The 72,089-nt window shown below is 34.9% G+C and overlaps 1 protein-coding gene and 1 long non-coding RNA gene across 3 annotated transcripts in view; one reads left to right on the top strand and one right to left on the bottom strand.

Moving 5' to 3' along the window:
* LOC134851574 (uncharacterized) overlaps window positions 1-24,600 on the top strand; it is a 29,096-nt gene extending 4,496 nt beyond the window's left edge. The window contains exons 1-4 of one of the 2 annotated variants that reach the window (XR_010164240.1): window positions 6,729-7,213; window positions 18,348-18,596; window positions 23,811-23,885; window positions 24,257-24,600. This is a non-coding gene — a long non-coding RNA (uncharacterized LOC134851574). Of the gene's footprint in view, window positions 1-6,728; window positions 7,214-18,347; window positions 18,597-23,810; window positions 23,886-24,256 lie in introns of those variants that run through there. The other variant, XR_010164239.1, reaches the window with a different exon arrangement.
* An 11,220-nt stretch (window positions 24,601-35,820) lies between these two features.
* On the bottom strand, window positions 35,821-70,413 carry LOC134851270 (uncharacterized). The gene is made up of 11 exons (XM_063867277.1): window positions 70,390-70,413; window positions 48,947-49,074; window positions 48,274-48,536; window positions 47,551-47,835; window positions 42,656-42,979; window positions 42,161-42,307; window positions 38,909-40,281; window positions 38,160-38,696; window positions 37,225-37,395; window positions 36,738-36,863; window positions 35,821-36,535 (listed from the first exon to the last, which is right to left on the bottom strand). Exons 2-11 carry the CDS (start codon window positions 49,042-49,044, stop codon window positions 36,104-36,106), a joined length of 3,756 nt encoding a protein of 1,251 aa, XP_063723347.1. The 5' UTR covers window positions 49,045-49,074; window positions 70,390-70,413; the 3' UTR covers window positions 35,821-36,103.
* Window positions 70,414-72,089: the final 1,676 nt, after the last annotated feature.

The raw sequence follows: 72,089 nt of genomic DNA, 5'->3' as shown, positions 1-72,089 counted from the left end.
ACATTTTAACTGTATCACATACTAACTTAACTGTATATGATCACAAAAATAATATTTCAGAGGTCATCCAAAGGTGTCAGACACTCCAAAGGCCAAAAACCTGTCAATGATGTCTAGCACTAGAAGAACTGAAACGATTGACAAGAGAAATTAGCAAGAACTAAATAACAACTCAGATGACTAATTTAGCACTATGACATTCCCTCTTGTAAATTTAAATGAATTGAAATGGATTTGATTGAAGTGAAAATTAAGTAATAGATGTAGAGTTATAAAACACAAAGCTGGGCTCGGCCCAAAGATACTAACGGAAATTTTCCGAACTGAAGTTTACAGTGATGAACGGTTATGTACTGGTTTTACGGTCTTGTATATGTTTTAAACTAAATAAGTTTCTGCTACGGGTTTTCCCCGAAAGTTCCAACTAAATATCCTTGGATACTACTGGACTTTCCGTCGGCTTCTTCTTTTTCCTATAACCAGATCCGCTCTGATAGCTGCAGTCCTTTTTGTCCTCCTGTCACCGCCTCATTAGATAAGCTCCATCATAATGTCACCCATTTTGGTTACTGCCGTCCCCTTCCGATTGCTACGCCTCAATCGCGTATCGCTTCCTGAGTCTTGGCTTGAATACGAGACAAGTCTCTGCTTCTTCGCCCGCTTTTTCGCGTCGTTTACCGTCGGCGCCGTTTCCGAAGCATCCTTCGGATCTTTTGTTCCTCGTTCACCTAAACTGCGCCCGTCGTACCTTTTGTGGCCTCTTGTTCGGTGGCTGCTAACTCGGTAACCGCCCTCTCTGTTCTTTTGTGTTGAAAGCTGATTGGTGGCGGTGCCTCTGGTACCGATGCCAATATCAATTTCCCCATAACTCGCTTCGACGCCAACAGTTGCCCATCACTGTCCGTCTCCGAATCCTCTGACTCGATCTGCCGCCCCTGTTTGCTATTCCTCTTCCGAATTGTCCCGCTCGTCGCCGCCAGTTTCGTTGACTCGGCCAGTTTCTTCCGTAGCATTGCAGGCGTTGGGGGTTTTGGTAGCCCTTCTGCGACACGTTTCCTCGGCGTGTTCGATTTTTGTATCGCGACTACGGTTTTCCTAATCAAGCTACCATTACTCATTTTGACTGTATGCGTGCTTTCCGCCACTATTTTAGTATTTAGGTTTATACCTGTTTAAATATCTATTTCCAGTACGTTGAAGGACCATTCGAGATAGGCCGGCTTTGTTGCTTGGTATTTGGAATGGCAGTGCCGTTGGCTTATTAGCTTGATTTAGTGCCTGCGCACTGAATAGTGTCAATGGGTGGTTTCCGATCTTGTCCACTATACTCAGTCAGCGTCTGACCTCACTCCATAGTTTGTGTCCGCCGCTTTTGACATTTATTGCTCCTCCGGATCTTGTTCATCCAAACAAGCAGATTTGAATTTTAGGACGTTAGACCAATTAAAACTTCTGAGCGACGGTTTTTTTGGTAAATTCTGGAGTACAGTATTCGTTTCCCTACCACGGTGCGCTTCGGTTGGCGTTAGTTTTATAGTAGCATTCGGCGAAAACCACAATGCACCAAATGCTCTTTTTACCATTTTCTCCAACGGTGCCGGCCGTTCCTCCCGTGCGTATGTGACTCTAGAAATTTTCAAACTTCCGATCGTTCTTTCAACACAACCGGTGGCTCGGTAGTCATTGACCGGCGACTGTTCGATTTCAATGTCTTCGGTATTACAAAAACCCTTAACGTCTTTTGACAGGAAATTCGTTCCTTGATCCACGTGAATTTTTGGCGGCACCCAATGATGATTGATGCAGAGCTTAAGAAATTTATGAGTTTTGTCCGAGCAATTTTTATGGCAGAACATTGCGGATGGCAATCTAGAGAATCTATCCACTGCCACTATCACGTACTTTTTAGATCCTGCAGGTAGCTGATGGGTCCCCAAAATTGTGATTGTACGGCCTTATTGGACTCCTGCGGTTCGGGTGTTGTACACATTGTTTTTCAGTTCTTACCGGCAAGTATACACTCCTGACCGTTTTCTACAATAGACGCTATGTTCCGGTGGATACTTGGATACCAGATATCCTTGGCCGCCGCGAACATGTTACTTTTCCCGTGATGATTTTAATGCGGACGATTGTTAATTACTTTATGAAGAGTAATTGGATTGACTAATTTATCATCCATCCACAAACAATTTTTTTTTAATTTGGAAATCATTAGCAAATTGTGCGTAAAATTGATTCATTGCTTGCTTTTTGATGCGGTATATGGGTTCTTAGACTTAATTAAATAATAAATAGCTTCTAACTGGGGATCTGATACATATTGTGACTCAACAAACCGAAGATTGAATAAATCCGGTAACGCCGTGGCCTTGGAAACTGTTTTACAATTACGACCGACTATCGACATAATTGACATAATTATGTGAGCCGGTTCAACAGCGGGAAATGTTTCAACATGTAATTGTGAAGGAATCGATAGGATTGTGTTTATTTTCGTACTATTTGTCTCCGTAGTAATTGCATTCAGGTTTCCGTCTCCGACTAACTCATCGACTTCATTTTCATCACTACTCGTTATACTAGGATGGCGTTCGAAACTTTTTTGTATTTTCTGAAATGATTTGTTCATAATAATTGAATGTTTTCTAGAAATAATTTCTGTGTGACTGTGTTCACAAGTAGTAATTGCTCCAACTAATCTATTTATATAAATGTTTGACCATCGGCGCAGCTTATCTCGTGACCGTCTGCATATGCAAATATCTGAATTTTGATTGGATGCCTTGTCGTTGCGTGATGGTTCGCCATCTAGCGTCCATGTTCGTTTACGAGTTTTCCACATCGCCTTTTGATTTGCTAATTTCCGGTTCAACATTTCCAAGTTATCATGATTCTTATGTTCAGTTTCCGGACCCTTAGTTGATTTTGTTTTTTATCCTGGGGCGCTTTGATATGATTTAATTTTCGCGACAGTGAACTTACTGTCGTAAGCCGACACAGGTGTCGCTTAATTGTTCGGGTGTCTGGAAAGATAGTCAGCTAAACCGATTTTCGCCCCTGGCGTGTGTTCTACCTCAAAATCAAACGGAATTTATCTATCGAGCCATCTTGTTAACCGACTAAACATTGTTTCGTTCTTCTTTTTATTCCCGTTTAAAAGTGATACTAGCGCGTTAAGATCGGTAACTATTTGAAGTTTCTGTCCTAGGACATTATTTCTACCGCGAGCATTTCTAGTTCATTTGTGTAGTACCGCTTTTCGGCGTCATTCAAATAACGCGATGCGAACGAAATTGGCCTCCACACTTCGGTACTAATTTGCTCTAATACGGCCCCCAATCCATTGTAACTAGCATTGCACACTATTCTAATATCTTTATTCACGTCAAAATGCCGAAGTTCCACGATGTTTGCCAAATGACGCTTTAAATTTTCAAATTCTTCCTGGCTCTCCGCTGTCCTTACTTAATCGTTTTTCTTGCTTAATAAGGGTCTTAATGGGACTGATGACTCTGCTAATGCTGGTAAAAACTTGTGTAGAGTCTGAACTGACCCCATAAATGGTTTTAGCTGAGGTAGTATGCGGGCGGTTTCAATGCCTCAATTGGTTCCGTTTTCTGAATGAGCGGCGTTACTCCGGTCGACGTATTTTTATGTCCTAGCTATTCACAATCTTTCTGGGCGAAATTACATTTTATTAGCTTCAATGACATGTTTTCTTTGTCTAACTTCCTTAGGATTTTCTCCACGGTTGATTTTTGTTTTATTTCGGAACCTTTTGTTACTACTAAGATTTAGTCAATAAACGCATGTCCTGTGGATATTTCGTAAGGATTGACTCCATTACTTGTTCGATTTCCGCCAGCATTGTGGTTGGACCGTAAAACCTGGTTTAAATCTATACGTTCCGGTCGATTTGTCCCCGACGAGTGATAAATTACAATGCAGTCTGGTATCTTGGCTTAGCAGCAGTTGTCCGTACGCATACGTTAGATCCATATTGGAGAAGTTTACTTCGCCCGATTTCTTTACACTTATCGTTTGGCCGACGGCGTCTATTAGATCCTTGATGTTCGGCATTTGATACTTGTTCTTATGCACCTGTTTATTCAATTGTCGTGCCTCGAATGCGAGCTTTACCGAGCCGTCCTTCTTGACCGTAATCACAATCGGAGATACAAAAAACTTATCCGAGCAGTCTTCCAGTTTTTCTATATGCTCTTGTTTGATTAATTTATCAATTTCCCTGTCAATTTTTTTTTGGAGTGTTATAGGCACCCTTCGTCATTTTTGTCAAATCGATTTGCAAGAAATTAGGCTTGTACCTTATAATTACGTTTTTTCCCCACCCGTTTAAAGAGATTAGAAAAGAGCTTACTGAAATAATCCTGCTACTTCTCCAGTTTATCGTCGTCGTCAGAGTCGGCTTCATCCTGGATCGACATCATTTTATGGCCCGGCTTCTTCTGGACTAGTTGCAATCCCAATTCGGCCATCATGTGCCGTCCGATGATGGACGGTACAGTTCCTCCGATGACTTTGATTAATGCGGATGTCACCCAGCCATTAGACACCAGCTCCACTCTCATTGCCCCCAGTAAGTGTATAGGGTTATTTCCGTAGTCGCGAACTTCTTGTTCCTTCGGCTCGACTTCCTGCAATTCTATGCCTGCGGCACCTAAGGTTTACTGTAGTTCTCCAATGGTAAATATTGAGATCGGTGACCCACTGTCGATCCACACGTTCGTTTTCCGCTCGTTGATTTTAATAGGATGTTTTGCCCCCGCAACTTGTAGTTTCGCAAATTTTTTTTGCTCTAACCGCCATTACCATGTAGTCACCCCGAGCTGTCAGAATCCCACGATCGAACACATTTTTCTTGGAGTTTATTGAACCATCCCGCTGAGCTTCCATGTTGCAATTGGTCATCCTTCATTTCTTCCGATTCGAATTGCTCTTGACCGTCCTGCCCTTGAATCATTCCGACCGATGATCTCCCCCGACTGTTTTTCTTGGCCCGACACAATTGCTCAAAATTCCAGAGTTTTCTACAAAAATTGCATGTAACGTTCTTGGCTGCACATTTGTTCATGTGCTCCCTCGTGAACCCGAGTTTATCACAATTATAACCTCTACGGTATCCGGCGCTATTCCTCCTCGGCACGGTCCTCGGCCTTGGGTTCGGCCACGTCCTCTCCCCGGTTGTTCCGGTATCCACCACTGATGACTGCCACCGGCTCCGTCTTGCATTTCATCCCGCCGCCTGTGGTAAGTAAGTTTTGGCATATTTGTCTCCCCTCTCGTAGGAAAGGGCGATACAATACTCTTCTTCCGTGATTTTTGTGGCTCTACACAACTCATTTTGAGCCTCGCCATTCGTCATGTTAACGATGAACGCATCGTGTAACACTCGTGCTTCCAGTGCACCAAAGGAGCAACGCGCCACCAGTCCACTTAGAACCGCACGAAACTGCTCTAACGACTCCCCAATTCGCTGCTCCTTTGACAGTAGCTGAAAGACTTCGTATGTTTCATTGCGTTCCTTCTTGACCTCCCCTTCCATCGCATCGAGCACCCTTGGATAACACGAGGCCCCCAAATCCAGATGTGATTTTTGTTTGTGAATCTAGTCCTGTACTTTCTCCCCCAACAAAGGTATAGATTGGAGATTAGAGTTTGCTCCGCCTCTAGCCGGTTTCCCCATCGACGTTTTCCGGCAACGCAGCTATTTGCGTGGCATCCAGCGTACTAGCCCAGTAAAAGTTACCAGGCAGGGGTTCTGCACATTTGGGTGGCCAAAAGGATGTAATTCCAAGTGGATTTCTCCCCCACTTGGGCCTACTTGCTGCGCCATGTTGACAATACTAATTTGATGCTTGAATTAAATCCTTTCGTATAAATAACTTAACTGTATCATGGATCGCAAAGAAAATTTTTCAGCGGTCATCCGAAGGTGTCAGACACTCCGAAAGCCATATACCTGTCAAAGATGTCTAGCACTAAAAGAACTGAAATGATTGACAAGAGAAACTTGCAAGAACTAAATAACAACTCAGATTACTAATATAGCACTATTACGTTAGGGAAAAATGTTTTCAGCTAATCAGAATCAAGTTTTCAAAAGTCTTAGAAAATCGCAAAAGTTTCAAATTAAGCAAGCAAATCCAGGCCATTAAAATGAAAATTGACCGACTGCTAAATTTGTAAACTGAAGAAGTTTTAAATTTTGGCAAATCGAAAGAGCATCGAAAAAAAACCTAAAACTTACAGACTAACGATATGTAAAAATTGATGAAACAAAAACCAAAAATTTATTTCATTCTCTGCTGATTGTGTATCTGATTTTATGCTAAAATTATTCAGCGAATAGGAACGTCCAACAAATCTGATTAATTTTCCTTCAGTCGGCCCCTCCGTCAAGAGAATAGCCCCTGTGGAGCGATACACTTAAATCAAGCTGAAAACTGCCAAACATTTTGACAACACAGCAATTAAGGCAATAACAAAATTTCTATAACCGAATTGTAAAGATTAGCATTATTTTTCACTTAGTGTCTCATAATTGTTTTTTTTTTGGTATTTATATGTGTGTTTTCTGTTACTTTTTTAAAGAAAAAAGATCGTGATTTTTGAATGACAAGCGGAGTTTCAGCTGTAATTTCCCATCGCCGTTGAATAATTTACAGTTGAAATACAAAAACATCTGCTCTTAGTTAAAAGTTTTTCATTGCTTTGCCAATTTTAAGATACCTAATCTGTTAAATTATAAAACAAAAACTGTTCAAAAGCAAATCCTAATTATATTATTGAGTTTTCTCTGTGTTTGGGAGAACAAAAATGTTCTGATTTCATTCTTTCACTGTCAACAAACTGGGCCATCAAGTCATTTGCAGCTAATACTGATATAATTCAATCAAAAACATCAACGAAATATTGAGGTTAATTCAAAGGAGAAAAAGACGAAATTCTATGGCAAAGCGCCACTCAAAAATTTTTTTTACCATTGCTGCCTTATGTATGAACAGAAATTTTCTTAAGGCCGAAAATTCAAAAGAGAAAGCTCAGAATTGCCTGAAAGGTACTTCTAGTATTTGAGTTCAATGAAAACAGCCCACTTTGAACTTGACGGCTTGAAAATTATTTCCTCCCATATTGAGTGAACCGAATTTAAAGACGCAAAGCGAAGCTTCAAGCTAATTTCACAGGTCATGTAAGTATTTTCTCAGTTTAAACTCTTTCATCTCTACTTTTTGTAAGTTATCTTTAAAAAATATATAAAACGAATAAAATTATTTTTTTGTTTATCTGCTTGTCTAACAGACTGAGTAATCAGATGAATAAATTAAACTAAAATTAACATTGAGTTAAGCTCAATCTCCGCTGCTCGAAAAATAGCAAAGTTCTGCAACTTTGCTGCAAACTTGCACCGTTATCAAAATAACAGAAGCATGATCTTGTAAAAAAAGAGTCAATAGTAGCAGATTCGTGAATTTTAAAATGCGATAAATTTATGTTCCTATTTTCGAAAACAAAAAATAGAAATATATTTCAGAAGTCTATTCCAATTTCGTCTTCTTAAAAAATCTTTTTTGACAACAATTTCCGAGTCATCTGAAAGATGTTGATACCCTGAGCTCAACAATTCACATGTGGAACTTTTGACATATTAATTGACCATAAATTATTTGACACCTCTGAAGTACGATCGGAACATTCAAGGTCTGCAGAGTAAAATAAGACTGCTCGTATCAGGGCGAAGCACTGAATGTTCCAACTGCCTTTTATGGACTATGGAGCAGTAATAACATGAAAAATTAAGCGTATTAAAATGAAATGAAAAAAAAATTGAAATTTGAGATATTTTGTGAAAATACAAAGTGATAGATTTCGCTCCCAGTAAAAAAACCAATACTGTCAAATAAGCTTCATTGAACCAATTGGGAAAAAGTTCTAAGTCGAATTAAATCTCCGCTTAGGCGTTAATAGCGCCAAAAATATCGCGCGTTTATTGTCCCAAATTGGCCCAAAAACACTAAAAAATTAAAAGAAATAAAAGATATAATTTTTTTTTTCAGTTTGAGATTTTTTGTAAAAATCATTCCCCCACACGCCATATAAAGTATAAAGTGATAGATTTTGGTGCTATCAACAAATTGATTATGGCAAACTAGGTTCCCTCAATTAATTTGAAACGATTTTCAAGAAGCATTATATTTCCGCTTACGCGTTAATAGCGCGAAATATAACGCGCGTTTATTGTCCCAAAATGGCCAAAATGTCAATCTTTGAACCTCCAAAACTTTTACAAAAAATGGTCACAAGTGAAATATCTTTGCAAAATTAAGCTACTCTTTGAATTGATTTTTAAATTTTTTTTATCAAAATTGGCTAGTTAAAAAGTCGAAATTTGTCTGAAGAAAAAAAACCATTACTTAGCATAACTATTCCTTTTCTTTCATTACGAAAGTCGGAACCATTCTTTTTGTTACGAAAGCCGGAACAATTACAGTAAATTGATAGCCTCAGCCAAATATGGAACGACTCATTGCCTCTTACCCTTTATTAGGACGAAATCTAGCGCGCGTTAATTATTACATTTTGAATTATAGTAGTCAAAGTCAAATTAGTTCCAAATTCAAACTATTTCAACTTTACAAAAACTGACCCTAGATTAAAATCATTGAAAAGTATGAGTCTTGTGCATCAACAGCTTTCATATTTTTGATAGTTTTCAAAAATTGCTAGTTTAAAAATCGAAATTTGTCTGGAGGAAAAAACCATACCGAGCACCACTTGTGTGTTTTTGAAACGCCCCTAAAATTACACATTAGTTTTTAACTGAAACGTATAAAATTTAATTTTTTGAGCGCAAGACATCAACACGTAACTCAGATTGTTACAAAAACTCTCAGAAAAAAATAGCTAAACGACGAAATTCGCATGCAAACAAAAAAACCACCCCGATCGTAAATGTTCCGTCACTTTCTTGGAAAGTTGGAGCAAAAATCATAGCGCATCAATTTTTGAATTAATTGTTCAACAAAACTGCGAATTGAAATGAAGTGAAACGAATCGAACAAAAAAATGTGTCAAATAAGTTGCTCGACTACTTATCTGCACGTAAAATCAGTTGCAAAAATAAGCTTCAAGTGGGGCCTAGTGGATATCGTATTAAAACTTTCTACGTCTTCATTCGAGCTGCAGTAAAAAATGATCGGAAAAAAATCCCAGTGTTGAGAAAAATATTCGATTTTAAACTTAATTTGGAGTTAATAGTGAATGATGCAATCGAGTCACAAAAAATGGGAAGCTGTTTAATGTCTAGTTTTTAGTCTTTTCTGCTTGGGTTCGGACCAAAACTACCATAAATTACAACTACATAAAATGAACACGATATTTAATTTTACAACAATACGATGAAAATTTTATGAATAGCTTCTTATTTGCCATAGACTTCTGTTCCGACCATTGAAAATGGGGAGGGTTTTTGTGTTTGAGTTTGTTTCAGTTTTTCTCTTTTTTTTCCACTAAAAAAGCTGCCGCAAATAATCATCGGAGAGAGTTGAAAGGTTAAAATTTTAGTTTTTTGAATTGAAAATTTCAAAATTTCAAACAATTCTGCAAAAGAAAATTGAAAAAATTAGTATGGTTTTTCTAATTTTTGTAGGATTTTTTTTGTTTTTCTAGTCATTTTTCTTCAAAAACTGTTGTCCTGTTTTCATATATTACTATGGCTGTCCAATATGCCTAAGTTGTAGTTTTACGTCATTTGTTTTCTGCTGTATTGTTTGAAATACTTTGGTCGAAACACTCTGTAATAATTGCACAGTAATCGGCTATCCTTATACAATTTTGTTTTTTTTTCTGCTTCACTTATCTAAAATAAAAGTTTCCGTCTAGTAGATAATTCAAATTAGCTTTATGTTTGAGAATTCCTGAAATTTCGCTTCATGCATTTTCACTAAAATAAACTCCATTTATTTCGCTTCATGTATTTTCATTTTCAGCACCCTCTTTTGAAATGTTTTGTTTTATCGACCGGGTCTGATCAGGGATAAAACAATTGGCCAGAAACAAGTTTTCTATTCTTGACTTTTTTTTTCTATTTACGACTATTAATTCTAATTGAATGAGTAAGTTACTCAAGACCACTATGTCACTTTTATTAGGCATTAACTACACGTAGTCAAATTGAGTGTGGTCATGAAAAGACCAGTATATGAAATTTGTTGCATGAAGTAAACTAGTTAATCTACAGCGTGCGTTCAATCGGCGCGAAAAAAAATGCTTTAAATGCACGCTCGCAAGTGAGCTGTAGACGTAACTTAAAAACATGTTTTAAAGTGAGAAAACAACTCTTTTTCCTGAAAAAATAACATGACCAAATAAATTTTTCGTTGACTAAAGTTTTTGGCTACTGGCTGCTTTCTGATAAAGAGCCCTTCGAAACTAACTTATGCCTGAAAAAACAGTAGCGAAACTACTACTTACATAATCGTTAAATTTGAACCAATTTTTGAGCTCTAAAAATTAGTTTTTTTTCTTTACAAAACTGTAACTGTATTTAAATTGCTAGAAATTACAGTTTTAGCAATTTAAAAGATTGATCAATTATTCAATTTTAAGTGTTGAGGCTTTTGCATTATTCTTCCCATCATTTGCAAAAGCGGGAGAAACTTTTTATTCAGCTGTGTTTTAGTTTTTGATTTATTTTTGTTATCCACGCAAAAAGATGTACCACAATTAATCTTTGGAATGGGTCGAAAGCTGGATCAAATTGAAGATCGTTCAATCGTTATTTGAAAGATATCAAAAAATGTTCAACGAATTCGAAAAAAGCTGGTTAAAAAAATGTTTCAATTCTTTTCCAGCAACTAAAGCACGCGAAAAGATTTTTAATGAAAAATCAGTCATTAAATTTTAGTAATGTTTTTCTCTTTAATTAGGTAAAAAGGATTTTAAAAAATTTTTAGCGCGTTTTTAGGACTAAAAACTATTACAATTCAAAAAATTTATCCAAAATTTTTGACATTCTGCAATTCGCTTGTTTTACCGAGATTGTCAAATAGACCTAAAGTCTAGGCTTTCATCGGATACTTTTCATGCCCCAAAAATTACTCTATTTTTTTTAAGCAAGAGAAAAACTTGTAAGAAAGATATGCTTTTTTTGAGAATATGGTCGGAAGATTCTGTGCTACTTACACAGAAATCGGTTGCTCTTGCTTTCTTTAGGAAATAGTCTGATAAATGTTTATATTCAAATTTTACCTTTGAGCTTTGTTTTTCGAATTTTTCAGGCTCAATTAATCATAATTCGCTTAATGGAATTGTAACCTATTTCTCCGACTACAAAAGTGCTATAGTCTTGAAAAAAAGTGAATGCATTCTAGTTTCAAGAAGGGTTTTTGAATTAAAACTTTCGCAGCAGAATATGAAAAATTGCCAATTGAAATGCCTTTCTGGGAAACCAAACAACACTTTGAATTTTCAAAAATTTTACGAGGTAGTTTGTGTAATAGAAAATTGAGAAAAAAAACATTCAGAAACTCTTAGTATATCTCCTTGAAATTTTTGAATTTTTTCTTTTAATTGTTGTCTATGTTTTTAATTGGCACTTTCAATCGCCCCAACGACTCCAAGAATTTTTTTTGCAAATTCGATTATCATAAGGAAAAGATCACTTCATGCAGTGTCTTTTCAACTTTTGCCGAACTTTATATTGGGCTGGTTTTAGTTTTTGATTTATTTTTGTTAGCCACCCAAAATCAGGTACTATAATTAATTATTGGAATGGGTCGAAAGATGCATCATATTGAAGATCTTTCAATCGTTATTTGAAAGACATTGAAATCTTTCTCAAAAACTTGTTTCAGTATCAAGGAAAACATTATTAAATCAGATTTTTTGTCTAATTTTGAGCAAGAAGGATTATTTCTTTTTTGAACCAAGAGAAGTTACCACAAATTATCGTCAGAATGGCAAGAAATATATAATAAAATGTAGCCTTTTCATAGCACCTTCAGCACTGATTCGAACGACATCAAAAAATATTCAAAAAAAAATTCCCGTTTCGAAAAAAGCTGGTTAAAAAGGTTTTAATTCATTTTCCAGCAAGTAAAGCCAGCGAGAAGACTTTTATAGGAGAATCGATCCTTAAATTTCAGTTTTTTTTCTCTTAAATTAGAAAAAAAAAGGATTTTTAAACGTTTTTAGCGCGTTTTTAGGAATAAAAACTACAATAATTAAAAAGATACGTCCAAAATTTTTAAAATTCGACAATTCGCTTGTTTTACCGTGATTGTCAATCAGACCTAAGCTCTACAAAAAACATACAGTACTTTGATATTTCAAAAGTTTCACGAGATAGTTTTTGTAATAGAAAATCGCGAAAAAAAAACATTCAGAAACTGTTATTATATTTATTCTATCTCCTTGAAAATTTGAATTTTTTCAATTAATAGTTGTCTATGTTTTTGATTGGCACTTTCAATCGCCCCAACGCCTCCAAAAATTTTTTTTTTGCAAATTCGATTATCATAAGAAAACGATCTCTGCATGCAGTGTCCTTTCCAGACTTCGAAAAAAGGAATGAAAAAAGCTAAAGTAGGGATGAAGCAAAAAGTAATGTTTTCGAAATTAAAATGTGGCTTGTAGAGGTGGCGTCCCTCAAGCTTGAAGGACCGAATGCTTGAAATTAATTTTAGCTTACTTTCAGCCAATCAGAATTGAGTATTCAAAATCTCAAAGATAATCGCGAAAATCTCAAAGTAAGAAAATAAACCCAGGCCATTAGGGTTAACATTGACCGATTAGATAATAAGCAGATGATTTTTCAAGACTAAAAAATTCTGATGATTTCGACCTCATCAATCTTGATGATCATCTGAATAGTATTCCGGTTGTAACCCGCAATTTGTAATATTTTTGATTATTTTCCACTGATTCAATACATTTTCTGTTAATATTGACTTCGATTTTGTGATAAAGGCATTTAGCCAATAGAAACGCTTAGCAATTTTGATTGGTTGAAGTTTTTCAAGTATTCAATCCTTCAAGCATGAGAACCCTCCCCGCTTGTAGAGAGTGGCGGAGTAATCGTGATATTTGGCGGTGGAGTTGAAGCACCTAAGATCGTTTTAAAATTTATCGTTAAAATTGATGATTTTGTTGAATTACCTTTTGATGCTTTCTTTTTATACTAAAAACTGTTCATAGGCCGACTCGGCCTGTGGAAATAATTTAAAATTGAAAAATTTGAAAAATGATATCTCTGATGCTTGCTTTCTGTTTTCTAGATTGATTTTGAAAAGTGAGAAATTCTTACTGCACTTTCTTAGCTAAGCTGCGTTTTTGTGTTTCAATTTTATAAATAGTTTCATCAATCAGTTCTTGAAGAGTAAAGCTGTTTTGACACAAGCAGTCCACCAAAGCTTAAGCCTTCGGACCACATTTTATTACAATTCTTGCAGATTCACTATTAATCCACTTCCAGAAATGTTAACTATTATGCATCAGAAAACTTAACACTCATTAAAAAAATAGCAATACACAAAGGTGTGGCAGCCCAAAGCGCAAGAAATGTTTTATGAATGTCGGTTAAAACTAACGGTTAAGTTCAAGGTTCAGTTGAGGAGTTTAATTTTTGAAGTGTTTGACAAAACGCTTCTTTAGAGGTTAATAAGTTCCCATTTTAATTCCCAAACAGAAATTAATTCGAATCTTTTTGTTACCCAAAAATCTGACAAAAAAACATATTTACAGGAGTTTTTTTACAACTGCCGAAAATTTAAAAAAAAATTTCGAAAGCTCAAATCATTGTTTATAAAACATAAAACACAATTTTTGAATTGTATTCAACGTTTAAATTTCTTGATGAGTACAATTTTTCAATGCCACTATCCAATCCTTCTTTTAATTTTATAAGATATTTCTTTTATTTTTTGACTTTCTTGAAAGTTTTATATCATTTATTGGTACTGTTTATCAAAAAAATTGGCACTGTTGAACAAATTTTTGTTTTCAAAACCATTGAGCAATTTTTGACACGTTTACTGTTTAACTGCCCTGCTCAAATACTTGTAAGAATATTTTTTGAAGATTCACTTGTGGAGGATAAAAGTGGAGTTAAGTTAAGTTTCGTTGTCTTTTTAAGCAAGCGCACTTCAAGTGCAAAAGATGAACAATGAAATAACCATTTGAATAAACACAAGCCTAAAGCAATGTTGTATTTTTATCAATGCCCATCTTCCTCCACCGCGTATCCCCCTACTCTCTCACAGTTGAACAAACACACACACACACACACACACACACACACTCGCACAAACACAGCAACACAAACATTTTCAATAATTGTGACAAACGACACAAATTCATTAAAGAAAAGTGAAAGTAAACTCAAAAAACAAATCAGCAAATTGTTGAATTTTTTTCGCAAATTTGATTTATAATTTTTCTGGCAAATCTTGATTTATAATTCTGTTATTCTGTCTAAAGCCTCAATTTGCCTATATTCGAAAGAGAATAATGGATTATTTCAGAGCAAAAACCAGCATGGTGAACTCGATAATTTGAAGTTATTTAGTTTAAAAAATTACGTTCAGTTTGTTTTATAGTATTTTGTTTTATCTTTGTTTTTAATTGGAAAGTTTTCACAAAATGAATTTTCTCAAAGAAAACCTCATTTGTTTCATTTTTACTGGAAAAAGACAAGTTGATAATAGGTTTTTGCGTTAATCATTTTAAGAAAAAGCACTTCCTGTTTCAAACAAAAAATATGGAAAAGTATTCAAAAAACAACAAAAAGAAGACAAAAAAATTATTTTGCGTTAGTAAGAAAAATCCAACTATAAGTAAGAACTGCAGTAGTTACCATAACTTATTCTGGAAAAAAACTGCTTGCCGCTGAAACGTAGAAAAGCCATCATTTGTTAATGCAGTAATCGTATGCAAAACTTAGACAAAATGTGTTTATATTTCGTGTGCAGCTTTTTGGGGCTATCAAGTGTTTTTTTTCTTTGATAGAAATCTATCAAAAATCGTTTTTCTTTGCAGTTTTTGATGGAAAAAAAGCTATGACGAAGTTTGGACCTAATTTCATTGATTTTAGTATTTTCTGGAAGCCAAGTGTTTGATTTTCCCACGCTTGCTGTTTGCTTCATTTTCATAATTCATGTTGGCGGTCAAAATAACCTTTTTTTGGGGAAAATGAAATCGTTGCCAGCCACTCAGATTTTTGTTCAGTTTTTAGTATCCAAAATATATTTCCAGTGAAGCCGAATGACTTCAAAAAAATTGAAACAAAAGTACACAACATATATGCTATAGCAATTACTTTAAGACTACTAAAATAACCGCTTTTGAAGAAAAAAACTTCTACAAGTAGTATATTGATGTAGCGGCTCGAGATAATGAAACAAACATTTCAACTGCAATTATTGTCTTACATGATGGGGTGATGAAAATGCAAATATAGTTTAGTTATCGAATTTTTCCTCAAAACAAAAAAATGGATCAAATAAAGAAATAAAATAGCTCTTCCTATGATCCTCGTAGTTACAAAATTTTTGTTTCAGCTCAGGGAAAATTTAATCTATAAATCTTTAACTCCGCAATTGATGTAATTATTACGTAAATCGGTTTACTGATCTGGTAATTTACTGACACATCGGTTTACTGTTTGCACCCTCAAATAACAAGTTATTAGATGAGATTGATATCGTTTTGTACTCACAATTTTGCGGGGAAATCTTATTAATACAACCAATTAAGTCGAAAAACGAATTAGGTTGAGTTTTTTTGAGTTTTTGTTTATATTGCAAATATCTCAGGGTGCATTTGACTTTTTCAGGGTGCAAGCTTGCTGTTTTTATTGATAAGTTTTCAAAAACAATTAAAATTTGCAAACTTACTCAATTAATAACTTTAGTACAATTAAACAATGTTTTTCTGATTTTAACAAAATTTCCTATGAATTGTGAATCATTTTTGAAAACTCTGTCAAGCACCCATTTCAGTCCTTATTCCTTTAAGGGTGTTTTTTTTTTATTTGTTTTTTCATCAAAAATGTGAAAAATTTTATCAGCCCGAAATTTTTGTATCCTCGAAGGCACGATGAAATATTAGGCTTTGTATACCCATATGAACGTTTCTTCAAAATGATGGGTTGTAAATAAAATTTTAAAAACAACATTTCTTTAATATTAAAATTTTTCACTGGAAGGTCTAAAAAGCTCGAGCGAGAAACAATTTGGAGGTACCTCTACGAGTTGAGTGACAATTTGAAAATTTGAAGCTTTTCCGTTTTAAAAAGACAAATTTAGCTTAAGAAGTAGTTGTTTGTTTTTTCTAACTCTCCATCTTTAGCAAGGACTGAAAAAGCTTTCAACTCTCTTAAAAAGTGAGTGTAAGAAGTTAAGACTAGCTGAATTAGCTATAGTAAAAATCAACTATGTTAGCTGGCTATAATAAAACTGGGTAAACGTTCTGTTAAAAGTAAACTTAAGACGTTCCGGCTCTACTCAGACTTCGTCTAAAGAAGATTTAAAACAAAATTGTAAGACCAATTTTTCGGTACCTAGAGGCAACATTTGTTTTTTTTTGAACATACAAGTAACGAGCAATAGAGCGTCAATAACGTACCTTCTGCGAAATTTTCTCAGGCAATCTAAAACCAAAAATCAAAATCAAAATGGTCGTAAGAATCAAGGCTAAAAATCAAAGGTTGTAACAATAAATCCTAACAAGAACCTCATATCCTGTGAACAGTCACCATCCCCTATCATGTAGACCGGAGTTTTTACACAACAAATCCAAAAATCACCAGCAGCTGTTTTTTGTATCAAAAAAAATCTTTTTTGTTTTTATTTGTTAAGATAAGCCTATTTTTGTAAGAAATAGATAATTTTTCTTAACCACTGAATTTTTCTGAAGAGAAAATTTCTCGTCATGGACAAAAAAATTTGTAACTTCACGTATGGAAAACTTTTTTGGCATTAACTTCATAGTATAGAAAAAATGCTTATCATATTTTTTTATCAAAGAATTGAAAATTTGGGTAAATTTTTTTGTACATTTTAGAGATAAAAAGCTCCTACATTCATTCCAACTAATCGAAAAAATGCAGATATTAAAAATTCATTGTACGAAAAAAAATTATTTTCCTAGTTTCATAAATTTTTTCTTCTATGAAAATGTATGAAATTGTACGATAAACATTTTTTTCGTGTTATGAAATTGTATGGGAAAGGTGCTTTGTTGCTTTAAAATATTGTATGCTATTTCATTAGCAACTAAATCAATTTGTCCATGTTGAAATTCACTTTGATGTTGAAACTACAATATACTTTGAGCTAATTTGACTAATAAACAAGTTACTAATTTGGCATTATTTTGAAGTGTCACTTATCCAGTTGGAGAAGAGCAAAAAAAAACTCTAATAGTTTTGGAGTTTTTCGGTGTTTCATGTTATTTTATCAATGGAACATTTATTTTCCCAGATTATTGAAACAACTGTATTCAGTGAAAACTGAAAACTAAGGCCGAACTCGCAGAGAACATTTTTGGGTGGTTATAGAGACGAGTTAGACAGATTGAATGAAAAATTGACAGTTTAGTTTATATTGAAAGCTTCAAGGCGCCTTAAGTCAAAAATGAAAAGGCTTTAACAAGCAAAATATTCTGCACTATCTTGAAAGTCGGAACCATAATAGAAATTGTACAACTGATAAAATTTGAAACTTTATGCCAAGCTGGGGCTCAAATTCGTCTTATTTTATGAGAGCCAAAATTTGTGCTAAATCCTCATTTTCTTAGTTCAATAAATCCAACCTGATCCTGTTAATAGCCCCGAATGTCGTTGAAAGTTTCCTCCCCCCTTGAGATTAAACTTTTCAAAGTCAAATAAAAAACAAATTTTGCCAAAAAATCGTTTTTTTTTCTTTCCGGTAAATTATACCGAATTTCTCCAAACTTCTTGCTAAATCCCCCAATTATACCTACACTAAAATTGATAGCATAATTAATCAAATTATACAACTTCAAATACAAACCCATCATATACAACTCAGAGAACTCTAATCAATAATACCATGGAAAAGCTTGATTCACATGCCCTTGCTTTTTTATATTGATTAATTGAACAAAACCAACCGTTTTAACAACTTTGATTTAAATTGATCTAAGTAACTGTCATTTCCTTAATACAGCAAAAAACTGAAATGTCGACAAACTTTTTCATCAAGTAATTAAAGAAACAAGAAGCATCTTTCTTCCTGCTGATAGTTTATGTTTATGTTTATTGCTTATGTTTATTTATTCATAAATAAACATTTATTCCTGCTTAGGTGATCAGCCTCGAAAAAAAAACAGTTCGGCGAACTTCCAAAAGACGTTTCACTATTCAAGACTCTTCGGGATTTCTTCCAAGAACCAATCTTCTTTCTTTCTCATCATATTCCACACAAGGAAACAATATTCAAAATACTTAAAGTTCAAGAAATGGCTTCGAAAAGTGAAGATATTAAACAGGAACATTCTAAGGCGGCAAAGAGAAACTCGGCGGGAACTTCTTACTCGGGTCACAGAAGGCCAAGGTCAGTTCAATTGAGTCTATTCCGTCCAATTTTATTTTGTCATCTATTGATTCATTTGATTTATTGGATCAAGTTGGCATCATCCATCATTTGATTCGGATTAAGTTTGATTATCGCGGCTAAGTTAGAAACACTTGATTTTTTTGCTTCAAAATTCGATTTAGGAGGGGGAAGATAATAATTTGATCCTATCCATTTGGCGTTTAAATTTCCTCTTCCTCCAAAAGTACCCTGTCATGGTACCGTTTTCTGCCAGATAATGATTTACTTTAGTCAGATTTACTGGAAGCTAAAAAACTACACTGATTAAAACGTATGCTACTTAATCATATTTTTTCAAACTTTGCAAATATGACTTTTCAAGCATTCCCAAATCACTTTAATTGACCGCGTTGCAAGCAGCTCATTGAAAAAACGACCGAAAAAAGTTTTTTGTTTTTTGGAAACCGTTTTGGAAACATTAAGTAAAATGTATGACCGAAGATAAGGTCAAAAGATAACAAAGAGCTCAAATATATTTTGAAAGCCACTAAATTTAATGGTGAGCACAAAGTAACAAGGACTGCCAGTTGCTGTACAAGTATCACCGAATGTTGAAGCCACATTCATTAAGAAACGACAAAATCAACTTTTTTTAAAAATTAGTGTCCATTCTTGTACGTGGGGTGATGAATGAAAAAACTATACAAACGAGCAGAAAGCTAGTAAATTAGGCATAATCGCCAACAGTTGTCTTCAAAAAAACAGAAAAAAACGAAGAAAAAAGTTTTTTATTGAAAATTTCAATGAAAAAAAAAACAAATTTTTTTTTATTGTCACGGAGAAACGCTGAACAAGCTTTGAAAACTAGTCTTTGCCTACAGAAAAAAAGTTTCTTTTAGTGTGCATAACTATATATAGCGCTAAAAATTCCAAAAACAACTTTAATCGAATAAAACTAAGTTTTCACGACTTATATTAAGCTAAGATAAGCTATTGTAAGCCTCAATCATCTTATTAGCTCAAAGTTAGACCAACAATAAAAAAATTCAAATCGGTTAATCTCGACCCTGAGAATGTTTTACAAATTTTTTATTGTCATTCGAGTCATGACTGAAAAGGCTTTATTATGATATATAACTTGACCCATTCCGGCGATTATTTATGGTACGTGATTTTGCGTCGAAAACAAAAAGAAAAAATCAAAACACGCCATTCCTCCTTCGTAACAACAATCGAATACAGAGTACAATGCTTCTCCGAAATTTCAGTGGTCAGAGCAGAACATTGAGGCAAACAGTGACTAGAAGATAAGACATTGGTATGCATTTGTCATAAAATATTCGATCAGTAATCATAGCAACAACAAGGATAGCTGGTTACTGTGCTAGTAGCGCAGAATTTTCCATTCCAACCAACCGTCTTACAAAATTCAACATTTTTTTTTAAAACAGTGTTCTTTTTCCGCGTGGTCTGATAAAAAGATCTGTATGAAAAACTGGAGCTTGATAACATTCGACAGTCATATTCATTAGGAAAAATCAGCAATTTGTACACAGATGCGAAGCGGAGGTATGCACCGCTTGCGATACAACACAATCATAAAAAGCAGAAGTACAAAAAAATGAAAATATTTGGAAAAAACTAGGTGAACCAAAATTTGTGTATTTCTCTGTGAAAGACACCTAGGGCTCAGTTGAAGCTGAAGTTAAGTATTTAATGTTTTTTGAATTGTTATACTGATGCGGGACAAAACGCGTAACTGCAAAAATTAGACTTTGCCCAAAACGTTAGTTATTTCTCAGCTAAAGTAAGAAGAGTGAACATTTTTGAGATTTTGGAATTTTACCAAAAATCTAGCATTTCTCTTACAAAAATTAAAGAGTACCCGCTTCTGCAGGAAAAATTTGCGCAACCGCTTCTTTCGATTGAAATTTTCATCTCAGATTTGATAGAGTAATTTTTAAGAAAATTCAGAAAAGTTCTATGAAAGAGTCAAAATTCAAAAATCATTAACTTTTTTTGCTAAACGCAGGTCGTGGCCATTAAAAAGGGAAGAGTTCCAAAACTATATTTCTCGATTTAACACTTAAAAAAGTACTTGAGAATTGACAAGTAATTTTCCAATCGAGTAGAAAGAAGCTTCCAAAAGTCGATCCAGTTTTCAAAACTTTCACTTGTTTGAAATGGCAAAGCAAGTTATAAAAATTAACTTCCAACAACCTTTTGGGTCGATCAAAAACCTATGATATTAGTTTTGACAGGATAGTTATTCGGAAAAGACAAAAAACTGTCAACAAATCAGAGTTGACATTTCTGAGAATCATAATTTTTGTTTCAAAAAGTTTGGATATAGCCGGTTATGTACAAGAGATTTACCCAATTTATTGTTTCGATTGTGCCCAAAAAACTAAACTATGTTTGGCCGGGTAATTCTCGAGAAAAGTTTAAATAATTTCAAAAAACGGTCAAAAAACAAAATTTTGACGATTTCCGAGGGCCATAGTTTGTTTTGTATAAAAAACTAGGGCGTAGTAACTTATGCAAATGAGCTTCTCATAAATCCGTGGATTTATTCCAAAATCTCAGATATAGAAGGGTCTTTTTGGTTGAAATAATTGAATTTTGAAAAAAAACGCTCAATAAAATAAAAAAAATTGACTTTTCCGCGGACGATAACATTTTGTGTAAAAATTTCTGTCTGGAATCGCTAATTCAGGGGAGCTGTCAAGTTCCCGTTTTCTTTATTGAACTCGCAATCTCAACTTTGGGAGGTTAATTTTTGAGAAAAATTAAAAAAAGATTCAAAAAACGGTCAAAAAAATTAAAAACTCAACTACTCCGAGGGCCATGATTTTGTGCGCAAAAGAGTTGGGCATAGCCTCGTATTGAGGGGAGATTTTTAACTCCGTTCCATTCATTGAAATTTAAATGCCAATCTTGGTAGGTTGTTTTTGGAGAAAACGAAAAAAGTATCGGTCAAATCTTCCTCCCAGAGACGTTTTCGAAGACTGTAGACAAAAGAAGGGGAAAGCAAAAAGAGACCAAGCAAGTATGCAGGCACACAAAAATGTAGATGGTCTTTCTATGTATACCCCTTTTTGAATTTCAGTAGAAATATTTTTTGGGGAAAAACATATTTTTTTGCAAAAAAAGTACTAACATTTTCCGAAGCGCCTAAAAAATACCCTTGAAATTTCATAATACCTGTTTTCATCAAACAGGAGTTCTAGGCAAACATGCTAATCAAACTTTTGAAATTCAAATTAGCAACTGGACAAAACTTTTGAAATAGAAACAAGGCCGACAATGTTTGAGCAGAGACCAGTTGAGCCGAAAAAGACTTACTACATAAAAAACTTTGAAAAGTTGCCCTTGAAACTATTTTGAAACTTTTTTGCAGTTTTTTCAAACTTTTCAAATTTTTCTTTCCAAAAAAGTGCTAAAATACTCACAAAAGCTAAACTTACATCAGTAAAACTACATTCTTACGGTTTAGACTAACAGTTTATAAGCTTTTAAGTTATTAAAACAAACTTGTTAAAGCCAGCTCGCTCGCTTTACTCGCTCAAAATAAGACAAAAATTGAAAATTTCAAAACAGTTATTATCGACACCGAGAAAGTTTTTTGAAAATTTTTCAAAAGCTTTTTAGAAAAACAAAAAAAAAATAAAACACACCCGAATACAAAATCCATCCCCATTTTTCAAATACTCGGACCAAAAATTGATTCTAAGCGCAAATAAAAGAAGTAGCGGATTGAGTGGGAACTCAACCCCCTTTGGAACTATAATTTAGGGACTCTAATTTTGACCAAACGAGCTTCAAATTTTTCTAGATGCACCTTCTTTACGAGGCCAAACTGTGCCTTTTGTGAATTGTAAGTGGATTCCGCAACAAGGACGCTCCCTTTGTTTTTCTGTTGTTCTTTCATTTTCTTTGGTCATTCCGACAAAATATAAATATCTTAAAAGACTTGTTTCTGGAATCCAGGAACAAACAGACACAAAATTGTGCGCCTATCCAGTAAATATTTGACCTCGTAATGTTTTAGTATTCAGTACCAATAAGCATTGAATGAGGTGGGAGGGCGAAGGGGACGCGCGTCGAAAAAAACGCAATTTTTTGGTAGAATTCTTTTTAAAAATGCACCTATAAACGTCTTTTTTTAATCTGTTTTTCAAAAAACATTATTGATTTGGGAGAGCTCAGAAAAACAATTTAGTAGACCTAAAAAAGATGGACAAATATTCTTGAAAACCAGCCCCTCCTATCGAGAAAACCAAAAGTTAACGTATATATTTCAAAAAGTTCAAGTTGAAAAAACAATCTACTCTTTTGGAAGAAAACTATTCTGTGAAATAAAATATTTTTAGCGATTCTCATATCCGCAATTACATGTTGAAATTTTGCTGAGATTTTACCATTTATATTACCAAAATTACTTTAAGTTAAAAGGCGGTCAAATTATTCAGGGTCCTGACTTGGTCTTGACCTGTTAATAATTGACAATTTAAGACAATTATTTCAAAAACAAGCAGTTACGCTGAAGCAAGCAGGTACTTGAACAGAAAAAAAATCACACAATTTTAATATGAAAAGTTTTGTAAATTCGATTCAAACATTCAAGTTTCGACTCTGAATCCAGCTTTACACAGTGGGCAAAATTTCAAAATTTTACACGTTATTAAATGTTAAATGACGTGTAGCGGTTTAGTCTTGATCTAACGTTAAATTAGGTGTAAAATGTTATCGTTACGTGTAACGGTTACACTTTAGGCCCAAATGGGTGCTAATATGCTCTCTAACTTAACGTGATTTAACGTGATTTAATGTTCGAATTTAACCTTTTTCAAAGGTAATTTAAGTTCAAGAAGTTAGTAAGTTTGAGAGGTTTACCCTTGTTTAACGAACTATATATATTCACATTTTTTTCAAGGCAAATAAATTTTAAAGGTAACTTAAAATTTTCTAGTTCATATGATTTGATAACACTTGCCAACTCCATGCGCAGTAAAGTGCTCTCAATTTAATTGTTTTGAATATTGGTTGTCTCTGATAGAATTTTCGTCAAAGATACAATTAGTCAAAAGCTTGTTTCTAAAGCAAGCACTCACCAAACTTTGTTTGCGATGCCATAACGCGCAACTCAAGTCAGTTTTTGGACTGTTTTTTGTTCGCTTTTTTGAAAAACAAACAACAAGAATTGTGACATTAATTGCTTATGTTTTTCAGTCTTCTTTCTACAATGAAAATTTACAAGGGAGCTGACAGCCAGAAGACCAGTCAAAATAAAAGCGGTGACTCCAGGTGCGAAATACAAAGTTATCTCATTCACAAAAAAAAATCTTCAAGTAGAAACTAATTTTTTCAAAGTGACCGATTTTACGCTGTGTTCTCAATTAGTGTTTTTGAAATTGAAAAAAAAATCAAAAATCACTAACTTGTGTGGCGTGGACTCAAATTTTTATTATATTTTTTAAATATATCTTTTTAAAAAAACTTAGATCCTACATCCTAGATCCTATATTCAGTGTTATGTTTTTAAATTTTTTATTACAAGGGATTATATCATTTGGGAATTGCTCCAAGATCAAATTTCAATTTTTCCATCTGTTCGTTGAAGTTTTCTCAGAATGTTGAAGATACTAACACGGTTACTAAAATCAATATCGTTTTAGTAAGTCAACAGCAATTTCTGGCATAAAGATGGAAACTACAAATGTTGATGGAGACGCTCCAATGATGTTGCAAGCGACGTCTTCGTCCTCAGAAAATGCCAGAAAAAGGTCCAATTCATTTTCAAGGGAGCCTAAAGACTCGCTCCTGCAGCCACTGATTAGTAGTCCGGTGAAAAGCAGCCTGAAATGTCCTGTTGTTGATCCAAAAAACAAATCTGGGCCCAGAAGGAATAGTTTTTGCGTTTCAATGGAAGTCAAGCAAAAGCATTCGTCACTCAAAACCTTGGGACTATTTAAGTGAATGAAACATGAAAATGAACATTATTGTATTTTCTATCATATTTAAATCCCTTTTCAGAATTTAAATACTTATATCCCTGTTTATTTTTTATTGAGCTTTTCCCGCTTGTTTTGCATATCTCTTATTTAATGGCGTGCGCAAAGTTTTTGACGAGAGGCCGGTTTTGCGAAAATGATTTTCGATTTGTCGACTTATCTTTAGGTTATAACCGTTTCAACGAAAGCACTAACTTGATACTATCTTACTTAAACTTTCATCACCGTGGTTGAACTTTTACAAAATTTATACAACAATTACCCCCTCAAAATTCATGCATCAAACTAACGCATCAAATTAGCTTCTCAAATTGTGCCATTAATCAAAATTTTGGTTCAAAATGCATCCGTAGAAAGATACCTAAGTGATAGTCTTTTGGAAAAATTTGGCTACCGGAATAAAGCCACGTGTTTTTCAAATCGGTACCTTTGAATTTATCTCAAAACAGTCGCTGAGAATGTCACTGAGCATGTACAAATAAATGACTCAGAGGCAAAACGCAGCCTCGAACCACATGCGATAAATCACAAACGTACCTCTGTGAACTAGACGATAACATAGAACTGGTAACCAAAATAAAAAATTTCATTTTCATGAATTCCTTTTTTGACGAAAAAGTTCAAGAAGGGCCTTAAATTGCCTTAATCGAGCTCTAGAGCGAAATATAAAAGTGACAACTAAGCCGACCATACATGAAGAGACGACCCTTGCGCTGAAAAAAAACGATATGTCAAGAACTTGAGCATTGAAAAATCAAACTCGAAATTTATTTCCCTCAGCAAGGAAATATACAATTTTTGCCCAAAAGTGACACAATTTGAAGCCACTAAGCCAATATCATGTGACAAAGCTTTTAAAGCAAAGAAGCTTTAATTGAAATTAATTTAAAACAACAAAAGTTATACAAAAAACGGTGTTGGTAGTTTACACACAAAAAATAAAAATGAGTATTCAGTATCCTAACAATCTCATATGTGTTACGATGCAATAAATTTCAAGTAAAGGACCCCGTGAGACGAGTTCTATGAAGGCCTCAAGAAGTTATACCACGTGAGCAGGAAGTTGTTCACGGGAACAATTCTAGTAACTGTAATCGACTCGCAAAATTGTAGATATTAATCGAAAACGTTATTTCAAACCAACGTTTTTATTCAGAATCTGAACACAGGGGCAAAGCGGAGTTTTGCACTACTTGCGATACAAAAAGGAATGAATATGATTACCAGCAACTGAAAAGACAAATCGAATATCGAAAAAAACCTTCAAAAAAATCTTGCAAAAAATTGCAAAAAAACACCATTAGAAACTTTACAAAGAGTTTTCTTCAAAATGCTTAAAAGATACCGAACCATTCTTTGGGACCTACGTCGATAAAAATAAGCAGACATGAAAGTCTAAAGTATTGGGAAATTTTCAGTTTTATTTTAGTTCATACCCCGAGAAACAAGTCTATAATCCGGTCTGATAGCGTTTGCTAATCTCAAACGTAAGCAGCTTTAAAATGAAGCAATTAAAAAATACAAAAGTTCTGTATCGTCCAAAAAATTGTATAACGCTTTTATCAAGTTTTTGATGACGAGCTACTCTATTGAAGTCTGAATATTATGAGAAGAGTATGTTTTTGCTCTTTCACACATGTTCTGTCACGACAAGGTATGAATGAAAAATGAAATATTAGAACGCAAGAATGAAAAAAGAAATCATTTGCAAAATTTCGCGCATTTTTCCGGGTTTTTTCACAGTTTTCCGGGCTCTTTCACAGTTTTCTGGCATCTTTCCTTCAGAAAAAGCAAAAAAAAATACTCTTCAACAGTTAGAACATAGTTGAAGATGGCCTCGGGCAAAAGAGCCGCACTCGAGCACTTCGTGCCCTCACGCCGGGCTCTTTTTCTCTCGGGCATCTTTCAATTATGTTCTAACTACTACAAAGAGTCGACTTTCAGTTGTAACCGATGGCTTTACACTTGACTTTAATAAGCCTTTCAAAATTTTTTGACAAAAAAAATTTTTTCGTTTTTTTTTAAAATTATTTTACTCAAGAATTGCTTGCCGAATTGAATGAAAGTTTTTCCAAAATTTCAGAAGCCATTTTCAGAAGCTCTAAAACTCTAAACGCATTGGAGTCATTGAATAAGATTATAATTCAAAAACCTGAAGTTTTTCTATAAAACGAAAAATGGCGTTTTAACTTTTCCAATTTGAGTACTCTCCGGTTTACTGTGAAACAATTTGAAAGTAAAAAACGCGAGGGCACAACAGATAATTTCGCAACTTCGCAACAGATAACTCCGTAAAATGCTACTTCGCAAACACAAGCGGAAAACGGAAAAGTCTTGCTAAAAAAAATTAAAAATAATAGATTTATATTCAAATGTCATAGCCGCTTCATAATAATTAAACAGCGGAAGCTCAACCAAAGTTGGAGGTACCTGCTAGATTATTTTTCCTAATGTACAGAGAAAAAACTTGAGCTTAATTTTCGAATTTTGACAAAATGTGAAACTTTGAACATTTACCAAATCCATACCCGGTTTTTTTAATCAAAAACACGGAGAAAAATTTTGCACGTTTAAAATATCTTCATTTAATTGCATTTTTTTTATTTCAGAATTGGCACGGTCAGTTTTGGAAAGTCGAAAAAAATGGGTCAAAAGGTCAAATATATCTCAAGTTCACAGCAAAAATCGAAAAAATCATTTTAACAGAGATTGGCCGAACAGATTGTTCTTTCAATCAAACCCTTATCTTTAATTTCAGGAGCGCAATTTTTGAGAAAGCTTTAAAAAATCCAAAGATGAAAAGTTTATTTGAAAAAACAGATTTTTTCTAAATGCAACATAGCTTTTCAACAAAATTAGGGCTTGGCTGCTTTTATAAAAAAAATTCTAGCACCTGTTTTTCGATTGAACCCGTAATTTAAGATTTGGTAGAGCAGTTCTCAAAAAAAAAGAAACATAAAGAAATGGGTCAAAAAATACTCCCATTGAATTTTTTAACGCCCGCAGTAGGTCGGGTAAAAAACAACAGACTAGCAGAAAACTCAGACTCACAAAAGAGTCAGCGAATTTTTTATTGGTATCATTTTTTAAATATCATTAAAACAGTTCTCGAAGAATTTCGATATTTTTTTGAAAAATGCAACAAAACTTTCCGAAGCGTTTCAAAAAAAATCTTAAAAAACCAAATCCCTTATTAGTACTTATTTTACTTATCAAGAACTAGCCATCAGGATGCACCAAAAGTCAATCAGATATAAGAACACGACCGAAAAGCAGCTCTATCAATGAAATAAAAAAAAGTGAAAATGAGCCTCAAATTAGCAAAAACTCGACTACGTGTAGGGATTCGAATCTGCGATCTTGCAACTTTGAGTAACACGCAAAACAATAACCACTCAGTCATGGATTCTTAAACTCCCCACAAAATAGCCACTAATAACCAAGATACATATGCTTATAAAATGCCAATTCGATACCTTAAAATGGATACCAAATACAAAAAGACACAATTTTGCATGCAATAAGTTGGAAAGCATAAAGCCAAATTATGTTTAAATTATACATTTAAAAAAAACCTGAATACATTGCTTGCATGGAAAGTTTCTGAATTTGAGTTTTTCATCATCATACTGCTGTTTCAAACACTTAACTATTCGGTTCATTTGATGAATTGAAACTTTTCGGTTCATTTGATGAATTTAAAATGCATCACATGCGTTAACTTTTTACCAATCAAATATTTAAGCACATATGACATTATACTGCTACCGCAGCCTACTGATTTAAAAGTGCCAGCAAAGGTAGCACTTTTATTTGCGAAATTCGACTGGAAAAAAGAAGGTTTGTACTAATATACTTGCTTCGCCAATTAAGAAAAAAAACTTTTTGGCTCTTCAAGACGCATACGAGTTAAAAACACTGTTTTAGCAAGTTCAAACTAAGCAAGGAGGCACTTTTGAAAAAAATATATTTTATCAATTTTACAACAAACGAATTCAAGATTCTAAAAAGTTTACCCCGACAGAATGTAAAAAAAAAACGAATGATTTTCCAGTAACTACAATTTTTTCTTTCTTGCCGCTCTCGAACTACAGCTTGAACTAGATTTTAATAGAGAATGTCAATTAAAATGAAATTTCATTATATAATCGGGTCATTAAACCATATTGCGTAACACTTACGTCAATTGCTGGATTAATTATTTCTAGCATTTACTCTCCTGATAAAAACAACTACTTATTGGGAATAGTTCGTTTATTTCATTTTTTGTTTTGATGAACAACATTTCCATACTATGAAACTCGCAGTTTTCAGTTCGAATGATTACAGTATTGGATCAAGCATTTGTGGTTTACAGACCTGGTCCGCCCGTTTTTGCTTTACTATTACATTGTTGCTTAACTAACTGGCGCTGATTTAACGTAAGCAAATTGATATCATATTCAGCAATTCTGTCAGGCAATTATTTCTTTATCGGGAAAAAATCTAAATTTCTATTCAATAACGCTCATTTATCGAAATCTCTATATAACTATGTAGCAAATTTGGCTCGAAAACTTCTTAGCGAGCAAATTATCTTCAGCGAAATTAAAATTGATAACAGAATTTAAAGTTTTCTCTTTTCATTCAAATTGAAGATATTCATATAAAAAGATTGATAGATTGGCAAAGAAACAAAAATGCATTTAACATACTCAGCCAATGAAAAAAGGAAAATTAGTTTAAAAAATTTTCAAAACGAAAACTACTCTAGAAAAGATTCGATTGACACATAACCCATGATTGCCATCAAAAATCTTTCATAGTTATCTTCAAACGCAATTCTTTTATAACAATTCAAGGTTGCATAGTTGTCTGCAAGAAAATCGTGGCATTTGGAGATCAAAACAACTAGTATTAATTGAAAACAACAAGATATTCCGATAAAACCAAGCGCCACTGAATTTTTTTTGAAATATGTAACTTTCACAAATACTTGATCATCAGTTACCAAGTAACGAAATTGCACTAAAATCGAAAGAATGTAACTCATACAAACATATATTGGCATAAAGTTTATGCTATAAACAAAAATTGAAATGGAGTAAAAAAAATTACGAAATTTTTTTTTCTTGAAACTAAAAACGTCTATTTAATAAAAGAAGGGAAAGATGCATTTTGAGACAACAAAGATTCCAAACAAACTTTATCTTGAAAATATACGTTAAAACCAAACCAACGCTTTTTGAATTACTAATTGGCGTCACTCTGAAAATTTGTGCCGTGCTGCAATTCGAAACGGAGCGTGCTATATACATTGGATAAACATTGCCAAAAATGTTGAAATAGCATTAAGGACTTAAGTAAATAAAAAAAACGCCAAATTTTTCATTTTCATCCTCAAGTTTACTAGCCCCGTGAAAAAATTCAGCAGATAGCAGAGTTTTCTTTGCTTACATATTTCTAGTATTAATTGAAAACAACAAGATATTCCGATAAAACCAAGCGCCACTGAATTTTTTTGAAATATGTAACTTTCACAAATACTTGATCGCCAGTTACCAAGTAACGAAATTGCACTAAACTCGAAAGAATGTAACTCATACAAACATATATTGGCATAAAGTTTATGCTATAAACAAAAATTGAAATGGACAAAAAAAATTACGAAATTTTTTTTTCTTGAAACTAAAAACGTCTATTTAATGAAAGAAGGGAAAGATGCATTTTGAGACAACAAAGATTCCAAACAAACTTTATCTTGAAAATATACGTTGAAACCAAACCAACGCTTTTTGAATTACTAATTGGCGTCACTCTGAAAATTTATGCCGTGCTGCAATTCGAAACGGAGCGTGCTATATACATTTGATAAACATTGCCAAAAATGTTGAAATAGCATTAAGGACTTAAATAAATCAAAAAACGCCAAATTTTTCTTTTTCATCTTCAAGTTTACTAGCCCCGTGAAAAAATTCAGCAGATAGCAGAGTTTTCTTTGCATGCAAAATTTTTCAAGTTCACTTTCAAATAGATTGTTCATTCTAATTTGTAAACTTTTTTTGCTTGCATAACAATTTACATTTAAATCATAGCGAGTTCACTTAAATTAACCTACTCTACAACTAAGCATCATGTTTTCTGCGACATTTCAACTAAGAGAGTTTTAGGACATGCAGAGGAAAACTTATGGCTAACTGTAAACTCCATAAAATCTACTCTCAATCTCCCAAAGAAAAAATTTGAGCATGGTGTTCGTTAAATAAAAACCAAAAAGATAGAAATTTTGAATGAACCACAAAAAATTGCGCCGTAGATCGAACTAAAGAGAACTAACTTTATAACACCAAGGTTGCCTATGTAAAAATGGGTTCTATCCCATCTCCTGCTAAGAAAAAATTGTCCGACAATGACAATCGCAGACATTTCAAGACTTTTTTCTTACAGTGAAAATTTTCAAACTAATAAAAATTTTGAGACATATATACTTAACTAGATAACATTGATGGAGGTGTATGAATCATTTCTCATAATTTTCTTTTTCAAATAAACTTGCACCTCCAGAACATGTAACTTTGACGCTCTTTGGAATTTAACAATTTTCATTATTGACATTTTACTGAAAAAGCTATCAGACAAAATGGGTTCTATCCCATCTCCTGCTTAGAAAAAATTTGTACGACAATGGCAATCGCAGACATTTCATGACTTTTTTCTTACAGTGCAAATTTTCAAGCTAATAAAAATTTTGGGGTATATATACTTAACTAGATAACATTGGTGGGCGTATATGAATCATTTCTCATAATTTTCTTTTTCAAATAAACTTCCACCTCTAGAACATGTAACTTTGACGCTCTTTGGAATTTAACAATTTTCATTATTGACATTTTACTGAAAAAGCTATCAGACAAAATGGGTTCTATCCCATCTCCTGCTTAGAAAAAATTTGTCCGACAATGACAATCGCAGACATTTCAAGACTTTTTTCTTACATTGCAAATTTTCAAACTAATAAAAATTTTGAGACATATATACTTAACTAGATAACATTGATGGAGGTGTATGAATCATTTCTCATAATTTTCTTTTTCAAATAAACTTGCACCTCCAGAACATGTAACTTTGACGCTCTTTGGAATTTAACAATTTTCATTATTGACATTTTACTGAAAAAGCTATCAGACAAAATGGGTTCTATCCCATCTCCTGCTTAGAAAAAATTTGTACGACAATGGCAATCGCAGACATTTCATGACTTTTTTCTTACAGTGCAAATTTTCAAGCTAATAAAAATTTTGGGGTATATATACTTGACTAGATAACATTGGTGGGCGTATATGAATCATTTCTCATAATTTTCTTTTTCAAATAAACTTCCACCTCTAGAACATGTAACTTTGACGCTCTTTGGAATTGAACAATTTTAATTATTGATATTTTACTGAAAAAGCTATCAGACTTAAATGGGTTCTATCCCATCTCCTGCTTAGAAAAAATTTGTACGACAATGACAATCGCAGACATTTCATGACTTTTTTCTTACAGTGCAAATTTTCAAACTAATAAAAATTTTGGGGTATATATACTTGACTAGATAACATTGGTGGGCGTGTATGAATCGTTTCTCATAATTTTCTTTTTCAAATAAACTTCCACCTCTAGAACATGTAACTTTGACGCTCTTTGGAATTGAACAATTTTAATTATTGACATTTTACTGAAAAAGCTATCAGACAAAATGGGTTCTATCCCATCTCCTGCTTAGAAAAAATTTGTCCGACAATGACAATCGCAGACATTTCAAGACTTTTTTCTTACAGTACAAATTTTCAAACTAATAAAAATTTTGAGACATATATACTTAATTAGATAACATTGATGGAGGTGTATGAATCATTTCTCATAATTTTCTTTTTCAAATAAACTTGCACCTCCAGAACATGTAACTTTGACGCTCTTTGGAATTTAACAATTTTCATTATTGACATTTTACTGAAAAAGCTATCAGACAAAATGGGTTCTATCCCATCTCCTGCTTAGAAAAAATTTGTACGACAATGGCAATCGCAGACATTTCATGACTTTTTTCTTACAGTGCAAATTTTCAAGCTAATAAAAATTTTGGGGTATATATACTTGACTAGATAACATTGGTGGGCGTATATGAATCATTTCTCATAATTTTCTTTTTCAAATAAACTTCCACCTCTAGAACATGTAACTTTGACGCTCTTTGGAATTGAACAATTTTAATTATTGATATTTTACTGAAAAAGCTATCAGACTTAAATGGGTTCTATCCCATCTCCTGCTTAGAAAAAATTTGTACGACAATGACAATCGCAGACATTTCATGACTTTTTTCTTACAGTGCAAATTTTCAAACTAATAAAAATTTTGGGGTATATATACTTAACTAGATAACATTGATGGAGGTGTATGAATCATTTCTCATAATTTTCTTTTTCAAATAAACTTGCACCTCCAGAACATGTAACTTTGACGCTCTTTGGAATTTAACAATTTTCATTATTGACATTTTACTGAAAAAGCTATCAGACAAAATGGGTTCTATCCCATCTCCTGCTTAGAAAAAATTTGTACGACAATGGCAATCGCAGACATTTCATGACTTTTTTCTTACAGTGCAAATTTTCAAGCTAATAAAAATTTTGGGGTATATATACTTGACTAGATAACATTGGTGGGCGTATATGAATCATTTCTCATAATTTTCTTTTTCAAATAAACTTCCACCTCTAGAACATGTAACTTTGACGCTCTTTGGAATTGAACAATTTTAATTATTGATATTTTACTGAAAAAGCTATCAGACTTAAATGGGTTCTATCCCATCTCCTGCTTAGAAAAAATTTGTACGACAATGACAATCGCAGACATTTCATGACTTTTTTCTTACAGTGCAAATTTTCAAACTAATAAAAATTTTGGGGTATATATACTTGACTAGATAACATTGGTGGGCGTGTATGAATCGTTTCTCATGATTTTCTTTTTGAAATAAACTTCCAACTCTAGAACATGTAACTTTGACGCTCTTTGTAATTGAACAATTTTCATTATTGATATTTTACTGAAAAAGCTATCAGAACTTCAGAAAATTTGTTCTAAAAGTAAATTTGCAGGGCTTCGCACCACTTGAGATACACCCACACAACAAAACGCAGTATTACTTGGATCATCAAATGGCGCAATATAAGACCACTAAGCCGATAACATAAAGACCGAAAAATTTAAACAGAATCCAGTTTTCAAGCAGAAAACAAACTAAAGAATTTACACAAAACAATGTTTGAAAATATTAAACAGTTGAAAAAAATCAAAACACTTAGAACAATTAAAATGTAAATCGCGTGTTGCAAAAACAAACAATTCAACCATGTGGCAACTAAGCCGAAAAAACATAAGCAGACAACTTACAAGCCCAACGAAACAATTCCCGTTGAAAAAAATCACGTCCTGTCAGTTTTGAACTAAGGGCTTTGGCCGTCCCAGGCGTATTAGTTTAGTTTACGACCAGTGTGCCGGAAACAGAAGGAAATTTGAATTCATTAAAAACCAAACCTAAAATTACCATTTCTAATTTGACCATTCTATTAAAAGTTATTTACGGAAAAAGCTTAATTTACGGTTGCAATACACTTGCTATCGCAAGTGTAATAAGTACTGATAATGCCACGACAGTGAAAACCCATCTTAAATGACTACGTCATAAAAATGGCTGAAAATCTGAATTTTATATTACGCTCTTTTAAACTGTTTTTTAATTAAATTTTAAATTAAGTGTGCATTTCCTATCGTCAGTTTAGAAGTTGAACGTAAGTTATCAATTTAGTTCCAGTTTTTATCCAAAGAAAGAAGGCTTTAAGATAGTTTTTCGATAACATTTATTTTTCCAATAATTTCCGAAATTTGGAGCAAAGTGATATTTCAACAACTAAAGCTTGAAAAAAATTCAAAATATATTTTACCGAATCAGAGAAACCATGTTTTTACAGAATACCAAAAAACTAAGATTGGAAACTTTTTAGGCAGTCAACGTTTTTATTTGGCATTTTCAATGTCTCCCACTGCATTTTCCTTCGAAAGGTTCATCCATAAAACAGTGGAGTCTGAAAAGATCTGGTTGGTTAAAGTATCGACACTCAGAAGATGTATTAGTTAAAACAGAGGCGAAGCTGAGGGTTGCACTTTTTGCGATACAAATATGAAGGACTATGATCGAAATCAAACGGAACAAAATTGAAAAAAAAAACTTCAAAAAATTATTTTTGTCTATAAAAAAATTGCAACGAAAGCCCAAAATATCCGGAACAAACTGTCTGCATCATTACAAACTTTAAAAAGAGCTTTCGGAATACAAGAGAGAAACCAAATTTTCATTTCTGCGAAAAACGATAATAATAGACGATAATAAGCAGACCGACAAAAATGTAAATTAGCCCAAATTTTTCTATTTGCAAAAAAACAGAGTCTCAAGCAGTTGTGTTACCTCTAATCCAGACGCGACGGATAGCTGATTGAATTTCAATTCATAATTGCAGAGCGGTAACAAAGCCGAAAATACCTGAGCAGAAACCTTTCATGTCGAAATAAATTCTTTAAATATTCTGAGCTGAATTTTTTTCCCATTTCCCCCTCAGAACACACGCATAAATACAAAAAAAATTTCAATCCCAAAACGCGATAAGAGGCCACTAGGTCGATATAAATTAAGCCGAAACTTATTAGGCCCATAAAAAGACAAAAATTAACAAAAAATTGACAAATCGAGAAAAAAAATTCGATTGGGAGGGATTTTTAAAAGGCTGAAACACTTAAAGCAACTACAGTAAAAATTGTTAACAGCAAACAAAGCGATTTTTAGATGCGGCAACTAAGCCGAAAAAACATAAGCAGTCAACTAATAGGCCGAATTTTTTTTTACTGGAATATTTACCGTTTGAAAAAAAACAGGTCCTAGTCAGATCGTCAAATAAAATTCGAGCTAGCGTCCGTTTAAGTACTTGACAAAACCAATTTTGATCTACGAATTTTTTTTTTCATTTTTCGACAAAAAACGATTAGCAGGTAGGGAACCAATTAAACAAACGGATCTTTTCTGTTATACGGCCCAAAGAGTATTCTTTTTGCCATTTTGAAAGCTTTATGCCATTTTGAAAGCTTTATGCTCCAATCCGATTGGTTGAATTTAATATCAGCGAAAAGAATTCTCAGCGTTTTCAATGAAATCAGAAACTCAATTAACAATTCGATAATTTGGGCCGTATAACATAAAAGACCCAGACAAACAAAATAAACCGAGCGAGTTAATTATGTCACATTTACAATATACAAACCAGAAACGGCAAATAATGTACAAATTTGGATAAAAAAGATTGCGAGCTCTTTTTTCCATCATCACAGATTTGTTTTAAAAATTCAAATACTTCTAACCGACAATAAGATATTCATAACTTCGGAACTAGAGACAAATTTAAGACTCCGCTACACTAAGTTTTATGCTCTTTACAACTGAGTTTTGAACAACGCACTTTGCAACTGCTTTCTCATTTTATCTGCTTCTAGAGTTCTGAAGTATACAGCGTCATCATTTTCCACTAGTTGAGATTGTAGTAGCCTTATATCACTTTCTAATTTCTGTCGCAACTCATTCTTCATTTTTTCCAAAGCTAGCGCTTGCGTTCGGTCATTTATTTCCACCTCTTTCTTCTCGCGTTCAACAGCGTCGGCTAAAATTGCAAACTGATCGCGGTAATAGTTTTCTAGAGATTCAACCTCGTTTTTCTGCTTCTTAGTCCTAGCTTCTCGTTTCTCTCTACAGTATTTCCTGATCTCGGCGATGCGGTTCTTCTGGATCTCTAGGCCTTCGTCAAACAGCTGTCTGAATATCTGCTCCTCCTTGCTCTTTTTCTTTGCCAACCGCGATTTCATTCGAACCTGAATAAAAAAAAAACAGTTACGTGACAAAAAACCAATTTTCTAAAGAGAGATGCTTAGAATGTGACCGCTTATTATCTAAATTCGCAAAAATCGGTTGAACAATTACCTTCGATAAAAAATTTTCTTAATTGCTTTCAAATTGTTTTTCCAGCAACCCCAAATCTTTTAGTGAACTAGAAAGACAAAACTGGCATGTTACCTGGAACTCGTCGTAGTATCGTCTGATCCTGGCCGAGGCCTGCTTCTGTTCTCTCACATTCGTCTTCACTATCGTCTCCCGCTGGTGTTGCTCTCTCCTCTCCTTCATACGGATACTGTGACTCACCTGAAACAAACAATTCTACAATAGAAAACCACAACAACACTATGCAGGTGGAAGAACACTAATCGTAAAATCTCCCCGAAAAACTTCAAAATCCATCTGGAGCAAATACTTTTACAGGAAAACCTGCAATAAATACGTTTCAAACCGTCAGAAAGAGTCTAAGGTCCCCTATATTATACACAAATTTTTCTGGGTGAAGATGAGTTGATTGTTGCAAGCAAACAAAATCTTGCAGACAATATCAATTAATTGATTGCACGAAAAAACTTCTAAGTCAACCAATACCAAATAGCACTTAAAATTTTGTCCTCGGAATTTTATCCACAAAAACCCAACCATAACAAAACTGTTTAAGTCTCACCTCTTTCTTCATGATGTCCATCAGCAGTCCCTGTCTTCGCTCCGCCTCCTTCAACTCACGACCCATCCCCCCTCCGGTTCCATCTGAGAGTGCATTTCTGTCAGAGGAGGAGAGAGTCAGTTTCGCACTCTCCTGTGCCGCCTGAGAGGCCAAATACTGCATCTGTCGCAGCTAAACAGATGTAACTCCTAATCAAGCCTCATTCAGAACAAAAATTCTTCTTGAAAAATCCCTGTAATTCCAATACATTGCAATGACAAAAGTACATCCTGTTTACAAGCTCTCCACCCAATCCTAAAAACAGTTTCTAAATTTCCTCACTAGTTTAGTCAAAAACTCAAAAAAAACATAGCCAATTGACGGTAGGAAAAAGAGTAATGAACGCAAGGAAACAGAAAAAAGAACTGACGTTTTTTGAAAAAACTTCAATTTTTGAATTGAAAGAAAAACATGCACCTAGAGAATTTCGCAAATAATTTATGATTAGTGCTTTTTTTGATTAAATTAACCCAATTTGAGAAAACTGATCAATAGAAAAAAGTATTATTTCTCGGGGAAATCTGAGAATTATAAACCATTTTCGAAATTAGAAGCCGATCACGTTTTTCGTGACCTTTAAATTTGTCCTGTTCGATACTGGAGTTTGCCTTCCTTTAAACAAAAGAAATGAACTGAACTTGCAAAGAAATCAAAAGTTCAATCGCAAAAAAAATCATATTTGAGCGTGAATAATTTTCAAGACTTTTTCCTGAAAAAAAATCACCGAGAAAAAAAATCACCTACCTATGTAAGAGTATTCACTACGTTCATGACTCTTAAAATTTGACTAGAACCATATAAGTTACAGAGCACTAATTTTGAAACATTCTAGGCCCTCAGTGGCGAAAAATCTCGGAACCAAACTCCCCAGAGAACTGCTAATCCGCGCAAATTACCTGTTTCTTCCACAAAACATGCCCCATCTCTTTCGACAATTTCAGCTGGGGAAACTCGTCCAATAGAAAAGAGAGCATCTCGTTTTGACCAATTTCAGGGATACCTTTCGCACCTACTCTAGCGGACCTCGAACTTTCTTGACCTATTTCGGTGCTATTTCCATCTAACTGAGAGCTTCTAGACGTCGAGTTATCTTCAAAAGACTCATTGAATGAGTCTTTAGCTTTTCTGGTTCTTTGGACACTTCTCATAGTTTTCGATTTTCGTGAGCTCAAGCTTCTGTTTCCTGAACTTCTGTTAGCTGAACTTCTAGACGTCGAACCAGGTCTCTGACTGATAATAACTCCTCGAGCATATTTCTTTCTATTTTGACTTTTGTTGTAGTTACTGGTAGTTATTTTGTGGAGAGATTTCAGGTCATTGTGAATTTTGTCCAGCTTGACTTGATGCATGATTGCTTTGTGCTCCTCCGCATGTCTGACTTGTCGAAACGTTTTGGCCAGGTTTCTTTTGAGACTTTCGGTGTTCTCTTTTTCCTAAATAATTACACACATCAAAACTCATCAATTGCCAGATTTTCACCATACAATTTTTTACATCTAACAAAACAAAATAAAATGGGACCGTATTTGAATTTTTCAATATCTTTGAGTTAAAATAACTAATTTTCAGCACCATGGAGATCATGGTAAAAAAAATTTTACCTAGTAATCGAAAACGAAAAAAAATCTGAAAACCTCGAACTCACTCTTTCTGTTTCTTCTTCCAATTTCTCCCTTACATGTCTCCACTTTCCCGATAGCTCCTTTGGAGCACCCCGCAACTCCTCCCCTACCGCTCCAAACTCCTCAAACCCTCCCTTTTCCTCTAGATTTCTATGCAGAGCACCCGAAGCAGACGACATTCCATTTCCACTGACTCGGAATTGCTGCAGCTTTCCCAGAAGTCTTTTACGAATCGCTTCGTATTCTTCCTCGGTTTGAATTCGGTCGATTGCGTCATATTCCGATGAGTTATTATAACTCATCACGCCTTCTCTATTCTCACCTATGTGTCCGATTTGATCTTTACTCACACTTTCTGAGAAGTTTGAAGTATCTGCGCTCACGCTCAAATCTACCAAATTTAGTTTCAAACACTCTGGTTTATATTTACTGTTTTCAGCTTTGAAAACATTAATATCAGTTGTTCTCCTTTCAGACGGTAATTGCTGACCTTTAGCAGATTCATTTCTTGCTGATGAAGACGTAATAACGAGAGGCGGTGGATTCTCCGCCAGAATCGATGCCGAGTTCAAAGTCAACCCCGTAATCGATAGACTACTATCAGCGCCACTTCTAGCCGTTATTTCATTGCCAATACTGTCTTTACTTACATTTCCAGAACCCCTTTTTGGATATAGTCGCTCGAAAACATCCGGCATCGGCTTGGAGGGTTTTCGGTTTGAATTCGTACTTGGTGCCGAAGTTCTAGCGGATCCTTTACGGAACCCTTTGGCACTGCATTGCACTGAAGCATCTTGGCAAGAAGTATTTTTAGGCTCAAAAATTGACTCTATAGGCGATACAGGTCTATTTACAAGTTCGGGTTTATTGACTAAATTGGCGCCTCGGTTGCTATCTTGAACCGCAGCATCTTTCAACTCTGCTTTCAGAGACAGATAATTGCCTTCTACTGTCGTAAACGTATCATTGAAACTGTCTTTTAAAACTACCGGTACCTCCTTTGCTTGTGTACTGGTAGACACCATTTTACTCGTAGTAGCAGTTTCAGTTTTGCTTAGACGAGCTGAATCGTTTAACCGATCTTTCGCTTTTTTCACGTCTCCCTTGTAATCTTTCACGACTTGAAAATCAACTTCGGATTTATGCAGTTCATCATTAGCTTTCGGGTTAATTTCTATGCTCGTTACAGGTCGAGGAAACAGACTTGACCGCGTTGAGTCTTGGATAGAAATGTTTCTCGTTTCAAGCGAAGTGTTATTAGTAGCTTCTAAGTTGTCTCGTCTGAAGCCGGAGCCAGAAATGTTCTCGTAGATTCGTTCGCTTTCGTTAGCTTGAGTCAAGTTTGTCGATTGATTCGATTCGACAGTGCCACCCCATGCATATTTTGCGCCGCGCTCTGAAAAAATTTGAATCAATTGCTATTTTTTCTTAGCATGGCAACTTCCGAGTCTTACCGACAATTTTCGAATCAGGGCAGATTTCGAAAAGATGGCAAGGGTTTTGTACGACCTAGAATTTCAATTCTCTTACTGCCCAAAGAGTCCATATCGGTACTATTTTATAAAATGAAACACAGTCAAGAGACAGTTGGAAAAGAGTCAATGAATCCAAGTAAAAGGAAAAAATACAGACTTAATTTTTTGAAAAAATCTCCTTTTCGTATTTCAACGAAAAAAATAGATGGCCTTAAAGCTATTTGAATTCCTAGAACAGTTCATGATTGACATTTTTCGAAAAAAGTAACTTAATTTGAGAAAACTGGAACAAAAGGTAAAAATTTTTATTTCGCTGGCAAATTCGATAAATGAATTCCACTTTCGAAACTAGAAGTCGATCACCCTTTATGTGACCTTTTACTTTTGCTGATCGATAGTTGAGTTTGCCTAACTTTTAACAAAGGAAATGAATTGAACTTAAGAAAGTCAAGCCAGGAAAAAGTAACTTTCACCCTGAACTAATTTCAAGACCTTTCATGAAGAAAAACAAATCATCGAGACCGATACTGGGCGACATTGAAAAAGCAACAGCAAATTTTTGACACAGAGGCGAAGTTGCACTTCGCAGACACAAGCAAAATATGACCGATAACGCTACTGAGAAAAACTGAATGAGTAAAACAAAATTGCTTAAGTTACGCACGTCAATTATGACTCTACATAATTGCTTTGTGACGCAAGCCAATTATGACGCATTAGCAGTAGTCAATTAAGAAAAAAAAAATTACCGACTAACATGCTTCAAATTATAGAGCGGACGAATTTCAGCTAGCATACGAAAAAGTTCAATAAAACATAGGAGTTCATTAAAACATCCGACCCTGCCCAGGTTCGAGCCCTCTTATTTTGTTGCTGGTCTCCTTCCCTACCTCTACGCTACAGATCCATGCTACCTTGAAGCTAAAATGCTATTTGTAAAATAGTAGTCTGTGTTAATATCCTGAGCATTGGTACCTAATAGCTGGTTATTGATCAAAATGAACACATTTTATCGCACAATATTTGCGTCGCAACAAGCAACAATATTTGCGACTTAGGTTGGAAAAAAAAGAAAGTTCATACGATAACACAAGCTATGCTTGTGTAATAAACCAAGTGTTTTTAAAATAAATAATATCAGAATTTGCAAAATAATGTGCTTGCTGTGATAAATAGCAACCAGAATTGATAACTTGCCTGGAAATTAGGCTTCAGAAATTTTTTTTGACGAAAGTAACGGAAAAAATGGCCTATGTTTTATCCAAATGAATTTCTGGAATAAAATTTCGTACCTTGATTCATTCAGAGTTCTTTTCAAGGCAACAAACCAAATTAAACTGAAGGTTATATCTTAAACATACCTTTTTCACTGGATCAAAACTGGGTTTTCCTGGTTAATTTCGGGCATAATTTGTTTTCAAATTTGCAAGAAAACTCGAATTCAGTAAAAAATGAAGGTAAAACAGTTGCTGAAATGTGATCAAATTTGCTTCAAACGCGTTAGTTTGTAAGATTTCACAGCTTCTTCAACCGTTTTTATTTTGAGAAAAAAGTTATCAAAAAGCTTGCGTTTTCAATGTCGCCCAGGATATATAGAGTCTGAACTACGTTCATCAACTCTTAAATATTGGTTGGCCAAGTCTGAAACCTCTCCGTTGCCAATGAATATTAATTTCAGGTGACGTTTTGTTGGTCAAAACCTTCGAAAAACCATGGATATTAACTTTGGCATAGTCAACAAAAGAGTCGGCGACGATGAAACTTATAAAAAAAAGAGCCCAGGATTGAACCAAATCTCACTTGATTTGCCGGGCGACTGCCTGTCATTGGCCTGTTCTGTCACACTGAATGGCCTGTAGACTGTACTAGCACTGTCTCCATGGTCACTCACAGCGCCAGCCGAGTTCATGGACAATCTGGCCATCAACATTTTGTCCTTTTCACGTCCTAAAAATAGTCTTTTCAAAGTTAAATCAATGAGAATTGCTCAATAAAACATAGCTAGCAAACAGGTCTGGAAAAACCGAAAAATTATTGATTGTTTTTGTAAATTTTGAATTTTTGAAATTTTTAAAATTAAATTCCAACTAAATTCAGCCCTCCAGCGCTATATTTTTTCAATACTATGGCTAGGACAATTAGGAAATTTTCTATTTTTCTTTAATATTTGTTCTCAATGCAAACCGTTATTTCTGTGCTGACCTTGATGTACTGACATCACAACATCTCAGATATCTCTATACCACTATTTTTACTTCGTTTTTAATTTTAACAGCACTTAAAAAAACTACATACCTATGTCTCCATACGCACTGCTGCTAGCTTCATCTTCGTCGTTATCAGTCAAGACCGGGTGAACTCCCGTGAATTTACTACTCGTTTCACTCTTCGCACTTCTACTTGAAAACGGTTCCTCAGTCAGGAAATCTCCGCCCGCTGACGTCCCAAAGGAGGTGTTCGGAACAATCGGTCCTCTGTTTCTGGCATCGCCGGCTTCGTTTAAATCCCAGAAAGCAGGCGCGTGTCTAAGGTGGTTGCTGGCGTTGGCCATGACTAGGTCGGGCGATGTGATTGCTAATGGCGAGAGTTCTTTTGAGAAACCAAAACTCGGAGAGGCCACTGAAATACGAAAGGTATAGTTTTACAGAAATTTGAAAATTGGGATGGGAAATTATTTTGAAAATTGTGGGTTTCAACAAAACTATCATTTGAACTTGAGCGCTAAATATTTCCTCAAGCTAAGTATAGCAAAAAGAAGACCAGTCACTGGGCTAAGCATGGTTGCACAGTTATTGCATGTAAGATCCATGCCTATTCGCTGCTTTGAGAAAATAAGCTAGCATTGGTGATTTAAATGCAGCATGATGAGAAACTTTACACAACAGCATGTTTTTGTTGATGTTCTCGACCATCTGTGAGCTAGTTTTAGAGCTTGCATTCTTTGAAAAACGCAGAGTGGATTGAACTAGTCAATCATTAAAGGAATGTCGCTTTGGAAGAGTTAGTATATGAAATATTCCACATGTGATTTTTAATCACTTAGAAAGGTAAGACGGTAAGACGATAGAAAACGAAAACACTAGTAGCCTAGCTAAAACTGAGGGTACCTGTTTGATAATTTTTAAGTTCACAACGTAATCGCTTTTGCATCAAAAAATCTTCCAATCTGTCTGTTCATTGAACCCTTAACCTTCAAGATTACAAGAAAATTTTTGAAAAACTGAAGTTTTCCAAAAACAGTCAAAAATTTTACTTTTTCCAAGTCCATAGCGGTTTGTTTACTACAGCAGACGAGTAGCCTCTAAAACAGGGAAGACCCACAACAACTTTTTTCAAGTCTTATATCTCCAAATTTACAGGAAAGCTTTTGAGAAATATTAATTAGTCAAAAAACTGTCAACAATTCAAAAATTGGACTTTCTGTGTCTAAGCTAAGATTAGGAATAACAATGAAAGCAAGGAAGATTCTCTAGCCCGTTTAATTGATTGAACCCGTAATGGATTTTTCCCAAGACCATGACGATTTTTTCTAATATTCTATAAAACACGAAGGCAAAGCACAGCTTCGCACCGCTTGCGATCTAACATGAACACATGAAGTATGACCGATAACGCTACTGAGAAAAACTGAATGAGTAAAACGTTGAGTCTACAAAATTTCAGAAGTGACGCTTGCCAATTATGTATGAGTCTACATAATTGCTCAGTGATGCAAGCAAATTATGACGTATTAGCAGTAGTCAATTTGAAAAAAATAAGAAATTTACCGACTAACAAGCCTAAAATAATAGAGCTGACGCATTTTAGCTGGTATATGAAAAAAAATCATTAAAAACATCCGACCCTGCCCAGCTTCGAACCCTCTTATTTTGTTGCTGGTCTCCTTCTCTACGCTACAGATCCATGATACCTTGAAGCTTAAGTCTGTGTTAATATCCTCAGCATTGGCTGCTCTTAATAGCTGGTTATTGATCAAAATGAACACATTTTATCGCACAATATTTGCGCCGCTAAAATATTTACAACTAAGGTTGGAAAAAAGAGAGTTCATACTATAACATAAGCTTTGCTTGTGTAAAAAGCAGTGCAAGCTAGCAAAAAGGAAAAGAAAGCGGAAAAAGGAAAAGAAAGTCCACAAAAATTCAAAAACTTCAAAAAACCACAACTGGAAATAATTCAAATGTTTGGAATCAAGTTCGTCGCGGAAAACACGTCGAAAAACACAATCAATAGCAACTAATAAAAATTCAAAACAAAAATTAACAAGCGGCAACTGAGCCGACGAAACTTTCCCGTGAAACCGAAAATATAATTGTTGTGATGAAAAATTTTTGACTATAAGTTCTATTTTTTTTCGAAAAATTTTAGTATTTTGTGCGATCCAGGATGAAGCATAAAACTTATGACTTCCTTAAAATGATCCGAAATTAGGTCACTAAGCCGAAATCATTCAAGCCGAATACATTTTTTATACAAAAAAAAACAGCAAAAAATACAGGTCAATTCCTGTAAAATTACAACTTGCCGGATCAATTCAAAACAATAAAAGCAACTACATTGATAATTGCCGAGCAAAAAATTACTTCTACGATGTGGTAATTAAGCTAAAACATAAGCAGACAAACTGTAGGCCGAAATTTTTTGGAAAGGAAAATTTCCAGTTTGAAAAGAAAATCAGTTCCTGGTCAGATTCCAATCCTTGGCCGTCCCAGGCGTAATCTTCACCTCCAGGCTTAGTGCCGCAAACGCATAGAAGTTAGAATTCAAACAAGGATACAAGTGATTCTGTTAAATATGTTGTTAACCAGAAAAAGTATATTCCAGATTGATAACGCTTGCTAATCACAAGCGTAAAAAATATGGAATTAGCCACTTAAGCAATAATAATCACGCGATCAATTTCTTCGATTGAACCTGTCCATCTCAGATTGCCAGGATAGTTTTCGAGAAAAGCTAAAAAGTTTCCAAAACAAACGGTCAAAAGATAACGTAATTTTTTCTCCAAAAACTAGGGGCCCAGCTGAAAGCTGGAGAGACCTGTTTGATTATTTTAATATTGATTATTTTAAAATTGTTTTAAAATTTCAGGTTTCTCAAGTCGATACCGCCCTTCCTACGCAAAAAAAAGTGAAAGAGAAGCTTATGCATTCATTGGTAACGCTTTGGTAAAAAGTTTTCATGAGGGAACCTTTCAAGTCCATAACTTTTCAAGAACTAGAATTAAGTGAAATGTGTGTTTCACAAACCAGCTAACATTAATGAAATAAAGTATTTTTCATTTTTCTAACGACTCTTTAATTTTCGAATTAATTAAATTTTGTCCAAGCATTGCAAATATGACTATAATATGTTGACTACAACTGACATCACAAAAACGTTCTGGAACAAACCGACCTGATTAAAGAGAACTAGCGTAACTCGTGCAACTTCTCGTTGGACTTCTTCGAACCATACAAAAAAACTCAACACAAAGCCAAAAGCACCAAGCAAAAGCGAGAAAACGTAAGCATAGCGGATTCCATTGTCTAAAAAATACACACAATAAGTATATTGAATCTTTGTTCCAATGCCAAAAAACTTTTAAAAAAACTTTTCCTAAGTGTACAGCTCTTCCCCGAGACAAATTAAGGACCAGCCGCTTGGGCAGGGGAGTTTCCTACAACCTGGTCTATCGACTAAACCCTTAATCCCAAAACTGGATGGGTAGTTTTTGAAGAAATCGAAAAAGTTTGAAAAAATGGCCTAAAAACCGAAAAATTGACTATTCCTAAGTGTATAGCTCTTCCCCTAGACAAATTAGGGACGAGCCGTTTGTGTAGAGGGGGTTCCTACAACCTGGTCTATCGATTAAACCCTTAATCCCAAATCTGGACGGGTAGTTTTTGAGGAAATCGAAAATTTCCGAAAAAATGGGCAAAAAGTGAAAAAAGTACCGAGTTGTGAAGCTTTTCTAAGACCGTAGGGGGTGGGGTAGGGTAAAAATTGCCCTAAATTTCATGCAGGCAGGTAGGTGAAACGCTACTGAATCCATTGGTACCACTTTTATGAGAATCTGACGGGTAGTTTTTTGGGAAAGCGAATTTTTCGAAAAAGCGTCTCAAAAAAAAAAAAAAAAAAAACCAGATCTCATTCATCTGGAAAAAAAAAAAACGTTTTCATAATACCTGTTTAATAAATCAAACAGGAATTAAGGTTCAGTCATAATAATTTCTTCTCCGAAACTTAGGGTACAGCCGATTATGCAGAGAAATTACCACACCCGCTCACTTGTGATTGAACCAATTACATCAGAATTCGCGAAAAAGTTTGAAAAAAAAAAAATCCCAGAAACGGTCAAACGTTCGATTTTTCCGAAGGCCATAACTTTTTTCAGAAAATTGATCTTTCTGTGTCTAAGCTAAGATTAGGAGTAACAACGAAAGCAAGGAAGATTCTCTATCCCGTTTGATTGATTGAACCCGTAATGGATTTTTCCCAAGACCATGACGATTTTTTTCTAAGAATCTATAAAACCCAAAGGCAAAGCAGAGCTTCGCACCGCTTGCGATACAACATGAACACATGAAGTATGATCGATAACGCTACTGAGAAAAACTGAATGAGTAAAACTTTGAGTCTACAAAATTTTTGAATTGACGCTTGCCAATTATGAGTCTACATTATGTAGGATACATTAAACGCTTATGTAGGAAGGCTTCTCACATGCTGTTATTTCGATTAAACCCTGAATATCAGATTGAGCGTGGTAGTTTTCAAAACTCAAAAATTTGCTGCTCATGAAAGGTAGATTCCTGCAACCTGTTCTTTCATTTGAACCCATAACTTAAATTTGTCAGTATTGCTTTCGAGAAAAATCAAGTTTTCAAAAAGCGGTCAAGAACTCAAAAAATGGGTACTTACTAAGGCCACAACTGTTTGTGGAAAAAACATTGGACGTAACCTCTCTTCTACAGGAGAGCTTCTAGTAGCCTGTTCCTCCATTTGAAACCCTCGTCTCAGACTTGGCAGGGTAGTTTACGGAATAGAAAAATCCAAAATATTGTGTCAAATCCCCCCCCTTTGTCTTAGTCTGTTAAATCAAAACACGTGACATTAAAATCCTTGACATCAATAAAAACAAAAACATAAACAATGGGAGTCTTATCTCATGGGTTGGGACATTACTCTCCATGCTATGCAGCCCAACTTACATCTCATGTTGGCATCCCCTCCTGCTGATTTGACCTCCCTCGACACCACTCTTTTACTCTTTCCTTTCGTCTCTGATCTTGTGTCTAGCTCATTCACGTCTCCTCTAGACTGACCCAACCTGTTATTTCTCTCGTTCAGATTCAGAGAGAAGTTACTGGTTAAGTACTCGTTAGTTGAACCCTCTTCACTGATTGCATTCAGACCTCTCCCAGTCACTATGTCTGGGTCGTTGAGTAGATCTGCTCTCTCGGTTGACACGTTGGTTATCTGAGAGACGTTGTGGTCTAAACATCTGATAAATGTAATTTCCCAAAAAATCAAACCTACTCACTTCAAAATCAGCTTTGAAACAGCAAAAACAACAATTAAATGACTTTCAAAGTGGCGGTAGGATACGATGAAAATCAAAAATTTAGAGCACATGTAATTTTTTAGATTCTTCAGAAACATTTTTCAGCTCTCAAACTTTTTGGCACATAAACGGCAACTCGAACTACCGAATACTGCCATCATATTAGCAAATTATAGAACGTATAATATATTTCACTTATTAGATTTCTGAATCCATTATATAGCAACACCCATTGTATACCAACATCCATTATATAGCAACACCCATTGTATACCAACATCCATTATATAGCAACACCCATTATATACCAATATCCATTATATAGCAACACCCATTATTATATCTATTCGGCACGGCTTTTACACCCTACCTACGGACAGATATTCGGCCACTCCTGCGAATATCTCCAGCAAATTACAGAGTGCCTGTCTGTCCCCGTCCACCACAGCTTCTCCTGTAATGTGACTCAGGTCAATGTTGAGAATGTCTATAGCCAGAGAGTCTATCACACACTGCACATTGTGGACGTTGTCTTCTCTTGAATGGGGCATTTCTACTTTCTCTTCTAGCTTACAATGCAGAACATTCTCGAACACTAACACGAACATATCTGCAGTGAAATCGTCCAGTGATCTGAAAAAAAAAATGTTTTGTTGCTGCTGTTTACTTGAAGTATAGGTGAAGCTAAGAAACTGAATTGGATCATTTTCAGCGTATTTATGTCCTCTGAGTTCCCATGCATTTCTATCAACACTGGTGGACTAAACTCCTCAAGGTTTGACCAGCTGCGGCGAAATGGATGACATCTCCCTTCCCCACGGTGGGTCCAGCACGGAGCAGGACCGGGGGCTTATTTAAAAAAAATACATTTTCTCGAAAAGCAGTTGACTGCCTTTTCGAAAGTTTATCCCAAAATAGCAAACAACAACGGAACCAAAAAAGCGAATTATTTTTCACGCATTGAATTGAATTTTAAGATTGCTGAGAAATTTGAATCTCCGTAATTAGATATTCGACTCCGACTAAAAGCAAAAGATAGTAACCTGATCTTGAAGGCGATTCCGCATTTGGACAGGAGACTGTTGGCCACTTGCAGGAAGTCCACCAGCTCATTGTCCAGGGTCGAATTGTAAACTACCATTATTCTAAACTTACTCAAATCATTTCATCTGAAACAAGTAAAATCTCAATTGTCTTAGTCTGTAAAAACTGAAAATAAAACCATGTAGTAAAACTTTGTAAAGAATTAAATCAGAAAGCGATACCCATTACTGTAAAAAAATAATGCAACGGCTAAGCAGTGAACTTTTTACCTAGTTATGAATTTGCCCTTTGGCAAAATCCGGGAAATAGTCGAAGTCCTCCTAGGTATATTTGATTCTTTAGCCTAAATTTAGCAAAAAAATATCCCCGAGTGCAACCAAGTTAAAATTTACTATAACAGGGCAATCGTTTTACAGAAACAACGGGCAATGGAGCGACATCAACTAGTCCAATAAGTCAATTTCACATTTTTGGGGAAAACTAAGAAACTTGCTTGGGGAAAAATGGAGGAGACATTTTTTGTCTGGACACTTTTATGCTTTACTTTTTTGCCAGTATATGGAGTATTTTTTTTAAAAAAGAGTTTCAAAAGGAATCAAAATTCAACCGGCAAAATAGATAAGTATCCGTAACAACTTTGAAATCTTTCCTTATAAAACCAGACTAAGTAAGTGAACCAAGAAGTCTATCAAAACAAGAAGTCTATTCGAAACAATAAATCTATCACATTTTTTCCTCTACTTTTTCTGGTCGTTAGTACAGCGCTGATTTCAATTTTCCAGAAAAAATAAAACAAAAAAATTTAAAACACGTTTTTCTCAATTTTGGTTGACTGTAGACAAAAATTGATAATGACAAAATTTGATCAGAGTTTCAGCAGAACTAATATGGTTTAATTTAATGCCAAATTCGGTCCAAAATTTAACCCCAAAACTACCATTTTCGGCGTTTTTTAGTCAATCAAAAACTACGCCAAAACTATTCTTTCAATTGCTGACAAAATTATATCAGAGTAAGCTTCTTACAAAACCCAACAAAATTTTGAAGAGTATAATCGTCTCAATTTGTATAATTAAATTTATTTGGAAAAAAAGTCAGTTTCACTATATAAAGTACCAATTTTTTTAATTTAAAAACAACTTTTAGACGTTTGCGCCAAGTTTTGAAGATTATAGCCTTGTAAATTTTTGTTGGGTTTTGTAAAAGGCTCACTCTGATATAATTTTTCAGCAACTGAAAGAATTGGTTTATTTTCTGATTGACGTAATTTTTCATTGACTAAAAAACGCCGCAAATAGTCATTTTTGGATTAAATGTTTGACCTGAATTTTGTAAAATAAATATTATTTCTGCAAAGTTTCTTAGCAAGTTTTGTCATCAAGATTTTTTCTTAAGTCAACCCAATTTGAAAAAGAAGCGTTTTAAATTTCAAATTTTATTCGTTTTTTTTTCGGATAATTTAAATCAGCACTGTAAAGCTTGACTTCATTTTAGTTAAAAAATGAATTGAACGTTAGAAGAAATCAAAAGCCAAACAGCTTAAAATCATATTTGAGCATGAACAGTTTTCTGAAAAAATTCGAAACATCCTCATGACCGTAAGTGACAAACACTTCGTCATGTAAGTGACAAACACTTCGTCATGTAAGTGACAAACACTTCGTTCTCTTATACTTAAAAAAGGACCCCTGAGTTGGTATCTGTCATCTCAACTGATCCATAGGATCCAAATGACAAGCAAACTCCGGCCACCAATCAAGCGTGAGAAAACTTCATTTAGAAATATAGATAAGAAATAAAGCGGGGTAATAATTTCCATATAGAAATAGAGCACAGATACAAAATACAGCACTTTAGTTGAGCACTAATTCAAGCAAGTTGGAAGGTGGAAAAATTTCGTGAGATAACAGTCGTTTGATTGTGTAACAAATTGTTACATCAGAGTGAAATTCCTTATTTCATCGTTCCCTCGCCGGAAACAAAATTACCACAATATCAAACCTTGTTTTAGCACAAGTCTTTTGAACTTTCTTAGAACGACAATCAATTGAACGATCTGTAATATGATAGCTCACTCAAACCCAATCGAGTTTTTGTAGGTATCTAGAATAGGGTACAAAAACACATTTATCATTTTGAAGCTTAAGAAGGTCTATAACTATGATTAACTTGGTTTGATAAAAAACATCCAGATGAGAAAAGGTTTCCAAGGGCAGTAGTATTGCGCAAGGAATTTTCAAAATTCAGATTCACTTTCAAATTGAAGTTCATATTAAAGCTCTATAAATTTCAAAGTGGAGCTTCAAAAGACAACATCAAACACAGATGCATAATGGAGCTTCGCGGCAATTGCTATTCAAAAACATGTGCCATGTGATAACGCACTAAACATATCACTTGCGATACAAAAATGCAAAAAATTATGACAACATTTTTTCAAATAGCTATTAAAAAAACTGCACTACCTTTCCTATTTTCAAAAAAATATATATATTTATAATAACCAGCTAATCTTTAAATAGTTTAAATCAAAATGTGATTTGACAAATAACACAGGAAACAAAATCAGTAAAAAAAACAGATTTTTTTTTCAAATTTGCAACCATGTAAATATTCATATCGGATAATTTTAGTCATAAGGGTCTATTTATTGCTTTCTTGTGAAAAAGAAAAAAATGGAAATAAAAAAAACACAGAGTCGAAGCGTAGCTTCGCACCACTTGTGATACATCACAAACACACCATTGCCACTTACGCGACAATTTTTTTTTAAACTATCGAAAACATATAACAAACTTTCATACCTTTGTTTTGAACAAGTTAAAGTCACCAAGTCGATATATCACAAGCCAAAACCTTTTGCGCGGATATGAGAGAAAAACAAAATAAAACGATAAAAGAACTATATACTGAAATTGGAGTTGGTTATATTTACAAAAGGCACTTCGTTCTCTTATACTTAAAAAAGGACCCCTGAGTTGGTATCGGTCATCTCAACTGATCCATAGGATCCAAATGCGAAGCAAACTCAGGCCACCAAAAAAGCGTGAGAAAACTTCATTTAGAAATATAGATATGAAACAAAGCGGGATAATAATTTCCATTTAGAAATAGAGCACAGAAACGAAATTAAGCACTTTAGTTGAGCATTAATTCACGCCAGTTAGAAGGGGGAAAATTTCGTGAAATAACAGTCGTTTGTTTGTGTAACAAATTGTTAAATCAGAGTGAAATATCGTTATTTCATCGTTTCCTCGCCGGAAACTGAATTACCACAAATTCAAACCTTGTTTTAGCACAAGTCTTTTGAACTTTGTTAGAACGACAATCAATTGAACGATCTGTAATATGATAGCTCACTCAAACCCAATCGAGTTTTTGTAGGTATCTAGAATAGGGTACAAAAAACACATTTATCTTTTTGAAGCTTAAGAATGTCTAAAACTATGATTAACTTGGTTTGATAAAATACATCCATATGAGAAAAGGTTTCCAAGGGCAGTAGTATTGCGCAAGGAATTTTCAAAACTCAGATTCACTTTCAAATTGAAGTTCATATTAAAGCTCTATAAATTTCAAAGTGGAGCTTCAAAAGACAACATCAAACACAGATGCATAATGGAGCTTTGCGGCAATTGCTATTCAAAAACATGTGCCATGTGATAACGCACTAAACACATCACTTGACAAATAACACAGGTAAAAAAAACCATTAAAATCATTGAATTATGTATACAATAGTTAGAGTTGCAGATAGAATTGACCAGTAAATACCAGTAGCTAAAAATCAATCAGGTCAAGTTCAATCACAGCAGAAGGGCGATCTATACCCGGTTGCCAAGGAGTACTTGAAATTGCATAGCGCATACGCTGGGCCATATTTTTTTCTAACTCTCAAAATGAGGAAAGGCCATCAGAAAACATAGAACACTTTCTTTTAAAACAAATTATAGAATTTTTGTTTTTTAATGTTATTGAACGTTTCCCAATTCGGACTGCAGTGAAACAATCAGCGAAAGTTGCTTTTTATCAATTTTGTGGTAAAACCTGTATGTATAGTTTCCCAATAATGGGTCAAATCTCCTGATGGACTTTTAAAGAGACCGTAAGCAGTGTGAACCACTTCAAAAAAGTTATTCTGACTGAGAAGCTCTCAATCATGACGTACTACAAGATACTGTTTTTAGACATTTGGTTTTCAATCTTTATTGGAGTTACTTGAAAACAAAATCAAAAGAAACACAAATTTATTACACTTCGCTGATGATACACGTATTTTATTGAGGGGTTTTTAGAAAGCATTAGAATAATTGTATGAAAACAAACTTGTTTTCAATGTTAATAGAACATAACTTATTGGTTTTTGGGAAGAGAATAGTTTAAGAGAAGATTAATTATAAAGGAAAAATTTACACAAGAAAGCAAGCCAGGTAACCAGGAGTTTTGAAAACAAAAATTGGACATTTTCAGCAGAATTGAACGAATGTTCCACCAAGATTGCTAATGCGATTAAATCAAAACATTGCGTGCAACCTGTTAAACCAATAGAAACAAGAATTTTGATCTTCAAAGCAATAGTCGAAGACCGCCTAGGTATATTTGAATCTTTAGCCTAAATATAGCAAAAAATATCCCCGAGTGCAACCTAGTTAAAATTTACTATAACAGGGCAATCGTTTTACAGAAACAACGGGCAATGGAGCGACATCAACTAGTCCAATAAGTCAATTTCACATTTTTGGGGAAACTAAGAAACTTGCTCGGGGAAAATAAGGGAGAAACTTTTTGTCTGGACATTTTTATGCTAACTTTTTTGCCAGTATATGGAGTATTTTTTTAAAAAGGAGTTTCAAAAGGAATCAAAATTCAACCGGCAAAATAGATAAGTATCCGTAACAACTTTGAAATCTTTCATTATAAAACCAGACTAAGTAAGTGAAACAAGAAATCTATCAAAACAAGAAGTCTATTCGAAACAAGAAATCTATCACAGTTTTTCCTCTGCTTTTTCTGGTCGTTAGTACAGCGCTGATTTCAATTTTCCAGAAAAAATAAAACAAAAAAAATTTAAAACACGTTTTTCTCAATTTTGGTTGACTGTAGACAAAAATTGATAATGACAAAATTTGATCAGAGTTTCAGCAGAACTAATATGGTTTAATTTAATGCCAAATTCGGTCCAAAATTTAACCCCAAAACTACCATTTTCGGCGTTTTTTAGTCAATCAAAAACTACGCCAAAACTATTCTTTCAATTGCTGACAAAATTATATCAGAGTAAGCTTCTTACAAAACCCAACAAAATTTTGAAGAGTATAATTGTCTCAATTTGTATAATTAAATTTATTTGGAAAAAAAGTCAGTTTCACTATATAAAGTACCTATTTTTTTAATTTAAAAACAACTTTTAGACGTTTGCGCCAAGTTTTGAAGATTATAGCCTTGTAAATTTTTGTTGGGTTTTGTAAAAGGCTCACTCTGATATAATTTTACAGCAACTGAAAGAATCGTTTTTTTTCTGATTGACGTAATTTTTCATTGACTAAAATACGCCGCAAATAGTCATTTTTGGATTAAATTTTTGACCCGAATTTTGTAAAATAAATATTATTTCTGCAAAGTTTCTTAGCAAATTTTGTCATCATGATTTTTTTCTTAAGTCAACCCAATTTGAAAAAGAAGCGTTTTAAATTTCAAGTTTTATTCGGATAATTTAAATCAGCACAGTTAAACTTGACTTCATTTTAGTTTAAAAATGAATTGAACGTTAGAAGAAATCAAAAGCCAAACAGCTTAATATCATACTTGAGCATGAACAGTTTTCTGAAAAAAATTCGAAACATCCTCATGGCCGTAAGTGACATACACTTCGTCATGTAAGTGACAAACACTTCGTTCTCTTATACTTAAAAAAGGACCCCTGAGTTGGTATCTGTCATCACAACTGATCCATAGGATCCAAATGCCAAGCAAACTCCGGCCACCAATCAAGCGTGAGAAAACTTCATTTAGAAATATAGATAAGAAATAAAGCGGGATAAAAATTTCCATTTAGAAATAGAGCACAGATACAAAATTAAGCACTTTATTTGAGCACTAATTCAAGCAAGTTGGAAGGGGGGGAAATTTCGTGAGATAACAGTCGTTTGATTGTGTAACAAATTGTTACATCAGAGTGAAATTCCTTATTTCATTGTTCCCTCGCTGGAAACTAAATTACCACAAATTCAAACCTTGTTTTAGCACAAGTCTTTTGAACTTTCTTAGAACGACAATCAATTGAACGATCTGTAATATGATAGCTCACTCAAACCCAATCGAGTTTTTGTAGGTATCTAGAATAGGGTACAAAAAACACATTTATCATTTTGAAGCTTAAGAATGTCTAAAACTATGATTAACTTAGTTTGATAAAATACATCCAAATGAGAAAATGTTTCCAAGGGCAGTAGTATTGCGCAAGGAATTTTCAAAATTCAGATTCACTTTCAAATTGAAATTCATATTAAAGCTCTACAAATTTCAAAGTGGAGCTTCAAAAGACAACATAAAACAGATGCATAATGGAGCTTCGCGGCAATTGCTATTCAAAAACATGTGCCATGTGATAACACACTAAACACATCACTTGCGATACAAAAATGCGAAAAATTATAATAACATTTTTTCAAATAGCTATTAAAAAAACTGCAGTATATTTCCTATTTTTAAAAAATATATGTATTTATAATAACCAGCTAATCTTTAACATAGTTTAAATCAAAAACTGTTTTGACAAATAACACAGGAAACAAAATCGTTTAAAAAAAACTGATTTTTTTTTTCAAATTTGCAAACATGTAAATACTCATATCGGATAATTTTAGTCATAAGGGTCTATTTATTGCTTTCTTGTGAAAAAGAAAAAAATGGAAATTAAAAAAAAACAGAGTCGAAGCGCAGCTTCGCACCACTTGTGATACAGCACAAACACAACATTGCAACTTACGCGACAATTTTTTTTCAACTATCGAAAACATAAAACAAACTTTCATACCTTTGTTTTGAAAAAGTTAGTCACCAAGTCGATATATCACAAGCCAAAACATTTTGCGCGGATATGAGAGAAAAACTAAATAAAACGAAAAAAGAACTATATACTGAAATTGGAGTTGGTTATATTTACAAGTGGCACTTCGTTCACTTATACTTAAAAAAGGACCCCTGAGTTGGTATCGGTCATCTCAACTGATTCATAGGATCCAAATGCGAAGCAAACTCAGGCCACCAAAAAAGCGTGAAAAAACTTCATTTAGAAATATAGATAAGAAACAAAGCGGGATAATAATTTCCATTTAGAAATAGAGCACAGAAACGAAATTAAGCACTTAAGTTGAGCACTAACTCACGCCAGTTAGAAGGGGGGAAATTTCGTGAAATAACAGTCGTTTGTTTGTGTAACAAATTGTTAAATCAGAGTGAAATATCGTTATTTCATCGTTTCCTCGCCGGAAACTGAATTACCACAAATTCAAACCTTGTTTTAGCACAAGTCTTTCGAACTTTGTTAGAACGACAATCAATTAAAAGATCTGTAATATGATAGCTCACTCAAACCTAATCAAGTTTTTGTAAGTATCTAGAATAGGGAACAAAAACACATTTATCATTTTGAAGCTTAAGAATGTCTATAACTATGATTAACTTGGTTCGATAAAATACATCTAAATGAGAAAAAGTTTCCAAGGGCAGTAGTATTGCGCAAGGAATTTTCAAAATTCAGATTCACTTTCAAACTGAAGTTCATATTAAAGCTCTATAAATTTCAAAGTGGAGCTTCAAAAGACAACATCAAACACAGATGCAAAATGGAGCTTTGCGGCAATTGCTATTCAAAAACATGTGCCATGTGATAACGCACTAAACACATCACTTGACAAATAACACAGGTAAAAAAAAACCATTAAAATCATTGAATTATGTATACAATAGTTAGAGTTGCAGATAGAATTGACCAGTAAATACCAGTAGCTAAAAATCAATCAAGTCAAGTTCAATCACAGCAGAAGGGCGATCTATACCCGGTTGCCAAGGAGTACTTGAAATTGCATAGCGCATACGCTGGGCCATATTTTTTTCCAACTCTCAAAATGAGGAAAGGCCATCAGAAAACATAGAACACTTTCTTTTAAAACAAATTATAGAATTTTTGTTTTTTAATGTTATTGAACGTTTCCCAATTCGGACTGCAGTGAAACAATCAGCGAAAGTTGCTTTTTATCAATTTTGTGGTAAAACCTGTATGTATAGTTTCCCAATAATGGGTCAAATCTCCTGATGGACTTTTAAAGAGACCGTAAGCAGTGTGAACCACTTCAAAAAAGTTATTCTGACTGAGAAGCTCTCAATCATGACGTACTACAAGATACTGTTTTTAGACATTTGGTTTTCATTCTTTATTGGAGTTACTTGAAAACAAAATCAAAAGAAACACAAATTTATTACACTTCGCTGATGATACACGTATTCTATTGAGGGGTTTTTAGAAAGCATTAGAATAATTGTATGAAAACAAACTTGTTTTCAATGTTAATAGAACATAACTTATTGGTTTTTGGGAAGAGAATAGTTTAAGAGAAGATTAATTATAAAGGAAAAATTTACACAAGAAAGCAAGCCAGGTAACCAGGAGTTTTGAAAACAAAAATTGGACATTTTCAGCAGAATTGAACGAATGTTCCACCAAGATTGCTAATGCGATTAAATCAAAACATTGCGTGCGACCTGTTGTACCAATAGAAACAAGAATTTTGATCTTTCAAGCAATAGTTTTGTCTCATTTATCTTATTTCAAAATTTACCATGTCCCAAATTAACAGACATATTAAGTGAGGAAAAAAATGCGCTATCTTTGCAGAAAAGATGATCATGCACGAGATCTAGTTTTGTCTCACATATCTTATTTCAAAATTTACCATGTCCCAAATTAACAGACATATTAAGTGAGGAAAAAAATGCGCTATCTTTGCAGAAAAGATGATCATGCACGAGATCTAGTTTTGTCTTACATATCTTATTTCAAAATTTACCATGTCCCAAATTAACAGACATATTAAGTGAGGAAAAAAATGCGCTATCTTTGCAGAAAAGATGATCATGCACGAGATCTAGTTTTGTCTCACATATCTTATTTCAAAATTTACCATGTCCCAAATTAACAGACATATTAAGTGAGGAAAAAAATGCGCTATCTTTGCAGAAAATATGATCATGCACGAGATCTAGTTGTGTCTTACATATCTTATTTCAAAATTTACCATGTCCCAAATTAACAGACATATTAAGTGAGGAAAAAAATGCGCTATCTTTGCAGAAAAGATGATCATGCACGAGATCTAGTTTTGTCTCACATATCTTATTTCAAAATTTACCATGTCCCAAATTAACAGACATATTAAGTGAGGAAAAAAATGTGCTATCTTTGCAGAAAAGATGATCATGCACGAGATCTTCTCAAGTACAAAATTTTGCCAGTCGAACTACTCATTACCCAACATAACCTTCCCTGAATGTTCGATGAGGCAGAAAACATCAAGATAAGCGAAATTTGCAAGACGTATATCTCTTACAGAGTAACTGCAAAATTAACGACAACACAAAACAAATAAAACAATAGATTCTTTAACATAGCCTTTTGAGTGTTGAAAAAGTCAAATGAACGCAGGGAAACAAAAAAAACATCTGATTCGTTCTCCAAAAAAAACTTCAACTTGCAAATTTTAAAGAGAAAATATCTACTCTTTAAATTCTTTGGAATTCACGAAAAACTTATGTTCGTCCCTTTTACGATAAGATTCACCCAATTTGAAAAAATCTGAACAGGAAAAACGTTCATTTCATTGGCTTAATCTGAATATTAAATTCAATTTTCAAAATTAGAAGTCGATCACGTTATTTGTTACATTTAAATTTTTGTAGTTCGATAGCGGAGTTTACGTTGAAGGAAATGAAGTAAACTCAATAAAATATCTAACCACGAAAAATCAAAATTGAGCGTAAATAAATTTTAAATCTTCAAGAACTAAATAAGAGAGTACGCATTTAAAACCCAAAAGTGAGAAACTTTGAATCTGAACACAAATTTAAACTTAACTTAAGAAGTTATTCACAGGAAGTTATTCACCTTAAAGCTCTTTGAATTTGTAGAACAATTTATTTTGGGCACTTTGTTGTTAAAGTTAACCCAATTTGAGAAAACTGGATCAATAGGTAAAACTTTTATTTAGCTGGGACATCTGATAATTAATTTCCATTTTCGAAATTAGAAATCGATCATGTTTTTCGTGACCTATACAATTTTGCTGTTCGATAGTGAAGTTTGCCTTCCTCCAACAATAAAATTATACTGAACTTAAAAAGAAATCACAATTCAAACCGCCAAAAATCCAAATTGAGCTTGAACAAATTTTGTGACTTTTTCCTGAAAAAAAAAACCTATATAACGTTCATTACTCTTAAAAAATTTCAGGAAAATGGTTTTTAACTTTTCATTTTTATTTCAGTTTTGAGCGAATAATTCAATTTCGAGCAAAACTTGGAGTTTTTTTGCACCATTTTGGAAATCATAAACATACAAAAACTGAAACTTTTTAAAAAATGTTTTTATTTTTTTGTTTTTCCTATCACTTTTCTGAAAAAAAGTTATGTCCAAGTTGCCTATATTACTTTGACTCTTGGAAATGCCTAAGCTATAGATTCACTTCAGATCCTTTCATCACACCGCGGAGAAAAAAAACGATTCTAATTTGAAAACGGTTCTAATTTTAGTTTTTGACGACTATGGCCGGCATATTCTGTGCTACTTGCACAATAACCGGCTGTCCTTGTTTTTATAGTTAATAGTAGTAATGACCTACTCCTTTATATAATTAAGTTGTAATCGTATACTTGCATGCCAGTGTAATTATTGATTTTAACTATCAAAATTTCATTTATTAGCAGCGTGTATGTTTAAAAAGTAGTTATCTTGAATTTGCAGGTTCGTAAAAGACTAGACATCCAAAATTAACAAATTATCAAAAAAATTGAATCGAAAAAATGTACTAATCGCAAAAGCATAAATGAGCACACGCCTAACAATAATTTCGAACTCCCAATCGCTAAAAATCCGACCTATCAGAATCGCGATTAATTATGCTTGAATAAGATGCCATAAGCTATCCTCTCGAAGCTTTCTTTGAAGTACCACCCCCCCCCCCCCCCCAAAATGGAAAATAATCTCAGATCAAGTTGAAATTTGAAATTTCTTTCCACTCCTCCGCCTCTAGTCGAAAGTTCGGAAAAACATGTTGCACAGCGAAAATAATTTCTACTGCATAAAGAAGCACACGACATCAGATGTCGGGAAGATGTGCTCCGGAATTTAACAACTCGTTGTGATTACGACGTTCATTTCACAAGAACTATACTTAACAATCTATTCAACACATTTACAATCTACATGTATCTTAGTTGCATGACTTAATATACAAGATGGATTGAATAAGTTACATGAAAGGTTTCATATTGGTGAATCTGTCAGTTGAATAGATTCCCTAATAGAATTGCGATACCGTCTTGTATACGACTCGGTACTTCCATGGGTCAGCGAAGTGTCCCTACTTCTGCGGGGAGTTTCATATATTGAGTTAACCAGGTCAACTTCTCCCTCAATTATCTTATTAACTTTCCCAATTCGTGTCAGCGCAAAAGACGCAGCTTCTAGACCAGCTTCATCTCGAGCCTTTTCTAGCTCCCTTTTCGGCTCGTAAAATGACTCCCTAGATAAAACCCAAGTACCCCATCGTATCCCAACACTTCTCTGACTCTTTAGATCTTGGTGAACTTGAACAGCCTCGGCTGGTGTTAAAGTGTACCATAAGGGGGTCTTTAAGCATTCATATCCTCCAATCGGCAAAGTTGCCAAAGAAAAGGGTCCTAGCTCATCGCCTATGGTTTTAAATACTTGGCAGTAACCAGTACAACCAACATGAAAATAGCTCTTCGTCGGTCCTTTCACAACCCATGAGCCCCATAGAGTATCATTAATATTACCTGATCTACCTGACCAGTTCTGCGCGGGTGTAAAATGTACGGTAATATTTTCAAAAGTATCACTATCCCACCAGTCAAGCTCAAGGACATTTGTACAACCCCATGTTTCTAGCGTCTTGGCGATACCCAAGCCACAATACCATCTAATATGACCATCTGGGTGATTTTTGAGCAAAGTCACGACTGTAGTCTGGCTTAAAAATTCTGCCCTGTCAGATGTTAAAATAACAAAATCTATATAATTGAGATTTTCGATTTTACAAGGAATTTTGCGAACTCGCTTAGGCCCACCACTACCACATTTGTCCTCAAGGGAAGGGTCTGTGAGAACTGTTACTCCATCAAATTGCACTAAAACACAGCTGTGTCCCAGCCAAACAACATTAACTTGCTCATCGCGCGGCATAACTAGATCTTTGGGTTTAAATATGGCAACTCCATGCACAGAGTCTAAAGTAGACGTTGACAGTGCGTTAGGATATTGAGGGTCCCTTGCGGGAGACCGGAACGTAAATGCACGAGAAAGAAAACTTGAAGAGCATCTTTGGTGAGCACGCTTTACTTTTTCAGACCAAGGGTTGAAAAATTCTCCATTGAAGTAACGATGACATACACTTTTTCTTTCCACGCTCATGTTGAAAGCTGTGTTGCATTACTTAACAATTTTGCTACCATTAACCCTAAAATAAACGAAGCACTTAATGATTACATTACAGCAAGTCAAGCTGGGAAAAATTTTTTGTTCCTCATTCTATTCCAATGTATCAGAAAGAAACTTAGAAACAAATAGGCGTGCTTCAAATTAAAAAATTCGTGAAAAATATGCTTCCCTCCTCTCGTCATGAATGAAAGATTGTAACATTCGCCCAAATACTACACAGTGACGGAGCGTAGAAAAAGTACCTATAGACGACTGGCCGACGTCAGTTACCTAAATTCTACTCGTTTTTCACCGTCTCGACCTAGCCAGTTGATTTTCTGGTCTGTCTAGGGCTAAGTAAAAAGTTACCATTTTTAGGCCATCAGTCAAACGACTTTTAATCAGCTTCCGTTTACATGCGAATACAACTACATAGCTGATATCCTCAGACTACATGATTGCTATTAAAAACACGACACGGCTCGAACATCCTACTTTACTATGTTTTTGGTGACAGTTCTATATAAAATCCATTGGAGATGGATTGACCCTTTCCTCTTTCTAGCTACTCATATTCTAAAATAACAAATAATACCGGTGTTAACTCAAATGTTCAGGACATCAGAGTAGCTTAAAAGTCAATTTATTACAGTCCTTCACCATATAATGTCTCTGAGGGGCCGAGCCTCCGATTCCGTGCTTTTTCAGTTGTTATTACTCCCAATTTTTGGCACGGGAGGGTACTGCTCCTTCCTTCTTCCCCACTGAAGCCTCCTTTTTGGCTATTTACTTCCGTCATTTACTTCGTCACAATAAGAGGCTTCGTTTTTTATTTCGTTCTCGTTCGACTGATTCTCACTAAATCGGTTGTTGTGTTTTTCGTCACTTTTCAGTCAAAATGGCCATTTTTCGCATTTCTCAGAAATAGACTGTCTGCAATCGAGTTTTCGAAAATTGAAAAATTCCAGAAAATTCTAGCCTCCTTCTCAACCATACACGATCACTAAGGCCTCTAACGTCTGCCTCATCCTGCAACGGAAGGTTCCGCGAAGCCAATCCGGGGGAATGGCACAGATTTATAACAAAAATTAACAACAAACCATTTTTAGTTAGATCTAATTAGTAAAATTGGATTTTAAAAACTTGTTCCGGTGAGGCAGCATTCGCTGAAATATCTGAGATCAAGTAGAACTTTTAATAACTCAAAAGTGCCTTATTATCTGGCATTTCATTCTGCACAAAAACTCAATTAGTAGCACTAAAATAGTATGCACCCATGTATTATTTTTATTATTAATATTATGATAAAAATTAGTGTTTAAGCACCTTTTACACAGAGTGCACAAAAGGGCAGTATAATTTAATAGGAAGAAACGACTCATTAAATAAATAAGTTTTCAAGTTCTTTCTGAAACTGGAATGCAAAGAAATGTTTTTCAGAACAGCAGGAAGCTTTTTCCAGAGTTTTGGCCCAACTATTCTCAGCGATCTTTCACCATTCTTCTAGGGTGGTCTGGGGATATAGAAGTCTGTACAATGGTAACTACGCGAAGTTGACAAGGTTGCAGGAACAAACAGATCAAGTATTTAAGAGAAACGAAGCCCTGATGATAGACAACCTTGTGCATTAGAATCAAGATTTTGAACTTTAGTCTGCACCAAACAGGCAACCAGTGGAGCTCTTTTATAACACGAGTAAAATGTGATTGACGTGATAAATGGCACAGAACTCGGGCGGCGCGGTTCTGGAGGCGCTGTAGTTTCTAAAGAAGAAAACCAGGAAGGTAAAAATAGATTGAGTTGCAAAAATCAAGTCGTGAAAGTACCAGTGCACGTACAAGGGCATGACAGCAGTTAAATGATAAGTAATTTCGAATTAAGTAGATGCGCCTAAGCTGCTAACAACAAAAAGAGCAAACACTGTTAACTTGCTTTTCATATGTCAAGTTATCATCAAGTATAAAAACAAAACTTTTGATATGAGTTGATAGAGAAAGCCCATTGCCTTGAATTAAAACATTTCCCGGCATACTGTGGATGGAATTACCACGTTAAACAAACATAAGTTCAGTCTTGTCATCATTCTGTTTCAAGTTAACGGAAAAGGACCACGTTGAGACCTTAGAAATAATGTCATCAACTTTCTCAATCCATGAATCTTAGAATTGTCAATAATAATAATATAATAACATAGGATTTAGGAATATAATCCAAGGGCATAAAACCCAGTCATTGCATTGTTCAAAGTTTAGTTTTCAGTTATAAATGTAAGTTCCTTCAGGTCTCTACAGTTGTTGCATTCGCATAAAATGCGCCAAGTGCATGTGTCTGATTCGTTGTAGCGAGTTTTGAAAAACTTTGCGTACATTCCTAGAAGTCTGTTTTTGCATTCTGGGTCAAACATTATGTCACATTTGAAGTATTTGTTGTACAGATTAGCAAGACGACATGCCCGAAACCAGAACACCGACTCGCACTTCTTCTCAGACGCATTTGTTTGCAGACGAAATTTCGTGTCATTTGAGCTCTTCGGTTTCCAACGTCAGTGATGCTTACATGGCTTCTCCAGTCGATGTCAACTTTTTCAGCTAGTATTTTTGCAACTAGCAGTCCAACATGAAGCTCTTGGTATAAAGACAAAGGAAGGATGTTAAGTTTCACGAGTTTGTCTTTATAGGAGATATGGCTATTGCTTGTCATGAAAATCCACGAGATCGCTCTCCGCTGCACACTTTCTATGATTCCTAAGTCACCTTTTGATGGTTTTCAGATAGCTGAAACGTAGCACAGAAATGGCACAACGTAACATATATTTGCGTTTTTTCTGGTTGCAAAATTCGCCTTTGAGAGATTCCTTTTGAGTACGAAGAGAGCGTTTAAGACTTTTTCAGCCCTCTTTTTTGCGTGTTGCGTCCAAGAGAGCGTGTCGGTTATCAGGATGCCCAGATCTTTCATTACTTCAGTGGTTTCGAAGCTGTAATTGGGGAGTGCAATTGTAGCTGATCCTTTGATACAGAGGACTTTGCTTTTCGTCAGGTTCATTGACATGCAGTTTTCCTCGCACCACCTCCTAAGTCTCCTAACATCTATGTTGAGAGTTAAAGGGTTGTCTCCAACAATTTTGTAGTCGTCTGCATAACCAAATGTTGCGGACATGAAACAGGACGGTAGATCATTTATGAAGACTAGGAAGAGAAGCGGCCCGAGTATAGAGTCCTGGGGAACGCCGCTGAAGACTTCCAGCTCTCCGGAAATTGTGTCATTCAGCCTCACTGTTTGCTTCCGGTTCGAGAGGTAGCTGTGTATCAGAGATGAACAATTTCCTCCAATTCCAGAAGTCGATAATTTCTCCATGAGAATTCCGTGCGAGACTTTGTCAAAAGCCTTTTGAAAGTCCAAGTAGAAGGTGTTCAGGTAGTTGCAGTTTGGCAAATCTAGGCAGCTAAATATCTCGTGTAGATACTCTATTGGGTTTGTTATCGTCGATCGTTTCGGTCTAAAACCGTGTTGGTCTGGTGTTAGGGTTGGGTTGACAATTGGGGCCAGTTTCTCAAATATTAGTTTCTCAAGCAGTTTTGACACTGCTGAGAGCAGGCTGATCGGCCTGTAATTTGATACGTCTTGTTTATCCCCGTTTTTGAAAATATGGTGCGATTTCGCTGATCTTCCATTTTGTTAGATATATCGCTTTATTTGCAATGAAGTTGCACAGTAAGTGAAGTGATTTTGGTAGTGACTTTGAGAGGTTTTCCAGAAGTATTAACAATCATGTCTGGTCCATTTGCCTTATTTACGTGCAGCTCGTTCAGGGCATCTTCTATTTCATCGATAGTGAAATTGATACTGTTCAGAAGAACGTAATCTTGTCGTTCTGCTTTCCCAACGTTGGCGTTTCGTGTGAAAACTGATTGAAAATATATGTTAAACAATTCAGCTTTTTGAGCGTCTGTATTGGCTATTTTTTGATCTAGGAAGATCTCTGAAGGGATCATGCGAGACTTGGTGATCGATTCCAGATATCGTTGTATTTCGCTGAATTTCCCATTCTCAAAAAGCATTTTTTCGTGGAGATACTGGGGTAGGTTTTCGCTTATTTTTAAGTTGGAGTGTATTTAATTTCTTTATATGGTTGGAGGAGTTGCTTCCCACCCAAGGAGCTAGTTCAGACCTGTGTTTTGTAGTGATAGGTAGAAGGTCCTGTAGTATTTCGTATAACCACTCGTACCAATGATCGAGCATCAGTTCAACGTTGCTCAAGCAAAATGGTTGGAAGGGGTGTTGACAAATGAAGGGGTGTTGACGGGTGTACCTTAGCGCTGCTGGATGCCTGGTTGATGATCTTCCAATTAAACTCCGACTTACCACTATCATTAGCACACTGCCTTATATGCTGTCCATATGATGTATTCTCCTATCGGTGATCTCCAATCCTTTTGATGAGATGTCGGAAAGTTTGGCGAGCATAGATGGATATGCACTAGAAACTTAAAGCAAGTCTATACACCACTTTTGATTTCAGTTCACTAGACAAGGAGGATTTTAAAGAGGGCATAAACGCTTTTATTTTCCTCGTGAAGATTATCTGCGCATTGGTGATATCGCGCATTTTTTTGCTAATGTGTGAAAGTGGTTCCCCCGATATTGAACCATCAAGATGGGTAGTGAGTCGCTGCTATAATCAAAGGGCTTCCTTTTCTCAGCCATCTTTTTGTTTTTGCCCTCCCCCCGATGATCTTTTCAAGGGCTTGCGATGCAACCGGCGACGACCAACTTTCCGGATATTGGTTAACCAACCATTTTTACGTTTGATTTCCGTAGCTTTATAATAACCTTCCCATGTAGACGTACTACGAAAGACCCGGTGAACAGTTCCTTCAATCACATTTCTCTTGTACGCAAGGGGGCGCAAGTTCTAAAATTTAGTATGGTACCTGTATCTGTTGGTTTTTGATACCATCCACAGTTAATTTTCCTGTTCTTGTCAATACTATTTTGTAAATCCAAAAAAGCCGATGCGTTTGGTGTCTCTATTGTGATTTGTAAATTTGGATGTAGTAAGTTTGCTGTCCGTAGCACCTCCTCGGGATCACTCTTCACTGTGCTCACTCTATCGTCAACTGGGAAAAACAGGAAAAAACGTTTGCAGCACGAACATTTTTTCTCCCTTATCGCGATGCATTTTCTACAGTACTAGACGGTTTCATTGATATTTCGATACTCATCATTTGATCTATCACCGCATTTTACGTGATTTCAGTTCAAACATCCTTAACCTTCCACACCTGTACGTGACCTTCTGATTGCACTCGGGACATTTTAAATTATGAGCTTTTTCGGGCATAAATTTTTTGGGATTTAAGCTCGATATGGCAATTTTGTACTGCTTCAGCCAAGTATGTGCAATAATAACGGCAAGAGATGCCCCGATTGCCAAACTATCTTCCTGAATGTACAATGTTTCGTTGCACTTGAAATTGACTTGACTCACTGCCATGTTCAACAGTCTCTTCGTGGTTTTCCTAGTCATTGATGGTGGTTTCTCTTGCTCATACAATTTTCTTAGAGCTATGTCTATTGCTTCATTGAGTGAAACATTTGTATACAAATTCTTCACATCCAGAGATATCACATTTTAATGGGCTCAAGAATAAGGCCCTCTAAGATTTCTCTCGCTTCTAGTGAGTTGGTTTCGATGTTTGCGCCCTCAGCTTAGTTTAAAAGTTTTGCAAGAACTTTGTTCAGGTTATTATAAGTGGTATCAGGCAATGAGAGGACCGGTCTCAATGGGGTGTTCTCTCTATGCACCTTCGCCAACCCGTTGGCCTGGCGGGATACCCACCAGTAGATATCATCCTTGTTTAAAGATTCTTACTTGTTTCGTCTTTTTTCCTCATAGCCAACAGTTCCTTGTTGATATTTTTGTTGATATTTTTTTCTATCTTCATAACAATCGAGTCACTTTTTCATCTGCTTACGCTGAATTGATTTGATTCTAACAAATCAGATAACTTGTTCTGGTATGTATCCTTCCTCATTAAACAAAAACCAACACCCTTGTCAAACGGTACCGCAACTAATCCATTACCCTTCAGATACTTTCGGACGTTCTCAACGCCCTTGTCAGATGGTGTTTTTTTCTCCCTTTGAGCATAAGCTTTTGCCACTGCTTCGATGTCAAAAAGGGCCTCCCCAGGGACTTTATGATTTCTGAGATCAGAAAGAAAGATGTCAATTTCGGCGAGAAAGTGTATCTCATTAAATTTATCACTGACAGTACGGTGTGAGGAGGTCACTTCATCGATGCGAACACACTGTGTTTTGTTTTTCAATTATGAATGAAGCCAAACTTTAGCAAGGCCAGTATGCCAACTTTTCTCTCAAGAACTTCCAAGAGAATATCATGGTCAATGGTGTCGAAAGCTGATGAGAGGTCATGGGTAAAAATAATACAACGTTTTTTTCTATGAATAAAATTGAGTAAGTCTGACGAAACTTTCACTAAGGCCGTTTCAGTGGAGTGGAAAGCACGGTAGGCAGATTGATTGGGATCTAAAAATCTGTTAGTTGACAAATAGCTGTAAAATTGATTAAAAATCAGTTTTTCTAAAAACTTTGAGAAGAAAGTAAGATTTGTGAGCGGACGATATGACGCGAAAGTCAGAACTCAAGTTAAATTTCTTGAGGTGAGGGAGAACAATTCCATTTTTAAGGAAGGGCAGAAATATGCAAGAGTCAATGGATAGATTACTCAAGAAAGTAACAATTGGAATCCAGCATCTGCTATAAAATTTCAAAGCTTTAGTGGGAATTTGGTCACCAGAAAAAGTTGCATTAGAAAGATTTAACGATGCTTTCTTCATTTCATCAACCGTAACATTTTTGAAATTTGACAAATTAATTTTAGGTGAAGGATTACTAAGCATTGTGACAGAAGTCGATTGTTTCAAATCACGGATTTTTATCTATTTTTTCGATCAAGAAATCATCGAACTTTTTCGCTTAACCAAAATCAGAATAACCAGAAGGCACTTTTCGTTCAAGCTGAGCCATTTGTTGGATAAAATGAACAATTTTGAATCCAACGGGTCATCTAGTAACGTCTGGTAAAACTTTTCACGTTTCTTATAATGTAGAACATTGTAGGAATGTGAGGCCTCCATAAAATTATTTGTCAGTGACTAATTTTGATTGCCTGTAAACTCTCTCAAACTTGAGTTGGAGTCGCTTGAAGGTTCTCAATTCATCATCGAAGTAGGCACAACCATGAGGAACGAGATCTAGAGTTTTATTGGGAACAAACTTTTCGAGTGCTTTTTCGAACACATCATTCATTCCTTCAAAGCCACTATCAACGCTTTCAATTTCGAGTTATGAATAGTTTGAGAACAGGAACTCTTCAAACTCATATGCATTAATAGATGCCCACTTGCGAAAATTATGAGTCTTTCTAGAACACTTCCGATAGGAACAAGGAACATGGAACATTGAAGGATATAGCAGAATGATCTGAAGGTATAGAATGATCAGGTAGAAAAGCAACCAATTTCAGCGTTTGATTCGATAAAACTAGATCAAGTGTATGCCCACTTTTGTGTGTCCGGAAGTTAACATGTTTTTTCAACTCAAACTCGTCAATGAAATACTGAAACTGGACAAATTTGTTGCAACTGGTATCGTCAGCATGAATGTTGAAATCTCCAAGAAGTACAAATTTTTGGTACGATAGATGAAGGAAGCTCAGAAAGAGATTCTGTGAATGTTTCCAAGAATAAACTAAAATCAGCAGCAGGGGGTCGATAAACAACACGTCATCCAACTTTACAACCAGTCACAGTGGTTGAAAACATATTACTTTCCATGCGTAAAGCATCACTAGACTGTATGATATGAATACGGAATGTGGTAAGCTTAATTAATCATAGGCCACCGCCACGTGTAACCTACCTTGGAAAACAGAAGTATGAATAACCAGGTGGACAACATTGAACGCGTAAATAGTCGTCAGTAGCATTTGAAACAACTCATGACTCTGTGATTATAGCAATGTCGATTTAATTACCAACAATATGACTGAGTTATTTCAGATTCATAACTCTTTTTCTCGTTCACGTTCACGAAGAAGTTAGTCTCTGAGTTTTTAGCCACTCCCTTTTGCTATACGAGCTTGCCATGAATGGCCAAAAGTCACAACTAGCGGCGGGACTTTGTCGCTTCTTCGTAATATTTTCCTCTCCTATGGAAATTAGCAATAGAATAATCCGGAATACCAAGTTTATCAAAAACTTCGTCAATTTTTTTTGTCTTTTGATGACCGAGTTCAAATTATGCCCATGGGCTCAGTAATCCCGAGGATTAGAACGTTGCGGTCCACAGTACTTGTAGTTGCAGCTTGAACAGTTGTGGTGACAGGTGCATTTAATGCTTCAGTGTCTCCAGACTGGGAGTTCTCAGTAACAGTGATCTCATTTCTCTGAGTAATTATCTTCTTTATATCTGAGAGTTCATCTTTGATTGATCCCAAATGGAAAGCAAACAGAGAAAATCCCCCCAACTGCGAAATCGTTTCACGAAGTCAGCATTTCAAACTCCCCTTGCCCTGACCACTGATAAGCTTGTTCAACTTTTCTTCATCATCACAATATTTCAAATCAGAAATAGTTGGGTAGAGCCCTTTTCTTTGAAAGAGGTTGCCACTTTTACCCCCGTCCTCATCAGTCATTTTCTGAAACTATTTAATAAGTTTATCACAACAATTAAAACATGTTTTATGTAGCCCACGAAAAAAAACTGCATGTTGCGTGCTTGCCAAAACTGAAACGCTGCTCGTAGCGAACCCACCAACAGGTAGCTTGAATGAAGTAAAAATAGCACTGAGCACGTCAGAAACGTAAATTTGAAGGGTCGGAATTTTCTTGAATGAAATTTGTCAAAAAATCGAATACCCCCATAACATTTCTGAGATATACAAAAACCGCCATTTTTGAACGAGAAAGATTGACTCGTAAGTAACAGCCAAATAGGAGACGAAAAACAGTACAAGCACAGAGAGAAATTGGATTGAGAAGGAAGCTTCCGGGCGTGACAAATTAACTTCTTACGAACTTTTAAAGTAACATGGCTATCTTATAAAATATCGGACGAAGAGCTATTTTAATTGATTACTACTGCTTTTGATCCGATTGTGAATCAAAAACTAGTCAAACATCGCACGATGGAACAACTATATGCGTTAGTTCAAATTTTGAGTCAGAAAAAAACAGATTTGGGATAATACACAAATGGTTCCGCTGTACCGTGCTATGTGATTTCAGCTAATAGAAAAAAAAACTAGTAGTTTCTTTCCTAGTCGATCAAGGGAGGTTATCTTGCAAGGTCTTGCAAAATGAAGGTTATCTTGCAAGATAGAGGTTATCTTGCAAGAATCTTGGAAGAGGGAGGCTATCTTGCAAGAATCTTTTTAGTTTTTAATGAGCCTAAATTTTTGTCAGTTTAATAGTTTCAAAAAACTACGAGACCAGGCTGTATATTTTGTGAAATCTGAAAGGAACCCCCAACAAAGACGGTCCTTTTGTTCTTATATTGTTCGTTCATTCTTTTTGTTCGTTCCGACAAAATTTCGACATGTTGGAAATCAGGAACATACAGACAAAAAATTGTGTGCCTAAGATTTTACGCTTTGAAATGATTGTTTGCATAAAAGTTCCTTCACAAGCTTGACTATTTCAGCTCAAAACCTTCCATAAAAAATACTCTCGTTAACAAGGATATTTAAATTTTTGAAGTCTTTATTAACCATGGATAAAATTGTCAACCATTGTTCCTTGATATTGTGGGTTTCACCTACTATAAAACTGAGACTTAGCAAGCTAAGCTCTGAAAAAAATTCAGCTTGTGTAACGAGCCACCTAGTGTAACATTCGCCCAAATACTACACAGCGACGGAGCGTAGGAAAAGTACCTATTAACGACTGGCAGGCGTCAGTTACCTTAATCCTACTCGTTTTTCACCGTCTCGACCTTGCCAGTTGATTTTCTGGTCTGTCTAGGGCTAAGTAAAAAGTTACCATTTTCAGGCCATCAGTCAAACGACTTTTGATCAGCTTTCGTTTACATGCGAACACAACCACATAGCTGAGTCTCGGATCCTCAGACTACGTGATTGTCATTAAAAACACGGCTCGAACAACCTATTTTAACATATTTTTGTGTGACAGTTCTATATTAAATCCATTGGAGATGGATTGACCCTTTCCTTTTTCTAGCTACTCATGTTCTGAAATATCAAACAATAACGGTGTTAATTAAGAGATCTATGACATTCCAGCAGCTATAAAGTTAGTTTATACAGTCCTGTGCCAGTCGGTCATATTTGGAAGTTTGACCTTGAGAGAAGAAAAAAAAACACTTAATTTTGGGGTGAAATTTAATTT

Source organism: Symsagittifera roscoffensis, chromosome 7 (assembly GCF_963678635.1).
Source record: "Symsagittifera roscoffensis chromosome 7, txSymRosc1.1, whole genome shotgun sequence".
Taxonomy (NCBI): domain Eukaryota; kingdom Metazoa; phylum Xenacoelomorpha; order Acoela; family Convolutidae; genus Symsagittifera; species Symsagittifera roscoffensis.
Note: the sequence above shows the minus strand (reverse complement) of the source record. Positions and strands in the feature narration are given on the sequence as shown.

What these genes read in the sequence shown, in the direction of transcription:
- LOC134851270 (XM_063867277.1), bottom strand. Translation starts at nt 49,044, where the DNA reads ATGGTAGTTTACAATTCGACCCTGGACAATGAGCTGGTGGACTTCCTG. An exon ending in GGAATCGCCTTCAAGATCAG is followed by an intron (nt 48,537 to 48,946) that starts GTTACTATCTTT and finishes TTTTTTTTTCAG; the next exon opens with ATCACTGGACGATTTCACTG. An exon ending in GATACTACGACGAGTTCCAG is followed by an intron (nt 36,536 to 36,737) that starts GTAACATGCCAG and finishes TTTTTTATTCAG; the next exon opens with GTTCGAATGAAATCGCGGTT.